At 38.5% G+C, this 72089-nt stretch overlaps 1 protein-coding gene across 1 annotated transcript; it reads left to right on the top strand.

Annotated features, from left to right (window-relative positions):
- Nucleotides 1–53794: 53794 nt before the first annotated feature.
- LOC129760917 (uncharacterized) lies at nt 53795–56306 on the top strand. Its single transcript, XM_055758601.1, has 3 exons — nt 53795–55225; nt 55604–56195; nt 56272–56306. The coding sequence occupies exons 1-3, from the start codon at nt 53795–53797 to the stop codon at nt 56304–56306; spliced, it is 2058 nt and encodes a 685-aa protein (XP_055614576.1).
- Nucleotides 56307–72089: the final 15783 nt, after the last annotated feature.

Genomic DNA, 72089 nt, shown 5'->3' with positions numbered 1-72089 from the left:
ATTTCTTAAAGAGAAGTTTACATGTTCTTTATCACCAAATATTTTTCCTCAAATATGAATTAATAAAAATCTTTTGGATGTTTGGAGATTTTGTACAAAATAAATTACCAAAATAAACTAAAATTCTTATTTATATTCATGATTTTCAGACGATCTTTTATAAAACCCATCTTTGATTTAAAGTTGAAATTCTTAATTGAATTAAAAAATTAAAGTTAACTCATTTACAAGCTTAATCAGAATCTGACTTTTAAATATGAAATCTGAATATGTCTGAACCTGAATTGAAAATTTCAATATTGAATCTGTTTTTTTTTAATTCAAAACGATTTCTGAATTTATTAAAAAAATGACTTGATTTCAGTTCAGCATTGTAAATATGAGCCAAGACGTGAATTTAGTTTCATGAATCTATAATTTTAACTCTGATGTTTTTGGTTTCAATCTGGATTCATTATTTAAATTATTGATTTTCATCACCACCTTATTCCTAAAACGATGTAAAAACTGGCAATGTTAATTGGAATCAACCTCAATTATACATCGAAAAACATACAATTATAATAGAAAAGCAGAGCATATCATATTCAAAGGTTTATAACTTACCTTTGAAGGTCGTATTTGACATTCATACAGGGAAGCCAATTTTTTTTTAATCAGTGACTGGTGAAATAAAAATCAGGCTACGTCAAAGTAACGGAAAGTTTGCTCTAAGTGATGACCTTTTTTTTTGGTTGTCGATCCACATTATCACTTCAGCAATGGTATCAAATGCAGTTCCTTTCAACCCATTTTTCATCACATTCGCAAAAACCAGGCCAAATCAAACTTATTTCAAAAATCAGGGAAATCCAATGGCTTATCATGTTATCAGGCTGAGCCTCGAAAATCCGGCCAATCCTAAAAATCAGGCACACTGACATCTCTGCATTCATTTGAATGATAAATCAAAAAGTCACACGCACCAGTTATAAATTTGAAATAAGGCATACAGACAGTTTATGGGATTAAATTGAAAGGAAATATTCGATCCATTGTGTGTCGATTTTTAGCAGTTTTAGAAAATTAAGAAGATTAAAACACCCAGCTGACCCAGCAAACATTTTTGTATATATATTTCGCAACAAGCTTTGTTATACGTTTCATATACATTACAGAATCATCGCAAACTCGAAAAAACAGTATTTAAAGTGTGATACGCTCAAAATATGGTAAATATCAACTTGACGTATTTACTTCAATTTTGCATTTAAAACCCTGAAAATCCCTCATTTTGAAAGTGTGTGTGTGTGTGTGTGTGTGTAGAATGTTGCTCCTATTTTGATTTTGGAATTCACTCTTCAGTTGTCAAAATGCCGTCCAAGAAAGAAGAGCAGCGTATCGAAATTTTGCTCGCGCATCGCGAAAATCCAAGCAACTCGCACGCAAAGCTGGCAAAATCGTTAAAAGTTGCCAAATCAACCGTTACAAATGTAAATAAAGTGTTTGGGGAACGTTTGTCGACAGCCAAGAAGTCTGGATCGGGGGGAAATCGAAAACCGGAAGCCGCTGAGACGACAAAGAGAGTTGCCGGTAGTTTCTAGCGAAACCCTAACCTCTCTCTCCAAGATGCCGCACATAAGCTGGGTGTATCGTCTACAACCGCGCATCGAGCCAAAAAACGAACCGCACTATCGACTTACAAGAAGGTAGTGACTCCAAATCGCGATGATAAACAAAATACGACGGCCAAAGCGTGATCCCGGAGGTTGTACACGACGATGCTGACGAAGTTTGACTGCGTGGTAATGGACGACGAAACCTTCGTCAAAGCCGACTACAAGCAGCTTCTGGGACAGGAGTTTTATACGGCAACAGGAAGGGGAAAGGTAGCAGACATTTTCAAGCACATGAAACTGTCAAAGTTCGCGAAGAAATATCTGGTTTGGCAAGCCATCTGTACCTGTGGCTTGAAAAGCAGCATTTTCATAGCTTCCGGGACTGTCAACCCAGAAATTTACGTGAAAGAGTGTTTGAATAAACGTCTGCTGCCTTTCCTGAAGAAACACGGTTGTTCCGTACTGTTTTGGCCGGATTTGGCATCATGCCATTACGGTAAAAAGGCCATGGAGTGGTACGCCGCCAACAACGTGCAGGTGGTTCTCAAGGACAAGAACCCTCTAAACATGCCAGAGCTCCGCCCAATTGAGAAATACTGGGCTATTGTCAAGCGGAACCTAAAGAAGACCAAAAAAAACTGCTAAGGACGAGTAGCAGTTCAAGGCAAACTGGCTTTCTGCGGCGAAGAAGGTGGACAAGGTGGCTGTACAAAATCTGATGACAGGGAATCTGAGAAAGGCGTGCGCGTTAGAAGGGTTTTGTTCAAACTCATAAGGAAATCTAAAAACTGGCAATTCTAGACGTGGCTCCAGAGAGTAACACAGGATCCGTTTGACCGTTGTTATGGTGGGGAGGCAGTTCGTACTGAAGTGCTAAAGTGTATGCAAAAGAACATTCTTCAGGGACTGTTCCACCATATATGTATTAGTAAGTTGACTAACAGGTTTGCGAAACAGCAAAAACATGTAATCAACAATACCATGCTAAATTGTACACTCTTTTAGAAGCTGGACAGTTCGTTAGAATCAGTTCCGGTTGTGACGAGGAGGTCCCTTGTTGCCACAGCACTGCTCAACGCGACATTGCGTCAGATGATAGAATCGACGCTCTTGGAGAGAACTGCCACGAGTGACAAAATTGTCATGACCAAATAGAACAGCATTGTCAGCAACATAGCATTATAAACGCCAATCAAATTGGGATCGCCTCCAAACCAAACACCTTAAATGTTTGTACCGATCTTATTAATACAATCTCAGATAGCCTAGATAAGAAAAAAAACTGTTGCATGTGTCTTTATAGACATTCGATTGTGTAAATAACAAGATTTTACTTAAAAATCAAAAAAATTCGGTTTCTCCTAAAACACTTGAGAACTCATGAATTAGTAGCTGTCCGACAGACAACAAGTTTGTTAGGATTAATTCCAATGACAGCAACACTCTGCCAATCAAATGTGGTATACCTCAAGGTTTCATCTTGGGACCATTGTTGTTCATCATGTACATAAATGATATCTTTGCCATTCCTCTTAAAGGTAGATTACAACTGTTTGCAGATGACGCAACTCTCTTACACATTGTGGAAAACCTCGACACACTATAAGAATGTATATCTTACGATGTAAATATTCTCATTTACTATTTTAACTAAAACCATATGGCAATTAACTTACAAAAACAAACTACATTCTTTTAAACTTTCAAAACAAAAACCTGATGAAATTTCTATTCTTGTGAATGGAATAGCAATAGAACAAGTTTCAAGGGTCAAATATCTGAGGTTACTAATAGATGAAAGTCTTCGATGGAATGAACATATACTTCGAGTAAGCTCCTAAATTATCTTATGCATTTTTGCACTGAAGAAAGTTCGAAATCATATTTATAAGAACATAGCTTGGAAGGTATATTATGATAACATACATCCACACTTTGCTTATATGAACAGTATATGGGGATGTGCAGCATCTGTGCATCTGAGACCTCTTTTCACATTACAAAATAAAGCTTTGAAAATTGTAAAAAACATCCAGTTCGCATTCCGATCAGTCAACTTTAATCTGCCAATGTGTTTTCTTTGCATACTCTGAATAAATTTGAAAATTTCCTCTACATGTATAGAACCTTAAATAATTTAAAAAAAAAAAACGAACACAATATCTTCTTTTACACCGGAAATACACTCGTATAACATAAGAGACGATGCCAACTCTAACTTTTACATATCCAGAAGAAGAACAACGGTTGTCTCAAACAATTTCTTGAATAAGGGCCTAAATCTGTTTAATACATTAGCTCCTTATATAAAAATATCAGTAGTTTTCCGCTGTTCATGTTTCCATCCACCTTGACGGAACCATACTGTACATAGCTGATATGACTGATCGGAAGGTTGAGAGCTACTAGGGTTCGCCAACTCCAAAAAAAATTTAAAACGCCTAGCCCTCCCAAGAAATTCGTTGTCCACCAAAGCAACGCGAATGCAAGCGCGGTTTATCGTGCAAAACTATGGACTTTTGGGAGTTCGGGAGACAGAAAATGATTCCCTTACTACGCATAACCAGGTGTGAGATATTTTGAAAAATCTTCTTTTCTTCCTGGATTCTTTTCATTCCCCTTCCCTTTCCCATCCTTTTATTCTTTCATTTATAATCCCTTACATGAGCAGTAGTCAATAAGCTTAGTTTGTTAAGATAGATAAAGCACGATAAAGTTCCTTAGCACACACACACAGTGAAAACTTTATACTCAACTGAAGCCCAACAACATTTTTTAACTTATACAGTTTATATTCACCAATAAAGCAAAAAAAAATCATTAAAGATCACCTGTATTGCACAGATCAACTCATGGGTAGTAACAGCCGATTCATTTCCAGTAAAGGTGTAGAACGCTCCAAAAATTCACGAAGCTGATCATCAAATTTGACTACTATCGTGAATTCGTGGTGATCCGCAGAATTTCCCCCATAAAACCTAGCAACGGTAGACGTTAGGAATCTTTCAAAACGTCCACACTATATTCGTAAGTCGTAAATTAGAATCCTTAAAAAAATCTGTAAACTGTGTAAACTGGTAAAACTGTGTGTTTTTGAGTTTTTAAGCAGTTTTTCTTTTTGAGCTAATTTTTCATATATTTCCTTTAAAAATAATTAGGTTTTCATTTATTAAATTCGTTGTTTTTATATAAAATAAAATTTATGTTTCGTGTAATGAGAAAATATAATCAAGTCCTAATAAGCAATGAAGTGTCTCAAGATGTGGATTGTGATATAGCTGAGTTGGCAAGTCAGCCACCTCAATAGGCGAAGTCCGTTAGTTCGAGCCCAAGAGTAAACATCAAGCACAGTTGTAACGGATGAGTTTTTCAATGACTGTCTGCTAATTGTTTGTTAGCGGATGTTAAAACGGCTTATCGAAAAAAAAGTGTCTTAACAATATGAACGAATTTCACCTTTTTGAGTATATTAACTGAAAAGGAGATAATACTTTTTTTTTAAAACGAACACAAAAACAAACAGGATCTCAATGAAACTCGATGTTTCCTCGACAAGATTCCTTTTATTTAACTTTAAGCTAAATTTTCCGAGCATATGATGGTATGCCTTGAATAATATTCTATCCCAAGACCGTTGGCTTAGAAGACTTGAAGACTATCCTCTTAGCCACAGACAGCGTTTGGCTAAATTTTTTTTTTTACGTTTTGGACAACTTTGATTCAGCCATTTGCAGAAAAGCTCTATTTTCAGAATAAAAATAACGAAAACTTTGAATTTAAACACGAGATTTTTTTTTTGTTTTTTTACTGCTACTATTTGTATCGCTGCCACTCATACCTAATGCAAAAGGCCTTGAAAACTAAAATGATCACCTTTGAGCAAAAGACACATCAAACAAACGAAGAACATGTATTTAGGGACTATTTTACCTGGCAACCAACTTACTTTCAAATGTTTCCTCACTCATTCAAATTTTTAACATCTATTTTTTTCTTTCATTTTTCAACCAAAGCTAAGACTAAACGTTCGTGATTAGTGGCACGATTATCTGGAGTAATCCTCTTTATGGTTAGCGTTCTTTCTGAGGTTTTATTCCGGCAGCATGACGATGATGAAAATCGTTGCACTGCTGGTTGTCCGGGATTTCTTGAGGGATAAGATGATGCCCGAACCCTGCCGCAGGACACACCTCAGCTCGATCGGTTGTTTCACCTTCTTATTTTACGGTCCTTCTTGAGATTCTTAAACATTTCAGTGGCCGCCATCACGAGTTGAGCAAAATGAGCTGGGAGAAAACAAAAAAATAAAAATTAAGTGAAAATAAAATACCTCACCAGTCAGCAGCGCGCGGTCGTGGAACAATAAGTGGCTCTTTATGGAACGATTAACTTTAATTAAAAATTCTGCTCGGTTCTCCTGGAGATTTAGAATGTGCTTAGCATAGCACTGCGTTTGAATTTGGAAATAAAATGTTGAAAGCATTGCCCTCTGCAGTAGGATTATGGTTGCCAATTTCAAACGACTGGCGAAATGAGCTGCGAAAACACTACCCAGAGTCAAAAATTTTGGAGGAAGAGTGAGTAAGTCTGAAAGTTATTTGCTGTCGTTGAGCTTTTCCTGATTAATTTTTTTTATTGCAGTCCTCGGGAGAATTGTTTACGGAAATGAATCGGTACACCTGATTGTGCCATTGAAATAACAAGAATGGGAAAAGGCCTTAAAAATAGTCGAATCCTTCAAATTTTACGCTTTGCTCTTGAGATACCAGCTCAATTAGAAAAATTTGAAGAAAACTGCATTTGTAAAAATATTAAATTTAATTGAACATCGCTCGAGCTGCACACCAGAAATGTAAATAATAAAAATGCAAACCTTTGGCCCCGAAAAAAACAGAACCTTTAAAAATGACGAAGCCCTAAGCTGGTGCTGCACATTTTTGAGCGAAAACAGAATATTTTACAACCCTTTTTCTGTCCACGCGCTAGAAATAGGTATTGGTCTGGTTCTCATTCCAAAACTGTCAAAGGGTTCTGAAACGAAATGCTGCTTGAGCTTGACGGTTGCGATCTTGCGAACGAACGACGGCATTTCATCGCACACTTCAGGAGCTTTTGCAACTTTTGCTACGAGCGCGCATCAATTCGAGGTACAGCTGGAATGGTTTTGCAACAATTTTATTTTTGAAAGAATTCGGTTTTTTTCGGGTGGCTTCCGGCAGGTGCGTGTTAAGGTTTTATTTTTCCGGAACTTAAATTTGCAACAATTGTTTTATTTTTTTCAATTTAAGGATATTCTGATGATTCAAACAAAAATTCAGTGTCTTCTAAAAAATGTGTATTACCAAAAGTACATTAAGGCTGAAAAAAGATATTTGCTTATGACTTATTTTCAAATGCATGAAATGTACTAAATGCCGATCTTGATTGTTGCAAAGGGGGTTTCGAAATGCATTTTGAAAAAAAAAAATAAACCTATCGAGTATCGAGTTATAAATATTTAAACCAAATTTCCATGCATTATTCGGCTTTAATTATTATCTATGTTGATCAGTTCTGCAAGTCACATTATCATTGAGTATAAGTTTAAATGATTTGTGTTGTCATATTGAAATGAACATCCTTTCCAGATCAGTGAAACGGTACAAAATCAGTCCAATATTCGTTCGATGATAAGGAGGATCGCTCCAAAGTCGCATACGAAATCCTAGATCACTTTCATTCTTAGTAGCAACCTAGATTACACATACACACTAATTTGGCTGAATCTCTAAAATTTGTAAAAATGACTCGTTTTGCGAACCTTCTTGCTCTGTCAAAAACCGTCCACTTGACTATCATGCAACACTTTTCAACGTCAATGGCTTCTAAAAACTAAGTATCCACAGGATAATCAGCCGCTTGTTCATCAAAAGTTTTAAGATTGATAGAACATCAAATTGACGAAGTCCAAAAAATTATTGGTTTCATCAGTTATTTTCAATGTTACAAAACATGCGATTTTCACCATACTAAGAAAAAGGGGTGAGTTGCAACAAACTTTGATTTTAATGAAAATTCAACTGAAATCATTTGAAATTTTATTGTTTTCGATTTATTTTTGATTTCATAGCGCATAAAGCCCCAATTCTAGTAATTTTGTTTATTATTTCGCGAATTTAATTTTACCTTTTGTCTGTCAAAAATGTTTTAAAAAATAAGGGTGCTGCACACATTTAGGGGTAAAAAAATGAAAACAAAATCTACTAGCTGGAATCATTAAAATTTATGTTTGAATGGATGAAATTTTGAAAAAAAAACAAATGCATGATGCAGAATAATCTTATTCCAGCAAATGAAAATGAGATTGGATAGGTGAATCATTGATTTGCATTTTAATGCTTTTAATCCCAGACTCTCGTATTTGAATTTATATTTCAGAACTTGCATAATAAATCATTGCAAAACCATTAAACAGTAGAGTAAGGTGGGGTAAAAGTACGAGTCGGGTAAAAGTACGTTTTGGGATTATCCCAAACCGATAACAGTAACATGTCAACCTCTGGCGTGGATTGATATTGATTTGGACTACCTACATCCAGCCATAATTTTTTTTGGTAGAAATTGAAAATACTCCGACAAATGAGGTAAAGTAGCTTTTTTGCTTAAATGATGTAATATTTAAAATAACGGCAAACTTGCTTGAGCAATCAAAAGTCTGGCTTTCAATAAAAGTTTAAATGTGTCTATTTAGTTGTTTTCAACCACTATCAAATGCCGAAGAAAGAATTTAATTATTATGTCTCTGTTCTGCACAATAAACTATGAATCACAAGAAATCTTGAAGGGCCAGAAGTACGAACTGCAAATGGGGCAAAAGTACGAAGGGTCTACTGCAGAAAATCTGAGCGAAAAATTTAAACTTATTTTTAAAATGCACTGGAAACATCAGCGCATACTTTTGTTTCTACAAGACTTGCTCGCACGAAAAATCGCTCAAATACGATGAAAACTGAATTTCGTGAACCTGCGGAATATGAACATTAGTGGAGAACTCCAAATTCTCGCAGGTTATTCGCTTATGTACAGTATTTGTATCAGAAGCGAACACAGAAGCTGCTGCTGTAAGCACAGATTGATATAAAATAATTTTCCTCTTGACTTCATGCAGAATTGTGGAATTTTGAATGATCGTACTTTTACCACACATCATTCGAACTTTTACCTCCGAGGTGGGGTAAGAGTACGTTTCGATAGCAGTTAGGCGTTTTCACTACTGCTATCAAATGCCTCGATCGATTATCTTCGTATTTTTCAAAAAGAGAGATAAACGTCTAAGCAGTCAAACGCTGTTCTTGGTTTTTTGGAAAAACAACCGGCAAAATTTTTTAAAATAGGATAGCATTAAGGTCGTACTTTTACCCCACCATACTCTAAATATCGACGATAGATTTTTCCGTCGTTTTGTACAAATTTTAATTTAAAATAAGAAATCGATGTTTTGTTTTAGAAAATATTCGTTTTTCAATTATCGATTCGATCTGAAGCATCATAACGTCAATATAGCAAGAAAAAAAGCTGAACAGTTCATTTGGACGACACCTTTTACTTTTTATGGTTAATATCGATTACTTATTTCTTGAAACTCCCATGTTCCAATTTACATTCAAATTAAAATGTATTTTAACGTCAATATACCAAAAATACGTAACAGTTAGCGTGGATGACCCCTTTTGCCGCCCAAGCAACCAGCAGTTTGGATATCAGTTCAAGAACAAACTCATACAAACTTCATCTTTTCTCCTGTGATCGGTATGATTTTGTCCTGTATTTTCAACATCTGAAAATTACAAGACGATCTCGAGGCAGAAGAACAGCTCGGGAAAACAACATTGAAAATCACCTTTATGATCGAAAAGGTTTTCTCTTGTGGTTTCCAGTTCCGAATTTTATTTTCCGTAGGCTCAAGACTGTTTCCTTTTTTTTACATGTAACACTGAATGTGCACTCGTAGAAACTTTATCCCAGATTTTAGGCAACATGAAGAGCACCGAGATACAGGTGGGTTTGAATTCGAACTTTCCATCAAAGTTTTTCCGCACCTATACGGGTCGGGTGAATCCGGGCGATTTTATCTTAAAACCTTGCAATGGCATTTGATTTCAAAATGTCAATACAAAATCCGGGCATTCCCAACAAACATTTTTAGCTGAAAATAAGGCTGAAAAAATATCGTGTTTTAATTTTAAATCGGCAATTCGGTTGATAGAAGAACACCATAATTCTCTGAGAATCGTGTTTTTTAACCCTTAATCATCTTGATTTGGAGAAGTTTTTCTGTCGAACTTTTTCTTTCCTTTAAATTTTCAAAATACGAAACACAGAATTTTTTAAGAATTTTCCAAGGTTGCTGTTTTTCAAACTTTTTGTGAGGTTTTCAATTCCTCTTTTAAATTCAAATCTATACTGGATTTTGGGTATGTCAACGCAAAATTCCGCAATAATTTCTCACCAGAAAGGCAATTTCATACCGGTTTTAGTGATGTATTCAAAATATCGCTACAATTTAGTATTAATTTTCCAGTTATTCTGAGCATCTTTTTCCCGAGTATTTCAGGTCCCGGGAAAAATTGAAAAGGGATAGGAAAGGATAATAAGTTAGTGTATTTAGAAAAAAAAACATAGCGTATGAGTAAATCAAAGTACAAAACTGACTGTTTCTTGCTGCAAAACATGAAAAAATCAAGAAAGATTTTTCATGAACGATAGAAGTTGGTTGGATACCCACTACTGAGTACTTTTGACATAAATCGCAACCTCAGTGCAGAAACTTACTAGTAGGTTAAACCACAACTTAAAAGTAGATAGTTTTGCTTTAAGGTTCCAGTGGTTGAAAATGACATACTTCGTTCGTTTATGGAAAAAATGAAATATTACTAATAAATTCGTGTTTAACTGTATTTTTATCATAGAAGTCAGATGAAATAAGGATAAACTTTGTTACTTGAATGGTATTTTATTGAATAACATATTTCTTTGCATCAGTTTTCTTCCTGGTTCCCGGTTAATTTGCCAACGAAAGGCTCAGGTTCAACTGCTGTAAAGAAGTAGATAAACAGCATTGGATAAGTGCTTTTTGTTGGTTTTTTTTTGCTGCTGTTAATGAACTTTATGGTAAATATATGTTAGATCATTTAAATCTACCTTTGGAAAACTTTACAGTTTCAACTAAGATTAGTCGGAACTCCTTCACAAAAAACTAATTCCCATTTTTCTGTCTCCTGAACGATGCCCCGCCATGCTGTTGCTACTCTTGCCCGACCCTACTAGAATCGGAAAGGTTTCTTAACAAGGAAATGCTGCTTTAAGAGAACTTCTGCTGGGGCACTCTTTAGTCTTGGACCTTGCTTCTGCATCTACAAATCAAACTATTTGAGGTATAGCTGTAATTGATTTTCATTAAAAGAAAAGAAAACAAAAAAAAAAATTAACGGAAACTTCTTTTGCAGGTTTCACTCCAAATCAGAGCAAAGCTGGTCCCGAATAATTGATTAATTAACTCCCGACTACCTGCGTTTTGAACATTGCTGTAAACCATGGCCGTAGGAACGGGGGGGTGGGGGGGTTGGGGGTTAAACTCCCCCTATGACAATCCAAAAAACCAAGCGAAGTATTCTATTCTTCACTTAAAATCTTAATTTCAGAAAAATTATGGTAATAGAGTGAAATTAATCAAGAGGGACAACCGATCTGGACTAAAAACCAACGCCAAAACCTCAAGAACCTATCCCAAGCCCAAAATTTTGCTACACTTTTTCAAAGTTTTCTCACTTGTTCATAGAAATCCAGGTCTGCATATTAAATTTTAAATTAAATTATACCAATTTCGAAGGTTCTAATTCAATAACTTCCATAACAAAAAATGTATTCCGATTTTCGTATTTTGGATTCTGTATCTATTTCAGAATTCTTGATTTTCAGTTCGAATAGCCATTAGAAATTAAAAATGAAAGGCTGCTTTGAAATCCTAGTTCAAATTTGGTTTTGAATTGGATATCAAATTAAAATCATGTTTTTCGAGATCACATGCATTTTCAATATTTTGATAATATTTTTCAAAACATGAAAAAGAGAAATTTTTTTATATTCAAATTCGAAGTTCTTAAATATGATTCTTGCACAAAGTTCAAACATTTAAAGCTTCGAAATGGCATTCCAAAATTGAAAACTGAGATTCAGATCATTGTTAGTTCATATTTTAATTCTGGTTCACAATACAGATTAAAAATTGAACAATTGAAATAGTGAATTAAGATTAAACATGAACTACAGAATTTAAATAAAAGGTTCATGAATGAGGGTTCTCAAACTTGGCTCATAAAGTTTTGATCTGGAATTAAATTCGGAAATCGTATTTTTTGTACATTCCAGAAAGATTCAAAACGCAATTTAAAGTTCAGGTTCAGAATTCAGACTCAAAATGCAGATTTAAAATTCAGGAAACGATTTAGCTTGTAAATAAATTTTACAATCAACATATAATTGTTGAGGAATTCAAAAGATCATGAACTTTTCACATTGCGGACCAAATACGAGATATCTCGTTTTTTCGCTTGCCAACAGTGTGCTACACTTTGAAGTATAGCTCGAATAGAGTGAATTTAATTGTTAAACTTTATTCGACAAAATTGAACAAAACATTTGTCGTAACTTATAAATGCTTAATTAGTAAAATTTAGTCCAGGGGTTTTTTCAATATAGAAAACCGAATTGAGCCAAAGATTTCTTCGTGATCCTTAATATGTTAAGCTTTCTTGTCAATTCAATTTCCAGATTTCAAATTTTTAAATCGAAATTAGTTTGTAAACACAATTCAACTGAAAATCACAAGTAAAGATAGAATTTGAGTTTGTTGTCCGAAAAACCCAAATTTTATTTAAAAATCATCTACAGGATTTTCAATATGGATTCTTTATGAAAAATATTTGCTATTAAAAAATCATTTTCACCTAAAAAATTCTATATTTTCCCGGTTTATTGTTTATCATTATTTACACATTAGAGACACCAAAATTTGGTGTTTTATGTTTCAGAAACCAATAGACAAATTTTTGCATATTTATTATATTTGAGTAACGAGAAGTGTTGTGTTAAATTTTGTAGAATGAGGTTCCATTATTTGAATCATAACATTTGAATTGGGAGGGTGAAAACGTATCGTTCATTTCTCGTTAGTTACACAAAAAAAACATTTCAATTGTGGTTTTAATGGAGCGTACTAGGTGCAAGTGAAAAAAACGAGATATCTCGTATTTGGTTCGCAATGTGTTAATATTTCAGTTTTATAGACGAATTTCATACAAAAATAATTAATTTGGTTCAAGTTTACATCAAGCAAATTTGACCCGAAAATCTGATGATTTTTATCACTTACTTTTTTATATGTAAATATGATTTATTTTCATCAAAGGTTAAAATCTTTGAATTTGCAAAATAGTTTAGAAGATTGAGCTTGTTTGATTTGAGTGAGCATAAGTTTTTTTTAAGAAATTCAAGGCTTTCCTAAAAACAGTTTTTCTTATGCTCAAATCAACTATGTTTGATTTACCAGACTATTAAATAATTTTAAAGATGTTAAACATCGATGAAAGCGAATGTAGCATACCTTTAAGGTATAGGACCAATTTTCATCATGTTACGATTTAATACAAATACTTTTCTTGTAAAAGTACTTAAAAATGAATAATAATATAGTAACAAACATAATTTGTTTTAATATTTTTTTGTATTCATGCATTGTTGGGCAAAAAATCGTTGGTAAAAATCAGTCATCAAAACCCCCCCCCCCATGAGTTGGTTCTTCCTACGGCCCTGCTGTAAACTATAATAAAATGTCAGACAATGAAGGAAAAATGGTACTTAGTAAGGTAGATCAAAACTACCCATTCAAAACGACGTACTTTGGGCTTAATATACATCAACCCAGTGGTGAGTAATCAACTGGGTAGTTTAGTTTTGTCTGTGTAGGTTGTCCACTAAATCTCGTAAATCTTCAGGGAACGGCCCATTTGTACCAAAAAGTGTAGTTTTTTGCTGATAGTTTTGACAAAATCGGAAACACTAAACGATGGGTATTGCAAAACTGAACATTCCAATTATTTTCATTGTGTTTTTTATTTGAAATCTTATGTTGTTTATAGTTTTTAATACTAAGTTTCGGACGAACAAAACCATTTGTTTTATATTAAAGGGTTATACGGTCAAAATTTGGTCAAGGGAAAACAAGTGTAAATCCGTGAAATCGTTTATTTAAAAAATCAAATTAAATTTCTTTTTCAAGTTTAATAAGTATAAAATTAAGAAAAAATATTCAGTTAGGCTTCCGCTTTTCCAAATCCGAATTGCCGGGCCTTACGCTTATCCCCTGCCATCAGATTTTGTACAGCCACCTTGTCCACCTTCTTCGCCACAGAAAGCCAGTTTGGCTTAAACTGCTGCTCGTCCTTAGCAGTTTTTTTGGTCTTCTTTAGGTTCCGCTTGACAATAGCCCAGTATTTCTCAATTGGGCGGAGCTCTGGCGTGTTGGGAGGGTTCTTGTCCTTGGGAACCACCTGCACGTTGTTGGCGGCGTACCACTCCATGGCCTTTTACCGTAATGGCAAGATGCCAAATCCGGCTAAAACAGTACGGAATAACCGTGTTTCTTCAGGAAAGGCAGCAGACGTTTATTCAAACACTCTTTCACGTAAATTTCTTGGTTGACAGTCCCGGAAGCTATGAAAATGCTGCTTTTCAAACCACAGGTACAGATGGCTTGCCAAACCGGATATTTCTTCGCGAACTTTGACAGTTTCATGTGCTTGAAAATATCTGCTACCTTTCCCCTTCCTTTTGCCGTATAAATCTCCTGTCCCGGAAGCTGCTTGTAGTCGGCTTTGACGTAGGTTTCGTCGTCCATTACCACGCAGTCAAACTTCGTCAGCATCGTCGTGTACAGCCTCCGGGATCGCGCTTTGGCCGTCGTAATTTGTTTACCATCGTGATGTGGAGTCACTACCTTCTTGTAGTAAGTCGATAGTCCGGCTCGTTTTTTGGCTCGATGCACGGTTCTAGACGATACACCCAGCTTATTTGCGGCATCTTGGAGAGAGAGGTTAGGGTTTCGCTTGAAACTACCGGCAACTCTCTTTGACTATCATCGCCCATTACATGTCTCAGCGGCTTCCAGTTTTCGATTTCCTCACGATCCAGACTTCCTGGCTATCGACAAACGTTCCCCAAACACTTTGATTACATTTGTAACGGTTGATTTGGCAACTTTTAGTGATTTTGTCAGCTTTGCGTGCGAGTAGCTCGGATTTTCGCGATGCGCGAGCAAAATTTTGATACGCTGCTCTTCTTCCTTGGACGGCATTTTGACAACTGAAGAGTGAATTCCAAAACCAAAATAGGAGCAACATCCTACACGCACACTCCTTCAAAATGAGGGGTGTTCAGGTTTTTAAAATGCCAAATTGAAAGAAATACGTCAAGTTGATATTGACCAAATTTTGACCCTATCACCCTTTAGGTTGATGACCCTACTATCAAAATCTTGCAAACTTTTCCCTTGACTTTTAAGTCTTCTCTACGATGTCTTTGAGACCTCCCGTTTGCGTTTATGAGTGTTAACTTTATTTGGATTTGATTTTAAGTACATTTTAATCTATGACATAACTACTTTACCTAAGTACACCCGCGGCCGGTTCACATGTTGACGGAGTGTATTTGTTGCCATGTTTGCGATCGGGCGGCCATGTGGTTTCAGCAGGATTTGAACTTTACACACAATTTCGAGTGTCGCAGTGTCTGGCCAGACAACATCGTACCGGGAGCGATGTATTTATTCGTTGTCGTCCTGTTGCTAGGACTTGAAACGTGGGGATGCTTACCTCTTTCACCAGGCAGAAGGACATCCGAGCGAAATTGTCTTACCATTTCGAAGTGCCATCATCCGAGCGCATCATCGTCATCCATTTTGCCAGCCACTTTATTTTTTCGTCAACAGGTTTTTTTTTGCCTGGATGCCGTTCGCTTGCCCCATCATGATGGTAAGAATATTTAGTTGACATTCTCATACTCCACTTTTTTGTGGGGGAGAGTGTCCCACCCTCGACGACCTCTTTCCGTGATGGTTTTCCTCACGGTACAGCAGTTTGTCAAGTATGAATGCATGTTTTTTTTTCAGGACCACCCTTTTCGAGGGAGGATTCTTTGAAAAGAAGGTCCTTTTAGCAGCAGATCGCATTTGAATATCTCTAAATGATGTATGTTTAGGTACCGTTTGAAAGTTGTCGGTATTTTTCTCATGTTTTCGATATTTGCGTTCTCACAAGAAGTTTAAGCGATGCTGCGGTACTTTTCCCGGATGGGTCGTTTCTGGATGAAATGTGCCCCATTCGGTGTCCAACCAGCAGTAGTGACATCAATCCGGCGAAGCTGTGTACGGGATTTGTAAACCACTCCATAAGGTACGAAGGAGTATTCAATTTGAGTTTGTATCATATAGCAAGAAAAGACATTTATTTGCATACCGAGCATCGGACTTTGCTTCGTTACTTCGCTGGAGGGAAAAATAGAACATCGGAAAACAAGATTAAAAGGATTGGATTCATAATTCAAAGATCATCGAGTTGAAGAAGAAAAATAATTGCAGCTTTATCGCATTTGATAGCGAATGGAGTTGAAAAGCTGTGAAAGAAACATTATTTTTCCGTTGATTCCTTTTGTATTCACTAGTCTTATGAAGGATAAACTTATCTTAGTTCATAGTTTTTGTCCTTTGGGTAGTCTTCAAAAATTATTTTTAACTTTGCACCATTGAAGACTTTCTCTGTCGGGCGCTGATTATCTTCAGATTTAATTAATTCGCTACGCTATGACAACGATCTTGTTCCAGGCAACCGGGACAGCGATTGGCTTTGTTGGCATACAATTTTGCTTAACAGCAGCAGCAAGGAGCCTCTCCAAACATCAAAGATTGATAGCTCGCCTTCATGCCGGGCAGAAACTTGCAGCTTTAGCACGAACATGGCTCAGCTGGGTTTGGCAACTGCTGCAGCATGCAAATATTATTTCACCTCTTGCGGGCTCGCGTACATCTTTTGAGAATTACACTGATGTAGCCTGTAGACTTTCATCTCCGAGTTATGAAGTCTTCTCCATCAGAGTTATGTGAAATTTTCATGAACTTTGATGCACTAAGTGAGTACTAACTTGTTGATTTACTGAGCTCTTTTTCCTCGTCAAGCTTAGCTTTGAAAATATTTCCCTACTCTACATAACACATTAATTCCAGATTCCAGAAAATCCATAAACCGTTACAAACTCTTGAAGCTCATTCTCCCCCCACAGTGTCAACTCTCGATAGTAAACTGTCGACTACATATTTTCGACTGTCGTTTCTCGAATGTCGACTCTCGACCCTCGACTGTCGACTCTCGACTGCCGACACTCGCCTGTCGTCTCTCAACTGACGACTCTTGAATGCCGACACTCGACTGTCAACTCTCGACTGTCGTCTCTCGACTGTCGTCTCTCGACTGTCGTCTCTCGACTGTCGTCTCTCGACTGTCGTCTCTCGACTGTCGTCTCTCGACTGTCGTCTCTCGACTGTCGTCTCTCGACTGTCGTCTCTCGACTGTCGTCTCTCGACTGTCGTCTCTCGACTGTCGTCTCTCGACTGTCGTCTCTCGACTGTCGTCTCTCGACTGTCGTCTCTCGACTGTCGTCTCTCGACTGTCGTCTCTCGACTGTCGTCTCTCGACTGTCGTCTCTCGAATGTAGACTTTCGATTGTTGACTTTCGACTGCCGACTCTCGACTGCCGACTCTCGACTGTCTCGATTGTTGATTATCTATTGTCGGTTCTCGACTGTCAATTCTCGACTTTTGGCTCTCGACTAATGACTCTCGACTGTCGACTTTCGACTGTTGCCTCTCAACTGTTGACTCTCGACTCTCGACTTTCGACTGTTGACTCTCGAATGTCGACTCTCAAATGTCGACTGTCGACTCTCGACTGTCAACTATCGACTTTAAAATCTCGACTGTCAACCCTCCACCGTCGATTCTCATCTGACTGTCGACTCTCAACTTTAGGCGCTCGACTGTCGACTCTGGACTGTAGACTCTTGTTTCTCGACTGTCGACTGTCAACTCTCAACTGTTGACTCTCGACTGTTGACTCTCGACTGTTGACTCTCGACTGTCGACTGTCGACTCTCGACTGTCGACTCTCGACTTCAGACTCTCAACTTTCGACTCTGGACTGTTGACTCTCGACTGTTGACTCTCCACTGTTGACTCTTGACTGTCGATTCTAAGCTCTGAACTGTTGCCTTTTGACTGTCAATTTTCGATTGATGATTCTCGATTGTCAACTCTTAATTGTCAACTTTTGATCGTCCACTTTTAATTGTCGACACTCAATTGTTGTCTTTGGACTGTAGCCTCTTGACTGTCAAATCTCGATTGTTGACTCGGGACCGTCAAATTTCGATTGTCAACTCTCAAATAGGGACTCCCAAATCTAAACTATCGACTCTCGACTTTTGACTCTTGACTACTCTGAATGGTAGACTCTTGATTTTAAACTATCGATTTTGAACTATCGACTGCCGACTCTCAACTTCTGACTCTCAGCTGTCGGCTCTCTACTATCTACTCTCGACTCTTGACTGTCGATTTTCGAATATTGAATCTCTACTGTTGACACTCGACTGTCGACACTTAACTGTCGACTCTAGACTGTAAAATTTTGATTGTCGACTTTCAACGCTTGACTCCTGAATCCCAAATATTGACCCTCGGCTTTCAACTCTCGATTGTCGTCTCTTAATCGTCGACTCGATACTCGATACTCGATACTCGATACTCGATAGTTGATTTTCGACTGTAAAATCTCGATTGTCGACTCTTGGTTGACCACTTTTAATTGTCGCATTTCGTTCGTCGACTTTTAATTGTCGGCTTTCCATTTCGACTCCGAACCAACGATACTAGTTTGTTGCCTCTCGATTTCCGAATACCAACTTTAGATTTTGATTCTTGATTCGAGATCTTTTCAACTCTTTACTCTTGATTTTAAACTCTGGACGCTAAAAAATCTACTCCCAACTCTCAAATCTTAAGTTTTGACTTTCAATCCTACCTTTAAACGTTCTTTCTTAACACAGAGATCTCGAATGTTGAATCGATTCTAGACAGCGTTTCTTGGTTATTGACTGGTGATTTTAGATTTGTGTTTTCAGCTGTTGACTCCCTTTGTCGTTTCGTGATTGCCAACTCGTGACTGTCGACTTTCAACTCTCGACTGTCGACTATCGACTGCTGCCACTGGCTCACCGACTCTGGACTGTGGACTCCATACTTTACAATATTGCCTCTAGAATGTTTAAACTTGATTCCTGAGTCCCGACTGTCAACTCTCGATTGTCTACTCTCGATTACGGACTCTTATTTGTAAACTCTTGACTGTCGTCTCTCGATTGTCGTCTCTTGACTGTCGTCTTTCAACTGTCGTCTCTTGACTATCGACTGTCGTAACTCGATTGTCGACTCTAGACTGTCGATTCTCAACGTTTGACTCCCGAATCCCGACTATCGACTCTCGATTGTCAACTCTCGATTTTAAACTCTCGACTGTCGACTCTCGATTTTTGTCTCTCAATTGTCGGCTGCCATGTTTCAACTTCAAAATTTCAACATTCGATAATTCACTTTTATGTTTTAGTTTGTAACTTCAACTTTGTGAGATTTTCGACTCTCGTTTCTTTACCCTGCACTCAGAAATTTTTTAGATTTTTTTTTGGAAATTTTCAAATTACAATTTGTTTTTTTTTCTTAAACTTTTCTGGCAATTTTATCATTTCTGATGTACTCTATTCCAATAAAAAAAAACAGGGACTTTTGGTTAAGTCGTTGAAAAATAGAATATAAATATTGAAAAATTGAGCCCCTTAACAACTTTGAAGCGCGTTTTCTCGAAACTATCATTTGGGTCTCATCTCCTTCTGATTCTTAGGGGCTCTATTAAAGAATTATCAATCTTAGTTTTTGATTAAAAAATTACAATTTTCATTTAACAGTTTTCGACTAACGACTCTTGACTTGTGATTTGCTTCCAGGTTCAGAAAAAGTCTGAATTTTATTTTCTCAAATTGACTTTCAACTGTTATGAAATTCCCTCAAAAAGCTTCTTAAGCTACCTGCAGCGAAAGATAAAACAGGTCTAGCTCCGATATCACTCGGAAATAAATGAAGCTCAAAGACTCAACCTGAACTGATTAATGGTCAAAACAAAAAAAAAAACAAATGCCAAAGGCAACCAGACTTTAAAGGTTGGGCAACAGCAGATGATGAGCGCGATGATGGGAAGGCTCGGCAAACGCGAGCGTTCTAATTAATTGAAAATACGCCGATGAAATATTATTTTCACTTAACGTTCCTACTGACTGCGTTTAGCGAAACCTTTCGTGGCAAACCCTTGCCATGCCATGATGGCACGAGTAGCTATCAATTTTTCTCCCGAGGTTTAGGTCAACAGCGGTTGATGAACGACCTGGTAAAGGATTTTCTGGCAGACGAAATTAATTATATTTATTTGAATGGTTGAGAAACGTGGAACACATTTGTGAAGAAAGCATTGGCGGGAAGAGTTAAATAAGTTGTTTAAAACACAAAGAGACGGATTCTGTTTAGTTTTTATGTAATTTCATCAATCAACAGACTTTGATGCCTTAATCGATAGCAAACAGTAACCAAACTGAACTATCAATGCAAAAATGATAGCATAATTTTGTGTATTTGGAGTGTGTCAAAATGCTGAAATATGATGAGAAACCAATACCAAAGTAAAACAATAATAGCAAAATAATAGCAAGATTAGACTTCCCAATAACAATAAATCAGACTTCATAAAGCTTTTAATCACTTTTAACGTCAGAAAAATTAAGTCAAAATAATAGCATGAATAAGTATCGTGTAACTCTGCGACGAAAAATCAGAGTTACGAGAGTTTTGAATTTCAATCTAGCTGAAAACAAATAATGCCAAGTTTTTCTTTCAAATCTTTTGATCAAAACTTTGTGTCATTTTGCAAAAATAAAAGGGGTAAAATGCCATTTTTGCTCTCATTTTGTATATGCGGGTAGCAAAGATTTACAGACTTTTTCAGAAAACTTTCAAAGCATTACAATGCCTTGTAATGAGTTAGCTCATTCCACAACAAAAAGTGGCATCACTGAGCTTTCAATTTTTTTTTTGGAATTTTCACCTCAACTGGCGCTTCTCGACTTCTCTTGACTCTCGATTGTGTAATCGTAATTGTCAACTCGTTACTCGATTGCCGACTATGGACTGAGGACTCCCGACTTCGTTATACCGACTAAAGACTGTCGACTCTCTCGAGTCCTGCCTGGCGTATATCGACTGTCTACTCTCGATTACCGACTCTCATTTGGAAGGACTCGACTGTCGTCTCTCAACTGTCGACTCTCGACTGCTGTCACTCGCTGTCGTCTCTTGACTGTTGTTTCTCAACTGTCATCTCTCGACAGTCGACTCTCAATTGTCGACTCTCGATGCTTGACTATCGACTCTCGACTATAGACTCTCAACTGTCAACTCTTCATTGTTGACTCCCAACTGTCGACCCTTGCCTGTCGACTTTCGACTCTCGACTCTCGATTGTCGCCAATCGACTCTCGACTGTCGTCTCTCGACTGTCGTCTCTAGACTGTCGTCTCTCGACTGTCGTCTCTCGACTGTCGTCTCTCGACTGTCGTCTCTCGATTGTCGTCTCTCGACTGTCATCTCTCGACTGTCGTCTCTCTACTGTCGTCTCTAGATTACCAACTCTCGACTGTCGTCTCTAGATTACCAACTCTCGACTGTCGTCTCTAGATTGTCAACTCTCGACTGTCGACTCTCGACTGTCGACTCTTGACTGTCGACTCACGACTGTCGACTCTCGACTGTCGACTCTCGACTGTCGACTCTCGACTGTCGACTCTCGACTGTCGACTCTCGACTGTCGACTCTCGACTGTCGACTCTCGACTGTTGACTCTCGACTGTCGACTCTCGAATGTCGACTCTCGATTGTCAATTGTCTCTCGACTGTCTTCTCTTAACTGTCGACTGTCGACTCTCGTCTGTCGTCTCTGGACTCTCTGCTCTTAACTGTGCTCTCGACTGTCTGCTCTTGACTAATCTCGACTGTCTGCTCTGGAATGCCTGCTCTCGACTGTCGTTTCTTGACTGTCTGCTCTCGAATGTCGTCTCTCGACTGTCGACACTCGAATGTATACTTTTGACTCTCAACTTTAGACTATCCACTCTCGATTGATGACTACGACTGTCGACTCTCGATTGTCGACTGTGGACTCCCAACTATCGGCTGTTGATTCTCGACTGTCGACTCTCGACTCTCAACTATCGACTTTTAACTCTCGACTGTCTCGACTTTCTCGATTTTAAACTGTCGACTCTCGATTGTCGATTGTCGACTGTCGACTATCGACTGTCGACTATCGACTGTTGACTATCGACTGTCGACTTTTGACTGTCGACTATTGACTGTCGACTATTGACTGTCGACTATCGACTGTTGATCCTGGACTTGCGACTCTCGACCTTTCAACGCTTGACTCCCGATTACCGACTATCAACTCTCGACTGTCCATTCTTGATTGTCGACTCTCAACTTTCGACTCTCAACTTTCGGCTGTCAACTGTCGGCTCTCAGCTGTTACCTCTTGATTTTCGGCTCTCGACTGTTGACTCTCGATTGTCGACTCTCGACCGTCGAATCTCGACTGTCAACTCTCGACTGTCGAAATCTGATTGTCCTCTTTTAGTTGTCGACTTTTTATAGTCGTCTTTCGATTGTCGACTTTTAGTTGTCGACTTTCTATAGTCGATTTTCGATTTGAAACATTCGGTTGTCGACTTTCGATTGACGACTCAGATTTGACGATACTAGTTTGTTGCCTCTCGACTTTCGAATATCGACTATTAATTTTGATTCTCGATATGAGATCTTCTTAACTCTCTTTTCTTAGGTTTAAACTATTGACTCTGAAAAATTAACTTTCGACCTTTGGAGTCCGAAGACTCTCGATCCGACCTTTGACCGTTACTTCTCTGTACAAGACTCTCGAATCTTAAATCGCTATTCTGGAAACTTTATTCTGGACTCTTGAATCTTTCAAATTTAAATTTTTAAAACTATAAATTATTGTAATTTTGACTTTCAATGTTCAGTTTTCTACTTCAACTCGCTAAAACTTACTCGTTTTTAAATTTTAGAATATTGTTTTAAATTTTTAAATTTCCGAATTTATTTGATGTTTGCTTAGATTTTGTACCGAGATGGGTTGAACCAATAAAGATCAATTGCAATTACAACCTTCACTCAATATGAGTAAGGAATCCGTATATGGAATTTTAGACCCAAATTTTGGCATTTTATCACCATCATTCGGGAAAACGATACCAAATTCTTCTATCAAAGCATGTTAGCAAAATAAGGTATAATATTGCAATAATAATCTACTTGATGCCTTCTCAATGTTTGAAATTCAAAAACACTTCTAGAGCATTTTATTCAATGCCTTCACTCTTGTTAAGAACCCTTAAAGCCTTTTCTCGAATGAAACCCCTCAAGAGATCACTCATATCTGCCACTATCGCAGCTGTAAGAAGATTCGACGCGGGCCCATCTGCTCGGAACAAATGTGAGAACCTGTCTTGATGCTTTCCACAACAAACACCAGTTGGTGTCTGAAATATGTATGTTTAATAATCACTCCCACACACTTCTTGAGGTAATGACAAGGGACCGACCCTTTTCCGCAATACCTTCGTAGCTAGAATACATATTTCGTTGTCATCATCATAGCCATGTGGTGCCAAACCAGCAAGTGTTTTGTGCTGTGTAATCCTGCCATTAGAGCAGATATTAGTTTGCTTTCTTTCAACTGTTTGCATCCCATCGTCTTCCTGCATATATGTAGTTAGACGAACGTTTGCTTCTTCCCTTGTCTTGTGAAACTATAGATCTCGGTTTTCCACCTGGTCCACTTAAGTAATACGAGAGGTTGTTTGAATTGCCACTGCCGGTGACAAGATTTATTGACGAAGTGTTAAATCTCATTATGTATCTGCAGCATCAAGGCCATATTTCTCGGAACCATCCTCTGCTCCACACTTCCGCTTTTCATTGCTGAAGGAATTGATATCTTCCCCCTTCCCACTTTCATTGAATCTATTATGAACAATTATCTCTCATTACGGTGAACTTTCAAATAAAAAAAAAATCTGTTTATTTCAAAACTCATCAATTGTTAATTTTTAATGGAAAAAAAATTAAATTTTCAAGCTCAAAATTCACTGGAATTAATTGCTGAAACAAAACACGCCCGGAAAATCAACAGCTTGCTTTCATCAGAACAGCATGATGTTTTTGTGTCCAATTCATTTCGCGAGTTCTCCGAAAATCATCAACTAGCATCCGTCGTCGTTGGTCGCCACCAACCGATTCAATAAACTCCAACCATATGGAATTTTCAGGTAATCAAAGTACTGACACCCTCAGCTAATCCCGGCAATATTTGGTCCTTCCGCAAATATGTTTTGGCCATCGGAGACCTTTTATCTACAAACATACATATGTTTATGCAGAAGGTTTTTTTGGTTGAAAAGGTGTGGATGTGGTGCCCTAGGTGTGCTCAATGACCCATTGGAAGTCGATTCAGCTTTGATTAGGGTGGTCGGTGCACCGAGTTCCAGTTTTCAATATTTAACTTTTAAAAGTTTTTAAAATAAGCAATTTTAAATCGGCTTACGTATCACGGTACATGGAAAAGGACAAACGCCACTTGATGCTTAATAAAACAATATGAATCTGTTAAAAACAGAGGCATGGTAAGTGAGCACGACTCCCCTGTTTCCTATCCTGGGTCTATGGATACTAGGGAATACCCTTGTATAACTCATACGCCTTAGAATTCAACCGGTGACCTCTTACTTAATTTCAACTAAGGACCGCGAAGAAACTTTAAATCTAAGTGGTAATACGGCAATACACAAGGTTATTCGGTTATTCGGCCAAATATTATTTGGAATAGTCATTAGGCCAAACAGCCATTAGGTCGCATGGAATTCAGACCGAATGGATATAAGGCTGAATGGACGTTCGGCCCGATGGTTGTATTAGTAATTTTTATAATGGAGGCTAGGCCTGCTTGATGACCATTCGGCCTAGCATATATTCAGCCTAACGACCATTCGGAACAATGACAATTCGGCCTAACGACCTTTAGAACTAGCATCCATTCGGCCTGACTACCATTCGGCCTCATGACCATAGACCTAGTGACATAGCCAGATAAAGGGAAGGGAGGGGGGGGGAATAGGGGCAATTGTCACAGGCCTCCGATTCAGGTGCCCCCCCTAGGGAAAAAAGTTTTAACATAAGTTTAATCATGCAACTTCAATTTCAATAAATCTATGGAAAGAAATTAAAACTAGAAATTCAGAATGAAAAATTGAAAAATATCAACTTAAGAGGCCCCTTATTAGGTATCTAAGAATGGTTTTCTCTTACATAAGTTAAGGGGCAGTATGCAGTGAAGGAGTTCTCCCACATTTTTCGGGCTGAGAATATCAAAATCTTGGTATAATTTCAAAATTTTCAACCCAAAATCTGGAAAAAAAATAAAGTAAACCGTATTCGAAAAAAAATAAGAAGAATTAGAAGGAATATACCCTAAATTTTCACTCTTCATTATCGAATAATGTCAGTCAGGATATTCTGTACAAAACAATGAAACTTTATGATAAATATTTCAGAATTTTACCCAGGAAGTATCCGGATGAATACCATTCTGTCTTTGACTTGAAATTCTTATTGAGTCATTGTCAACTAATTTAACCAAAATTTTATCACTTAAGTAAATATTCTGAATTCGGCTTATCGTTTTCCAAATGGTCATTCCCAAATTATTTTTGAAACGATCTCATAGTTAAGTTGCTAATATCAATAAATGATTTTCTTAACATGAATATTACTATGTTTTTAATCTTATCTTTCTAGATTCAATTCATTGAGATTTTCAAGTCTTGTGTTGTTTCTTCAGTTACTGAAGTTCAATTTCATGGTTTTTATGAATTTCGAGAACTCAGGATCTTTTTTAAGGTGTAAAACTCATTTTGATTCCTAATTTGACTTTTTTCAATGATAACGGATTTTTTGTGTTGTGCATTAAATTTCTATTCTGATTTTTGTTCAATCGATCATGTTTTCACTTATACCACTTTGGCTTTGGGGCATCGAATGAAACTTTTGTTACAATTAGGGTAATAATTTAATAATTATTTTTTTTTTATCTTTTAAGAACCATATTCATAAACATCTCAAGAAAACGATTTTTTGGATTTTACATGTTTCAACTGTGAAATTTTTGATTTGACTCTTTCTTTTTTCTTAAAACTTTCAATCTCTTTTTTTATTCACAAAATTTAGTAAGGCATTTCCTCACTTGTCAGACGGACAGCTGATTTCTCATGTTAACATTTTCTCGGCATATCGTGGTAGGGTAAACATAACAACAACATTACGCATGTTCAATGACCAGATAGTAACGAAATAAAATTGGCAGTGCAATTGTAGTGGTTTTGCAAGCGCACCTTTGTGAGGAGAATATAAATTCTTCATTTAATTGATTGTAAATTCATAAAAATTTAAACATGAAGGTATCCCAAGTAACGCAGATCAAGCCAATTGGCTTCTTTGAGTTTTAATATTGTTTTATGAAGCCTTTTCGATGGCATCCAATTTTTAAAACGGTATTATTGTAACATAAGTTGATGATAAGTTTTAATCGCCGATAAATTTATTCATTTAATCATGTTCATTGACACGTGCGGTGAGATGAAAATGCTAGGTAGAATTTTTGTAAAGGAATGAAGAATAGGCGGATAGGCAAGCATCAGATGAGCTTCGTAGGATAAAGTTTGGATAGGTGTTGAAACTGTAAGTCTAGGGCATTTTTTATTGGAAAGCATGAAAGTGTGGTGGTACGCCGTACAGTTTCAACACCTATCCAAACTTTATCCTACGAAGCTCATCTGATGCTTGCCTATCCGCCTATTCTTCATTCCTTTACAAAAATTCTACCTAGCATTTTCATCTCGCCGCACGTGTCAATGAACATGATTAAATGAATTATTGTAACATAGGAAATCCTTCATTTATCGTGTTTTTTTAAACAGCGCTGAAAGTCTTGCTAAAACTTGAATAAAACACTATCTTAAGAGTGTTGTAATGAAGTTACAAAAGTACTGCTAAAGATTCAATAAAACACATACTTTTCTGTTTTTATGAGAGCTTTGGTACCAGTTTTAATAATGCGCTCAATGCGCTTTTAAAACTAGCGTTCAAGCCAAGTTGAAAAACTGTTTTATTGGAACATTGGATGTAGGCATGATAAAACTAAGTGACAGATGATTTGACAATCGAGAAGAATGTATACACGCTTAAACTTTTTAACCCCTTTTTGAGATAGCATAACCTGTTTCGAAAGGATTATCACTCAAAATTGAGAAAAACGTGCTATCAAAATGATATAAATTAACACAGCTAAATTCATCTGAAAAATAAAAACAACTTTATTGTATCCGCACTCAAATTTCAAAACAATCGCAAATCGTTATTCACTCAGTTCTTGGGGTTCGAATAAAGGCACAATGCGAATAAACGTTTTTTTTAGAATCGATAAGAATAAATGTATAAGACAATTAATTTACAAGTACGCCAAATAAAGTACTTGTTTTATTTATCCATCTCTGTCTCTCACTGCGAAGTTAATCAATATTTACGTAATCCAATCAAGAGTTAATAAAATTCTTTCCGGATCAACCGCTCTTGAAAAGTTCTAGAAAACTGCAGCCACCGGCTTCTCCTCAGCAAAGACGGAGAAATTGAGCTTCATTACAAGTGAAAATGCTCATTCTATACTTTCATCAGCCTCAACAAGTTTCTAATGATATAAATAGACAGAATGAAGACTACAAGCAATGGCCGATCATTGAAAATTACGATTTATTTGAAGCGTAACGTAGTTCTGATTATCGTAAGCAAAATATCCGAAGCACGTTTTATAAAATCGATTTATTGCTTCCAATTGCAACAATAACCATTATAGTTTGATATGTATACATACTATTAATAATACCGTTACCTAAATCATTAGCATACTGTTTGCAGAAAACTTCTCCAATACAACTGTTTTAACAGTTTTAAACAGTTACATAACCTAACTACATATTCAAAATACAATTATTTCGGAATTCACGATTTAGGCAATGTATTTTACAATTTCTATAATCGTTTGCTAAACGTGTTATTGCGCTCAAATCGTCGTTTAAGAAATCGTTTGGTTATAATCCTCAATTATACGTGTTTTTATTAAGCTTTAAGGCCAGGCTTTTGATTACATAAAATGATCTATTCATAAACAGTCTGAGATTATTTGATATCAATACCTACTTGTTATTTAAAGTTAATTGACCATCCTCCAATCATAGTCAAAAGAAAACAAAACGAAAAGTTTCATGAATGCCTTTTGCCAAGCAACAAATCGAAATGTTCTCTTTTATTGCAACAAACTTATTTTACTCAAAAATGGATAAACCCATCATGAGCGTGAAATCCATTTTGAGAAACGTCAAACGAAGCTGTGGTTCAAGGTCTCTTAAAACCATTTTACAACTGTTTGTTGGAATTGTTTTATTCCCACATTTTTCAAACCGGCAAAAAACAAATTTTAAAACTGTTTTACAACTGCCTTAAGATTTTCAGCATTAACTTACTGCACGTCATGTTGATTGTGAAATTGAATCGAATTTACGGACGCCATCTTGCTGGAAATAATATAATAATACTAAAAATTAGACATTTTCAACAAATTTGACAATGTTTGCGGTACTATTTGTTGTATAGATAATGAATTTCAATTCAAAGCAAAAATTGCATCATTTGAGTAAATTTGAATGTTACTTAAATTATTAATTTTTAATTAAAAAAGTTCTTAAAATTGTGTCAACCTTGATTTTCTTTGAGGCGCGCATATGTTTTGATGCTATTTCGTATAAATTTCACCAGAGATCTGAGTTTGCAGGAATTTTCATGCTAAGACATATTAAAAATGAAACTGAAAATATTTTTAAAATAATTTAAATGCAATCTTCACCAATCACTAAATGCTTGGGAGAGTAAGTGACAACACTAGAAAAAAAAACGGAACAGAAAGCTCCCACAGTAGAGTATCTATCAAATTTCACAGCTCCCACAGTAAAATTCCTATCAGATTCCTTGACGTAGTTTTAAAAGAGCTGTGGATAGTCTTAAGAGAGCTCTGAAAGGTTTCTTTATGCTATGTTTATAAGGTCGAATAAAACTATTCTGTTGGATGTTTTATTATAGCGTATAGAATAAGCTTTAAAAACGTTAACAAAACAGGGCCTTTTTGGCCATATGTTAGCTTTAAAGTAGTTGTGCTAATAGCGTAGGATGCGCTTTGGCTTATACTAGGCTTGCCAGATACTTTCAGAAAAAAGCGGGACATTTTACGAAAAAAAGCGGGACATTGCGGAAAAAAGCGGGACATTTAAGAAACTCTTATAAAAGCTTAATTGTATAGGCAAACGTATACGTATACCATCAGGCCAAGTTGTTCCTAGAAAGTACACTAAGGATTTTTTCAACGTGAATTGATTTTGCTCCTTTTTTCTTAAATGGCTTTTATTAATTTATAGGTTTTTTTGCCATATGCACCATAATTTTTCACAGTTCTCCCGAATCAACACGATCTTTGAGAGAAAATATTTAAAGTCGTACATGTAAACGGCAGATTCGATACATCGTAAAAAATCTTTGTGTAATTTGTATAAAAATTTGTTTGTTCGGTAATTTGTTTGAAAATTTGAAAACTCAAGAAAATTTCCATCTTTACATACTTTAGACAACTGAGTTGAAAAAAATGTGACTTCCCGCATGGAGCAGTATCATACAAGAACGATCCCCATTATCTTCTTCCCAAGACACCCAAACGATTCCCTTTATAGTTTTGGATTATTCAAAAACGATTATACTAATCGTTTTTTCATGAAATGGAATCGTTTAGACACAGATAACGATACAGGGAACGGGTTGTTAAGTAAAATAACGATTCATTTTTTTGCTTTTTTTTTTAATCGATTCCAAACCGAACGATACCATTCTGGTTATCTTCCGCTTATCTTTTTTTAAAGAAAAATCCAACGATACGATGTATCCTCGCATAAAGATAATACGATATACAATTCAAAATAGAAATACTAGACGATTCGAGATATTATTTTCTATAGATCATATTATTTATTTTTTTTTTTGTTTCGATTATAGTCGTTTTACCATCTTTATGGCATTCGCGACTTTATCAACGTTGCAGTTGGCGGATCGTTATTGAAAAACTTATCCGGTACAACTGTGTTCGATGTTTACTCTTGGGCTCGAACTCGTGGACATCAGCTCAGGAGACAACAGACTTGCCAACTAAGCTATATCACAAGCCCGTATTATTTATTGGAACTAGATGTTCACAAGCCAACATTATTTAAAATGATACATTTTAATAATTTATATAACTATCAAAAGAACAACTTGAATTCCACGCATCCCATAACGATGTTTTAAGGGTGAAATTTCTGTATCCATCTGATATGTTTGAAAAATAATCAGAATGTAAAATTTGAAATAATATTCAGCCAAAACATCTACCAATCAATAATAAAATCAATAGATTAACTATAGAGTAAGTGATGTACAAGTTATTTTTTTATGCTATAATTCTGATCATGATATGAATATTACACAAATATAACAATTAAACTACAACTATTCACATAATACTTATTTTTTAGAGCTCTCTGGTAATATAATCTTCTTAAATGCTTCTGATTTAGTAAATGTACAATAATGTAATGTAATTGCTATTAAACAACAATCTCTGTGTTTTGACAAACAGACCAATGGACTTTCTATTAATGCTAACCCATCGCATTCTCGAATAGGTACTTATGAAAAAACAAGCATATCATACTTGAATCTGCATTATGATCTGGACTTATCAAATCGTTTGAAGATGAGAGCATGTTATTCATTTCCGAAAGGTAAAGTACGGCTCGATTATTTCAATGTGTCATAATAAACGTTGCAGTATATTAGTAATGAAATGAGTTTTTGGCCTTTTAAATTCTATTTCAAATATTTTCTATATTATGTAATTTTGAAAAACTCAGGCCAAAAAAAACCATCTATAGATGATCTTGCTCGATATTCTTGCTGAGTACTACAAAAATCAAACTTCACTTCTTTTATACATTAACAAGAGCCTCATTGTCAATCTTAATATAATTCAGTATTGTTAACTGATTCTTTTCAGTATATAGTTTGTCAGGTTTTTGATTGGTCATATTTTGACAAGTGTGGTAACCAGAATTGATAGTCTGTATTCTTATGAGCGATAGTACCAGAGACTATTAATAAAACTAAAATTTTGAAGCTCAATTGTAGTATCACCTTGCGTTGCATTTCTATACATCCTGAATAGATCAAACCAGTGCACAGTGGTGCAGAACATCAATCTAGCTGTACGAAATTAATAGCGCCCAGGGATGAAGAGATAGACATTTGATGTCTTCAGCAACATTGTTCAGTTTTACATGGAGCATATTTTAGTATCAAAATTTTTGCCGAGGGGTCCACCGATAGCGAGATAAAAATGCTAACTTTTTTGTTTTTCAAATTAGGGCATTGATGTCTTCGACAAAGTTGTTTATCTAATCAAAATACATAAGTTTGTTGAATATGTCAAAGTCCTATCACATCACCCTCAGGAGTTACAGTCAAAGTAAAAAAAATCTCTTGAAAAAACAGTTTTTTGAACCTGACACGTTGTAGATTGGATAAAATGGTTCGCTGTCTTTGAAACAAAGTTGTGACAAGCCACGATCTACAATTGTCTCATACATTATTATAGGTTTAGAAGTTGCTGAAGCTCTATAGAAAGCATTTAGTGTATTTTATTGGCAATTTTGGAACGTTCGTCCATCAAAAAGTGCACATTTTCGCAATACCCCCTTTTTTGTGATTATTTTTGATGATAAGCGGAACAATTTCCATTTGAAATGAGCGCGGAAATCGGTGGAACTAGTAGAGATATGAATGATTGAAAATACACATTTTATGTAAAAATTACCTATTTTACTTATAGAAAAAACGTTAAAACATTTAATTGATTAATAAAGTGTTGAAGTTTTCTTTTATATATTTTGTTTGATTATAAGACATTTAAATCCGATTTTTCAAATCATTTAAACGCAAAAAAAAAATAAATGGAACTTATCTGTTAAATTTGGTAGAGCACTAAATTAGTATTTGATATCATATAAATGAATAATAGAATTTTGCCATTACAAAACTGCTTCAACTGGTTCCAATTAACTGTATTCAAGTAACCAATCTTACAAGCAATTCGCTTTTGTCTTTTCATTGAGTCATAAGTTTCAATCGAATTTAAATGCCTTTTAATAAAGCGAAATATATAAAAGAAAACTGCAACACTTTATTAATCACTTAAATGTTTTAACGTTTTTTCTATAAGTAAAATAGGTAAGTTTTACAAAAAATGTGTATTTTCAATCATTCATATCTCTACTAGTTCCACCGATTTCCGCGCTCATTTCAAATGGAAATTGTTCCACTTATCTTCTAAAATAATCACAAAAAAGGGGGTATTGCGAAAATGTGCACTTTTCGATGGACGAACGTTCCAAAATTGCCAATAAAATACACTAAATGCTTTCTATAGAGCTTCAGCAACTTCTAAACCTATAATAATGTATGAGACAATTGTAGATCGTGGCTTGTCACAACTTTGTTTCAAAGACAGCGAACCATTTTATCCAATCCACAATGTGTCAGGTTCAAAAAACTGTTTTTTCAAGAGATTTTTTTTACTTTGACTGTAACTCCTGAGGGTGATGTGATAGGACTTTGACATTTTCAACAAACTTATGTATTTTGATCAGATAAACAACTTTGTTGAAGACATCAATGCCCTAATTTGAAAAACAAAAAAGTTAGCATTTTTATCTCGCTATCGGTGGACCCCTCGGCAAAAATTTTGATACTAAAATATGCTCCATGTAAAACTGAACAATGTTGCTGAAGACATCAAATGTCTATCTCTTTATCCCTGGGCGCTATTAATTTCGTACAGCTGATGTTCTGCACCACTGTGCAGTGCTTTGGCGTACCCTTTTTACTACCTGTTATCAGTTCGTCAGATAGAATTGATATCGATAATGAAACAGTCGGAACAATAAGTAGATATGTTTAGATTTCCTAAAATATTAATTTCAAAAATATAGCACAGAGCCAGATGAAGTTTAACAGAGTAGCACATTGCTCTTTTTCATTGTTTCGGATTTCATCTTTGAAAGTCGGTTAAACTGTGATCAGTGGTTAAACGTTCGTTTTCCGTTTTTAAGTTGGAGTCATTTTTTTTGACTGGTGTCCTGCAGTTTTGGCGATGGGGTTAGATTCAACTATTTATATCTGAAAGAAGAAAGTAAAACTCGTAAAACAACAAATTAACTGAAAGTTTTGATTTGAAATGGGATGCAACAAAGCCCCTATGATCAGAGTGATGCATTCCTTGAGCATGCTAAACTCATATTTCAATCTGGAGATTTAAAAAAAATGTATTTGTATAAAAGTATAAAATAAATTTATTTGTTAATTACTTAAAACAAGTATGAAAAATCGAACAGTAACGTTGGGGTGTGTTTTTTTTTCAAAAGAAGTTCACGCACTCCTAGCCTAAGCGTCTGAACACATTTACATAAGAAATAAAAGATACTTACATGCTTTTAACTTCAGCTACATATATCTCGCATGCTGAATCGCAAATAATCGTAGGCCGACTTGATGTTTGCGAATTTGTCAACTTTTATCCAATTTTAGTTGCGCCTGCAAGCTGTACCAAATATTAAAAAAAAACATGAACAACGCAAAACTTATACAATTTTTACCGCTGTAAAATTTGGCACATACCACTGGAGCTTGCACCTGTCGAGTAATATTGGACTGCTGTTATCTTTGCCGCTTCACAATTCCTCTGGCTCCTTCCGCCTTGGTTAGCATACGTAATCAGTGTGGTTTCAGTAGTTTCTAGACATCCGGCAAAATACGATGGCTAAAATCTTCCCTCGTTGCTCCCATTGGTGGCGAAACTTCCGGCCTTTCGGTATTCGAGCCGAGCATGCAAGACGGATGTGAAGACATACCTTCTCCTTTATAACTTCAGATTGGCTTGGCGCCATCTGCATGTCTGCATGCAACTGCTTCCGGCAACAGATCCAGCGACATTGGAAGCTAACCTAAAAAAAAAGTACAATTAACACAATTCACATATAAATTTTAAAAACTTACTGATTTCGTAACCAAGAAACTCCGGGAGCGCTATTTTATTTTTCTCCGGTAGCGTTTAAGGAGGGATGCGAGCCTTCTGTTGGGTAAGAGTTTTTTCCTTCGGTCCATTAATCGCAACATTTTGTCTAACCTTAAACAAAATCAAACTATTAATTAGCACCGTAATAATATGAATATCCACAACTTACCTACTTATTCAACTGCCAAGAGCTTCCGGCAGAGCATTCGGTGTCATGTAGCCACGTCCAACGCAAGTCGAGGAATTCGGGTCTCCCGTGTAGGAACCGGAGGAACGGCTTTTTGTTTACAAGCTGACGCAAATTCTTATTCAGTAAAGACACATCTTCTGTAGCTGAGACGCACTGCACTGGACACCATCTGTTTTTTTTTCAACCATTAATGGAATCTTTTAAAAATAATTTTGTATAATCTCTTCAAATACATTGAAGTAAAGACACACGATAAAGCGAAGCTACGATCAGGAACGATTAACATTATGATAGCAGTATAATATTGACCAATTGATGTACGGTTTTCGATTATGCGGGTTAGACCATATGTTCTTTATACAATGGTATAACGTGCTCCAAGAAGGCTTAACTAAAACAGAATCTTACTGTAATGCTAAGATCTTATATAAACTAAGAAAAATGCTGTTTATTTTGAGAAAAATACATATTGGAAAGATTTTCTGTGTTGAACCAATGAATTCGAATATAGGCTTTAGTTTGATTTTTACACTGTAAGTCAGTGAACTTTGTAAAAGTTTTCCAAGAAAAAAAAGCGGGACATTTTGAGGAAAAAGCGGGACAGCGGGACATTCAACAAAAAAGCGGGACATGTCCCGCTTTTGCGGGACGGATGGCAACCCTAGCTTATACAGTAGCTTTAGGGAATAGTCTTAAGCGAACTGTTAAGTTTGGAATAAAACTCAAATTGTTACTTGGGTATGTTAATGCTTTCAATTAAAGAAGTTTTTAAAAGAAAGCATTGAACAGTGCTTATCATCAAAGATCAAATTGATGACCAGTTGGTGTTTACATTTTTCAAAACAAAAACAAAAATTACCCTACCACAATCTGTTTCAGGAAATACTCTATTTCCCCCGGCTTTTCGAACTCGTTATTTATTGAGTATGCTTTTCAGAATTTTTCTGTTCATATTCAGACCAGGCAAATCCGGGTATTGGGTTTCTAAATTTAAAACTCAAAACCGATTAATATCCGGGTAAATCCAGCCAAAATCTACGTATTTTTTCATAAAAATGCAAGAGATAAGCTGAAAAATAAACACACAAAATAAGATTTTTACGAAGGCACATCATCGGCGCTAGGATTTTATTTTTCAATTTCAAAAAATGCATGCTAATTCATTTTATGAGTTTCGCAAAAATCATGAATAATCCTGGAAAAACCGGACCTTTCTTCTCGATATCCGGGCAACCGGACCGGACCTGCCATTTTACATTTTTTTTCTTTGTAAATCTGGGCAAGCCCAGGGTAAAACTTAAATGCTTATGAGGCATGTCTGTAGGAATTGGGGCATTTCGGAGGTTTAAACTCTTCTTCATGAGGGTCCATCAAAAGCAAGCGAGTTTTTTTACTCTACACTCAATTTTTAATTTTCAATCAAATTTTGATGATTAAGTAAGATTATTCAAGAGTAACAAACTCGGCTTAGAACTGATGCCAAAACCTTAAAAATTAATCTCAGGTTCAGAATTCTGAAACAGTTTTTAAAAATATTCTCACTTGTTGGTTGAAACTGAGTTCTTTATAATAAACTAGCTGATCCCATACGAACTCCGTTTCGCTTTCAAGTTGGAATATGTCATGAACAGTTTGTATAAAAGTCAATTGAAAAACATTTTTCAGATGCACCTCCGAACTCATTTTCAAGTAATAGTTGCAAAAACATTGGACGATCAATTTTTCTTTCGTCTGCTGCTAAACTTGAAATCATGAATTAATTGACCGTCAAAAAAACCCACGTATATAAATTTCAACTCGATCGATGCATAACAACGCAATTATTGCCAAAAAGTTAAGCCCATTTCGGTGGCCTCTTATATAATCCTTGATATTTGAAATGGAAATCAATCCCTCAAAACTCCGGTGTGCAAATGTTCAAAGCAATCCATTGCATAATAATGTCAATATTGTTAAAAACAGTAAACAAATAATTAATATGGACGAACACTTTCGTCGACGCCTGGCAAAACTTTTGAAATCTGATATCATTTGCCTTCCCTGAACACTACCGTGTGCAAATTTTCATCCCAATTCGATATATAATAACAGCAATATCCCAAAAATATTGAAACGTTAATATGAACGACCTTCTTTTCCGGCTCTTACACTGAATTCAATACGTGAAATCGAATGCCCGTCCCTCAAAACTCTCGTGTACCAATTTTCATCTCAATCCGATGTTTAATAACGACAATATCGCATTAACAGTGAAAAGTTAATATGGACGACCCCTTTGGCCGACCCCTTACTTTAATTTGGATAAGTGAAATCAATTGTTTGTCCCTAATCTCCTAAGAGCACATTTTCATCCCAATCCGATGTATAAAAACGTCATTATCTCTAAGATATTCAAAAGCTAATATGGACGACCCCTTTTGCCAGCCCCTTACACTAAATTTGATACCTCAAATCGATTGCTCGTTCCTCAAAACTATCGTGTACCAATTTTCACCTGAATACGATGTATAATAACGTCAAAATCGCAAAAATATCCGAAAATCTGAAAACATTTTTCATCTTTCCTGGTGCTAGGGAGCATCCATGCCAAATTTCAGACCTCTAGCTCTTAAGACGGCTGAGTCTATGAGGACAAACAAACAAACAAACAAACAAACATACAGAAATTGCTTTTTATATACATAGATTTTAAATGAGATTGAAGTCGTTCCGGAAATTCTGATTCCATACCGTAAAAGTCATAATTGTATTTCTGTTTCCATATTTTGGATTCTGTGTTCGAATAATCATTGAAAATTTTAAATAGATAGATAATATTTGTTTTGCATTTCATACAAAATTTGGTTCATGAATTTGAAAATCCATATGCATTTTCAAACTTTAAATGATAATTTTCAGAATTTAGAAAAAAATAATATTTGAAACCGTTCTGAGTACCTTTTTGTTTCGTTTTACGACTCGAAATTCTCGAACTTAATTCTTATGCGAAATTCAGGTATAGCCAAGCTTCAAAATTGCGATCCAGAACCGAAAACTCGGAACGAAATCTTCATTCGAAACTCATATTTAAATTCAGGTTCACAAGTCAGATGAAAAAAAATATGAAATAACGATTGAAACCCAAAACACAAAAATTTTAATTTTAGAGTTTGCGATGTCAGAAGACGAAGGTCATTCGAAAAACGTTGGTGAGGAACAAATGGATTCTGTAGATGAAAGCCGAAAACGAGGACGCTATAAAGAAAGGGACCGTAAAGAAGTGAAATGCTCGGGCGGGCTCGTGTGACGCTCATGTTGCAAATCTTGGGGAGTTCTCCCTATTATTTTTTTTTCTCTCCGAGAATTTCTTAGGGCCCGGCAAGTGGAACAACTAAAATGAGAGTGGCGGCGAAAGTCTTAAGACCCATCTTCGGTGGTGTGCAGGAAAACGGAGTGTGGAGGCGAATGATGAACCATGAGCTTGCGCGACTCTACGGCGAAAGATGGATGGATACGCTGGACAGGACATGTTGCGAGAATGCCGGAAAACTGTCCTGCAAAACAGTTGATCGCTGCCAATCCGGTAGGAACAAGACGAGGAGGCGCGCAACGAGCGAGATGATAAGACCAAGTGAAGCGTGATCTGGCGTATGTGGGATGCCCGAGAAGTTGGAGAACGGTTGCCATGGACCGAGTGAATTGGAGGAATATTGTTTTTCAGGTTATGTCGTGAGACGGAACACCATGTAATTCAATAAATGGGTGTTAAATGTTATTCTCAAGTTGTCCACGATTATTGATGAAATTTTACATTTGTTGGAATGATTTTTTTTTCATAATTTTCATTCATTGTCAACATTAATGAATCAAATTATTGTATCATTTATAACAATATTTTACATTTTTACTTTTACTCTTCTGAAAGTCATGAAAGTCTATAGACTGACTATAGTCAGGGCTAGGACTATACATTTCGTTCGGATTAGGATGCAGGACAGGGCCTCAGGAGTGCCAATTATCCGATCAACTTTACAAGAACTAAATATAAAACTGGATTCTGGTAACACTACCCTCTGCTTATATTAAAAATACTGTTGCCTGGAAGCTCCGAATTTTGGGGGGTGTATTTACGTTTGTGGATGCGTGTGCGCTCATGTGACAAATCAGTAAGAGTGTCCAATTTTGTGTATGAAATGGCCATTCAATCGCACATCTGCCAATCCGAGATAATCCCCAACGAAATAGTTGATCCCCTTCCCAGCCCGCTTCCGTTTTTTGAACAACCAAGTTTCGAGTCAACCACTTTCGAAATATGAATACACGACAGAGAGGGCGGCAGTAACAACAATGGCTGCTGCCCCCGGAAATAGTCTACCACCAGCCACTTCTGTGGAGCGGCGCGCCATTTTAGGTTGAAGCCTGCTGGATACTTCCGGTGCGAGATGCGATGACGATGACTCGGGTTGTGTGTGTCATTGCCATATTATTCCTCAGCACCGGGAAACGATACGAGTATGGGTAAAACATGCACAATATTTGGGTTTTTGGGTTTGCGGATGAAAAATGTTTTGGGGATTAAAATGTAAAACCGTTGGCCACATTCGGAAGCACTTCGGCCGGGGCCTGGGATGTTGGAGGCGTTGAGCACGGAAAAGTTGGAAGCTAAAGGGCAACCGGGGTCGAAAAACCTACACTCATAAATAAGAGGTTGTAATCATCATGTTTGCTGGTTACGCTGCGGCTTTCTGCCGCCAGGAAACTCCGTATATTTGCTTTTACAGCACATGTGGAATCAGGAATCCCTGCTGCAATCGAAAGAGCGAGAAGGGGCTGGAGAAGGATAATGCTTCGAAAGGTTGAGCAGAGGAAGAATGGGGGCTTAAGCTTCTACGCTCTCAGACGGGGAGGATTTTGGTTCTAATACTTTGGTGCTTATTAAAACTTTTCAACGAGCAAAACTATGTCTGTAAATGGCGGTGGGAATTCGGTGATAACAATTTATGATATTCAAAAGCGATTTAGATTACCCTTTGATAAAGCCGATTAACGTCCCAGTTAAAAAGTAAACATGATAGTAGAAGCTTGGGTATGGATTCATTTCGAAGCATTTTGCCGGGAAAAAAATCTGACAGACCCGAAACCATTTAACATGATATGGAAACCTATTAGCATTTATGATTGGATCTGGTATGGACTTTCTACTTTGATAGGTTGTCTTGAATCGAGACTTAACAAGAAGAGAACACATGTTAGTTTTCGGTATTTGTTTATTGTTATGACAAAATGTTAATCTACGAGTTCTAGCTTCAAACCAAAATTCAGCTTTGTTTCCAAACCAAATTCCGGTGATTTGGAAACCATTGATCCAATGAAGCTTGTTAATTACGCTCTCTAAATTATCACCGCACAGCAAGGTTCCAGTGAATTAATCAACGCTCAAAACCGTTTCGATGAATATCAATTTTTCAGCCAATATATCACAGGCCAAGTTGGTACATCAAACATCACGCATGCACCTGTTTTTGACAGACGAGCTCCCCAGCTGTGCCTGAATGATGATGACCCGAATGATTATTAACGAGCGGAGAAAACAAAAATTTGCACGTTGTCATTAGTATTAATTGCCGGTAGACCATGTCAATTGAAGCATATTCAGATTGATTAAAAGAAAATAAAGCGGTAAAATATTGAAATCATAGAACCAGAATAACAAATGTGAAACCGTAAAGCAGGGTGTAGTTTCTGAAAGCCAAGATTACAGAAATCACAGAAAAAATCTTCAATTTCACAGAATTTTGAGCTGATTTTCACCAAAAAATCTTAGATTATTTTAATTTTTGAAATACATGCCTCGTTCGATTTTGGCAGAATACGAATTTGACAACATTCCATTTTCACTTATTTCGATTTTGGCACATTTTTTTTTAGTTACATAACCTAATAATTTTCGTTTTTCCAGGACCTGCTTAATTCATATACCTCTAAGATCATATTTATCTTTAAACTGATTTAACCGGTCTTGTTCGTGTTCCCAAAAAGATTTGAATCCATATCAAAAGTTTCTCAATTTTATAATTTTTTGTACTTTTTTAAAACAGCTTTTCAAACGCATGATTTTTTGCCATATAGGTATACTATACCAATGAAAAAAAGAAAACAGGAACATCAACGAGTAATGAACAAGAAATTTCAGATGGAAATCAGCAAAGTCCCACGCGACGAAAAGGGACTAGCGATTGGAAACATCAAAGGGCGCTAGAAATTGAGATTCGGGAGCGTAAGTGCAGATGAGAACGAGATTTGCAGGGAGGTGCTTGAACGGAATCCACAAGGATATCGAAGGAGAGGCAGACCCAGAAGCTCGTGGCGGTGAAGCCTAGCCGCGACAAAAACATTGACTGTGACCAAATGAAGACGCTGGCTCCGGATCATCAACAGTGGAGGTCTTTTACCACGGCTCTATACGCAGGAGAATCGACGCGGGATCATTAAGTTAGTGAGTAAGATTGGAAACTTGGAGCATGGGACTGACGATCTCTTAATTGCATGGACAGTACCCACGTGCTCTTCAACGAATTAACGAGTCCAAATTCGATATCGTAACGCTGCAGGAGGTATGCTGGAAGAACTCTGGGATGCAACGAACTAGGCACTACGGAGAACTCAGAGCCCCTCGACTCAGTCGCGCAGTTTCCTGCCAGCGTCATCCATCGTGCCGGCCCTGAGATCGATCGTGGAGATGAGGTTCTCCAGCCTGAATACTCAGGCAAATATTCTACATCATCTGGAACATTATTTTTGTGTGATAAATTTCCACCCAATGATGAACTCGTTGGTTATCACCAAGCTGTGCTTGCTAGTACTCCAACATGTTCTTCATCGCACCCAACGATCATCACGACTGGTACTGAGATCTCATCATCGGGACGCAACGTATCGGGCCTTACGGAGACCCCGGTGCACTTCGACTCAGTCGAGCTGATTCCTGCCAGCGTCACCAGTCGTCCCGGCTCGAGTTCGTCTGTGACGTAGGGGTTCTCCATCCTGTTTTACCAGGCAAGTACGCTGCTCCCGACTGCCTTGCTCCGCGTGATGGTATTCTCTATTTTAGTGACAAAGGCTCCAGATCGGCATCAGAACCACTTGATTTCATCAACATCTACTATCAGAATGTCGGTGGTATTAATTCCTGCTTGACTGATTATCTGCTCGCTACTTCATGTTCCTGCTACGATATTATTACCTCCACCGAAACATGGTTGATCGATCGCACTCTCTCCAACCTGATCTCTGGACCCGATTATCAGTGTTTCGCTGCGATCGAAGCCCCCGTAATAGCAAAAAGACCACAGGTGGCGGGGTGTTACTCGCCGTGAGGTCCTAATTCAGAACTTTGCTAATCGATGATGAATCTTGGCGCAATCTTGAGCTGGTGTGTTCCCGTTTCGAACTCGGCCACCGGAAGCTTTGCGTTGGCTTACTATATTTGCCTCCTGATCGTTCAAGAGATGTTACTCTAGCTGAATCATTCTCACGCTGCATCTCTAAAATAAGCCCTTTCTGCGCTCCAGAAGATGACATAATCATCTTAGGCGATTTTAACATGTCAAGTTTAAAGTGGTGCTCCAGCCAAGATAGCTTTCTGTGTTTCTAGAACGCTGTACTTTTTCAGCTCCTTCGAACATTATTCTAGACTCTTTGAGTACAGCAACTTTATGTCAGATCGACGTCGAGAACGGCCGGATGCTTGATCTTTGCTTCGCCAATGACGGGTTCCGTTTACCAACTATCGAATCAACACTTGCACCGCTAGTTAAAGTAGTCCCACATCATCCAGCTTTACTTGTTACATTCGATATCTCTAGGTTGTGTATCCCCGCTGATAAACTCACACTCTTCTACTTGGACTACAAGAACGCCGATTTCGATATAATTTCTCGCGTACTGGCCACCATAGACTGGGAATCCGAGCGCGCACTAGCAAACCCTAATGCTGCAGCCGAAACTTTCTCGCACATCCTCAACTATGTAATCGACCGTCATGTGCCGAAACGCACCGCCAATGCTAATCTGAGCCCAAAGGACTCATTGGGCTACAGCAGCCCTACGACAACTTAAAGCGACAAAAAGGCACGTCCTTCGAAATTACAACAAGCACAAATCTCCGCGTATCGTAAACTGTATTACGCCTATAAAAAAGCCAGTCAACATTGCTATAAAAACCATCTTAGCCGAATTCAGGGAAACCTCAAGACTAGCCCAAAATCTTTCTGGAGTCACGACAAGAATCAGCGGAATGAACCTGGAACACCGTCCTGCATATTCCTGGCATCTCCGGAATCTGCGATATCTTTGCCAATGAATTTTCGAGCATCTTTGAAACAGCTTCAATAACCGACGATCAACTGAATTGAGCTGTCAGGAGTGTTTCACCACTGGGCTTTTCTTTAAACGGTATTACAGTCGAGGATACAATCATCTCTAAAGCAGCTACTAAGCTCAAAAACTCCTTCTCTACGCGCCCGGGAGGGATACCAGCTACCTTCCTGAAGCGTTTATGCCTTTTTTGCTGACTCCTGTCAGGCTTATCTTTCAAGCTTCGCTTGACCAGGCCACCTTCCTCCTTTTTTTTAGTTGGTAACCACAGGTGGTAAATCCCGAATTACGGATTGTATTTCAAGGCACGGCGAGCCATCGCTTCCCCCCAGTTTGCTACTCTGGGTCCATGGGTACAATGGACTAATTTACTCCGTGTATACCCCCTACTCCTTAAACTCCACCTGGGTCCTTGGACCTGGCTCCCACCTCGAACTGTTTAGCACACTATGTTTCAATAGCGGTAGGTCTATTCGCGCTAGTGCGCTCCAAGGCAATACTCATTAACGAGACCACTTTCAGCAAATCCTCTCAAACTTACAACTCGACACCTGAACTCTCCTCTAACGACTTGAGAACCGACATCTCCTCGCAATGACTCGAGATTCACACACAAACGTCTCCTTTTCGCGACTTGAGGCCTGATCTCTCCTCTGACGACTCGAGATCCAACCCCTCCTCGCATCGACTCGAGGTTTACCTCTCCTCTGCACGGTTCAAGGCCCGATCTCTCCTCTATCGACTTGAGATCTGACCTCTCCTCGTAACGACTCGAGGTGACCACTTGTTGATACCTCTTGTTGATACAGAACCTGGTCCCTCCTCTTACGACTCGAGACCTGACCCCCTATCGTAAAGACTTGGAATTGACCACACAAACCTCTCCGCCTGGAGGTTCGAGGACTGACCTCTCCTCTAACGACTCGAAGCCCGACCTCTAATCTCCAGGATTCGAGGCCACCTTCCCCACACTGTTGAAAGAAGCTTACATGTTCCCGGTTCATAAAAAGAAAGATAGGAAAGATGTCAATAATTACCGTGGAATTTCAGCTTTGTGTGCTATAGCCAAACTTTTCGAATTGGTGGTTTTAGATCCTATTTTCATGTTCTGCAAGCATAACTTCTCAATCGACCAGCATGGATTTATGCCTGAACGCTCAACTACAACTAACTTATTGACCTTTACCTCGTGTGTGCATGAAAGATTTGTAAAGAAATCTCAAACTGATGCCAAGGTGAAACATGATATTGCCATCAGAATGCTCGCTCGTTTGGGATTTTGTGGATCTCCTCTTGACTAGTTCAGCAGTTACTAAACTGAACGTGAATTGACTGTTCGTACGGGTCACTATTTTTCCAGACAATTTACAGTTTCATCAGGCGTGCCTCAGGGAAGTCATTTAGGGCCATTAGTATTCCTGATCTACTTCAATGACGTGCTGCAACTTTTCGATGGACCAAAATTAGCGTATGCCGACGCCTTGGAACTGTTCTACCCTATCAATAGCCCCGAAGATGTTAACTTCCCGCAGAACCAGTTTAACCTCTTTGCCTCCTGGTGTGATGCCGATCGCCTACCTTTGAACCGTAGTGAATGCGCAGTAATATCATTTTCCCGCGAACGACGCCCGTTCTCAGCCGTTTATTTCCTTGAAAACGAAGCAATCTCTCGAGCTCAATACGTGAAATATCTTGGTGTGATTCTTGACTTGCGGCTGGATTTAAAGACTCATACCAACTATATCGTTGACAAGTCCTCCAGAAGCCTGGGTCTTCTTTTCCGCATGACCAAAGACTTTAAGGATATCTAATGCCTGAAGAGTCTTTACTGTAGTTTGGTTCGATAGAATCTTGAATATGGTTCTGCGGTTTGGTGCAAATATTATCAAAACGGTTCTGATCGCATCGAGGCCATCCAACGACGTTTTTGAAGGTATGCCTCGACACTTAAACTGGCAAGGACCTTTTCGACTTCCTAGCTACGAAAACCGCTGCCGCCTGATCGACATCGACACGCTGCAAGCCCGGCAGGATCGCCACTCGTGCGTCTTTCGTCGCTGATCTGCTTTCATCAAGAATTGACTCTCCCGCACATTTGGAAGTTCTTCCACTAAGCGTCTGACCACGAGGTTTGAGGAATTGGGATCTTCAGTTTTTCGTTCCTCTTAGACTGAACAATTACGGGGCCAACTCTTCAATTATTGGCGTCATTAAGGCTTTCAACCGCTTTTCAGAGCATTTTGATTTTTACGTTTCGAAGGATGTATTCCGAAGAAGAATTCTTAGTCTTCTAAGTTCAGTGTAGATTTATATTTGAAGTTTGCCTCTTAATTTTTAAATATCATTTGAATCAATATATGATCTGTTGATTTAATAATACATAAATAAAAAGTACGTGCATTCTCAGATGGTCATATAATCTACCAGAGCTGTGTCAACACAAACGAGCTTGGGACAGCTTTTATAGTGATGGGAAAGATGCAAGGTTGAAGCACATAAAACCCAATCGCTCGAAGTAGCCCTGCCGGCCTTGATGAAGCCTCTCTCGAGAACTGTTGCGGATCAGGCATGAGACACGAACAAGGCGGACCGACTGGTTCGACAAGGAGTGTAGGAGGGTAATGGATGAAGAGGATGCCGCGCGGGCGGCAGTAGTGTAGAGCAGCCCTCGTCGAAAGCAGCCCAAATTTCCAAGGGAAAAAGCTCCACCACCAGGAGGAAGAGCTCGAGGAGATACACAAAACACACGAGGAGAAACACAAAAGTCAGAAGCTCAACGCACCTCACAATCGTGAGGTGCTCAAAAGGCGGAAGCAGCACATCGATGAACACCTGAACGGCTCACATGCAGGAGACCAAGGAGATGGCTCTGGGCTGGTAGTACCACCTCCTCATGGTCCAGGGCGGAAACGTGTATGCAAGTCCGGCGTATGGAAGATGTACGGCCAAGAGAACTACCACTGAACCCACTAGAGGCCGTCGACGGGTCTGCAAACCCGCGCGGAAGAAGTGGTGCACCCGGGTGTGAGGGTGAGGGTCCAACACGCGTTCGGGGGGTCATGGCCCTGAAATGCGGACGTGACAAGAGGGAGCGCGATCGCCAACTCGTTTTGCGTTTCGGTGGGTAAAGATCCGACTCGAAAAACGAGTAGATGCGAAAAGTGGTGGCCAATAGTGGGCCGATCACTTGGAGACGTGTTTAACACGTCAGTGTCAGTGAGGCACAGTTTTATGCCGGAGGTATCAGGATTCGACACGCGTTTCGGGAATTTATGCGCTCGAACCGCGTGTGCGACCTCATGAGGGCGTTCTACAGCTCGATTTGCGATTCGGGGAGTAAAGTACCCGACTTGAAAATTGAGTAGTCGCGCTAAGTGGTGACTTAAGTCAACACTAGAGAGTTCGGAGGAGTCTACACGTGGCTTAGAAGGATGGCCTGCTGACCCGCGTGTTCGATCAGAGAAAGTGTCGTCGACAACTCGCTTTGTGTTTCTGGACTTCCTGGACTAGATCCACAAAGTTAGTAGTTGCGCTACATGGGGACCTCTTTCACACGATGAGATGTCGGGCAATAACTCGTCGGAGGAGGGGTTGCGCATCGAGTTGTGTTAGAATCAGGTATTGCTGACAGAGGATTGCCTACAGTGTTTCTTAGCATTGTATCATGAGTCGTCCAATTGCATCCATGGCTCCAGAGTAGCAAACTGGGAGAACGCGGTGGCTCGCCGTGCCTTGGAATGAAATCCGTATAATGGATTCACCATCTGGGTTAACAACTAATAACAAAAGACCAAGGAGATGGGGGAAGGTACATCGCCGGCGTAGCAACCGACGCGTAAGAACTACCGATCGATCAGTGTCCTCAATGCTGCCTACAAAGTGTTGTCCCTAATCCAATTTCGCACCTTATGCCACAAGCAAACATATTCGTCGAAAGTCATCAGTGCTGTTTGCGGATTTCGGGTTGATTTGTCGAGTTCATTCGAATTGCGCAGGGGGCGCCGGGGGGAGATGGTCTATCCTGCATGATGTTTAACATGACGCTAAAAGGTGTTATTCGACAAGTGATGGGCGAAATGCGGGGCGTTTTTTTCAACAGATCCAGTCAACTCATGTGCTCTGCTGACGAGATTGATATAGACCTCAGATCTTCTGCGGCGGGGTAGGAAATCTACCAAACACTGAAACGCGAAGCAAAAGGGATTGGGTTGATGATTAATACGTTCAAGCCGATGAATTTACTGTATTCGCTTGTCCAGTAATAACAAGGTCACGATCGACGGAGACGAGCTGGAGATAGTCGAAGACTTTGTCTATCTCGGCTCACTGGTGACCGCACCATCCGTGAGATTCGGTGACGGGCTATGTCAACTATGGACTCAACAAGCAACTGCTGTCGAGAAGACTTAGTTATTGCACATAATGTAGCCTGTACACGACGCTCATTAGACCGCTTGTCATCTACGGGCACGAGATATGGATATTGCTTGAGGAGGACCTGCAAACACTCGGAGTATTCGAGCGACCGGTATAAAGAACCATCTTTGGCGGCGTGCAGTAGAACGAAGTGTGGATACGAAGGATGAACCACGAGCTTGTGCAACTCTACGGCGAACCCAGTATCCAGAAAGTTGCGAAGGCTGGCCGGATACGCTGTGCAGGAAATGTTGCGAGAATGCCGGTCAACTGTCCTGCAAAACAAGTGTTCGCTGCTAATCCGGAGAGAGCGAGACGCGCAAGGGCGCAACGAGCGAGGTGGTTAGACCAAGTGGAGCGTGATCTGGCGAATGTGGGATGCCCTAAAAGCAGGGTTGGCATAATTCAACGGTCAACGGTAAAATGGTCCTTCAAACTCATTTGACTGTTCCTTAACGACCAGTCAATTCGTTTGCCAGTCATTCATTCCCCAGTCATTGGGATTCGATAGCTTACGTGGATTGGTGTACGCCGGTCAATCGGCGCGGATGCCTTAAATAAATTAAGAAAAAAAATTGAACTTAGAAAATAGTGATTTCAGAATTCAGCTTTTGTGATGTTATGTTTCAATGTGAATGATCTTTAAGTTGCAATTTTAAATAGGAATCTATTTATGATTTTTCTTGGAGTTGCGCATTATTGAGAAAACGGTAGATATTTTGTTACTAAAATTCCAATCCTTGTTAAAAGTATGCATTGAACCAGATATAGTGGCTCGTCCTTGAAATAAATGAAACCGGTGTGGTAATGCTCGTTCCAGATGATACATGGTAATTGGTATGAGCTTTAATTTTCTACCTAGGGCTATTACTTGCTCCAGAATTTATTATCTTCGGCAGCGAGCACTTTGCCAGTCAATACCGTCCGGGGCCGCAACCGGAAGCTGCAACAACCGATAGGTGGAATCATGGCTGGAGAAAATGGTATCGGCATCGTCCCTACTAGTATGGTTTTACTCGCTAAACCCAGCTAGCTCGGGGTAAAGTGCAAAAATTCATTTTATGAAACCGTTTTCGTAATTGAACTCGAATGGTGTTCGTTTTTTTCCTCTCTTTTTCTGTATGCTGTTTAAGATATTAATCGCTACAAACGACGTTGGCGATACGGGATGACTTTGTACGTATAGTCAGTACCGTGAATGGTTTGGTCGGTAGTCAACCATGTGGCACCATTTATAAAGATTTATACGGTAATTATTACCCCCGGCCCATAACGGGATTTTCGCGCGCAACAATCCTCCTTTGCAAACGGGATGATTTCCCTCCGGTAAACGAACCAATCTGGTCGAGAGGCTGGCACCAGTAGAAGTTGGCCAGGGCCCGGTTCCTGCCTACAGTACTTAGCCGATGTTTCTGGATTGCGGGGAAAAGGACAATTTTCACACGTTTGTGTGTGTGTTTTGAGTTTGTGTCTGAGGGGGCGAAAGTAAGAGAATATCGGTGGGCCCCATTACCGGTCGCCTTAATGGTTTCGAAAGCACACCTCCGAGCCATTTTTATGTTCAACTTTAAAATAGCACTATGTGTACCTACAACAACGTACCTCCTACTCTATGTTTGATGCCCGCACTGTCTTGTTTCTGCCCGCCTATCGATGGGAAATGGCAAAAATATGCGCACCATCATTAGGGGGTGAAAAGCCACGACAGGATGTTACCGTTGTGTTGTTTTTTTTTTGCGTTTGTTCCTTCCTTCAACCGCCATGTCGTAAATGACAATATTTAATTATGGCATTTCTTTTCCTTTGAAGCAAGCATACATAAACCAAACGGACTGGTATTATAATATGGGCATTGTACTTTGTCGTATGTGTGATCAAAAGGTGAAATCTTTTGAAATGAATTCTGGAAATATTGCATTAGGGTTGATTTAATGTATTCAATTTGTCTTATAACAAACTTATTGTTACTTTTTTTGTTTCGATTATTGTCGTTTTACCATCTTTATGGCATTCACGACTTTATCAACGTTGCAGTTGGCGGATCGTTATTGAAAAACTTATCCGATACAACTGTGTGCGATGTTTGCCTTTGGGCTCGAACTCGCGGACATTGGCTCAGGAGACAACAGACTTGCCAACTGAGCTATATCACAATTCCAACTTGTTGTTACGTGATTTGAAATCATTATACGATTAAAAGATATAAAGGCTGAACACGAAATTTTTGTGACACCGACAATGTCAGGCCAATTTTCTTATAATGTTTAGAATCAAACCGAAATTTCAGGATAGTTTTAAACATACATTTACTTCAAATATCAAAAGAAAAATTATTCGTTGGAGTGCAAAATTGAACGCATTTTCGCTTGATCTTCTCCATCAAAGTCTTTACAGTGCTATCCGGTACCAGTTTCTCAGTTGTTTTTTCCATTTTCTTAACATGTTTTTCTCGTATTTGAATGTCTTCTTACTCTTCCGAAGTTCCCGATTTGTTATTGCCCAGTACTGCTCTACCGGGCACATTTCCGGACGGTTTGGTAGGTTTATGTCATTTGAAAGAAAATGGACAGAATTGGCCTCATACTATTCCAGGACACTTTTAGAATAGTGGCATGCCAAATCTGGCCAAAATAGCGGAGCTTCGTCGTGCTGCTGCAAGAATGGAAAAATGCGCTTCTCGAGGCACTCAGATTTGTAGATCTCGCCGTTTATTGTGCCCTTTGTCACGAAAGGCTCACTCCTCAGTCCTCAAGAGCAGATGGCCTGCCAAACGAGATATTTGGAGGCGAACTTTGACATTTTCTTCTTCTTAAATTTGTTGTCCACATCGAACTTGCTCTTGCCGGTGAAAAACTCCAACCCCGGAATTTGCTTAGAATCGGCTTTTATATACGTTTCGTCGTCCATCACACAACAGCCATATTTTGTCAGCATCTTTTCGTAGAGCTTCCGTGCTCGAGTTTTAGCCGTCGATTGTTGCCGCTCATCGCGTTTTGGGATGTTCTCTACCTTGTTTGTATGTAGTCCAGCTTTCTTCTTTGCATTCTGGACGTAGCTTTGCGACATGCCGATCTTTTTAGCCAAATCACGGCTTTAGACGTTGGGATTTGATTTGATTCCCTCCGTCTTTTTGTTCTCCGGTCCCGGTTTTCTTCCATCTCATTTGCCGTGGTCCAACGTCAACCGCTCCTGGAACCGCTTCAACACTCTGGGGACGGTTGAATGATGACTGTTCTACATTTTTCCCAACTGCCGGTGCGACAGGTCAGAAAGTTCCAGATGTTTGGAATGAATTTGTTTTCTTAACTTGCGTTGGTTCACCTCCATTTTCGTTGAATCGAAAAACACGACTTCGAGTTTGACAGCATGTAAACAATACACATCAATGAGAAAGTGTACAGAATTTGTATGGTTTTTAACCAACGGTGAAAAAGGCATGCCCTGTTGAATGTGTCGCAATATTTTCGTGTTCGCCCTTTACATTGAAGCACCTTAGGTTTAATTGTTGCAGTACATCGTTTTTTATTCATTAAAACTTCTTAATATGGCCGGAACAAATCGGTAAAGATATTTCTAAAGGGCGTGTGCGCCAAATGTAAAAGGAATTCGATTTATCAGCTGGACACAATAAAGGGTGTCCAAGATGTATTTGCCACACTATGAAACTGCTCTATTTTTTAAACAGTTGGGTAGAATTTTATGGAAATTCGGCTGGATTTATTTCATGTTGCATTGTCCTGCAAGTTTTTAAGTCCTGTGATCAAAACTCGCGGAAATGGAGTCGAAAGACCAGATCGTGCGTGATAAAATCTTGCGCATTCATCACGAGAACAAGGATCTCTTGTATCGTTCCATCGCTTAAACGCTGGGAATCGCGAATTCCACGGTGTCGCAAATGATTGAGCGGTTCGAGGAACGTTTGACCACCGATCGGAAGCATAGAAGTGAAGGAAAACGTATTCCATAAAACACCAAAAATCATAACCACGTAGTTGGGGCCTTCAACTGGAACCCAAACGCCTCCTTTCGGGATATGGCTAAGGAATTGCGATGTTTTGTCCAGAAGGCCAAAACCAAGGCTGGGCCTCGAACGTTCAAGGTACAAAAGGCCCCTTATCGCGACGAGAAGCAGAACAAGTCCGCAAAAACCCGTGCCAGGAAGTTGTACCTCAACATGCTCACGAAAGTTGAATGCTGCATCATGGACAACGAAACATATGTGAAGGCCGACTTCGAACAGATCCCCGGCAACCTGTTTTTCACGGCCAAGGATAAGTTAAACGTTCCGGAGCATGTCCGCACTTAGATGATGTCCAAATTTGCGAATAAATTCCTGGTTTGGAAAGCCATCTGCACGTGTGGCAAGCGGAGTGCACCTTTCTTGACCCAGGACACGATGAACGGACAGGTGTACATGAAAGAGTGCCTCCAGAAGCGGCTGCTTCCTTTCCTGATTTCATCGTGAACACCCTTTATGAAAAGCAACAAACCCTCATTGCATTAGTTGTGCATCTTCAGAATTCATTCGCGTCATAAGAAAATCTTATAAAATTCAATGATTTTCTTATGGCACCACTTCATAGGAGAATTTTATGGCATACATAACAGTATTTCAGTTTTTGCAAACATGTACAATTAATATCAGTTTGTATGAGTCAAAAACATTTGTGATATGAAATCGCTGTCAAAAAAAAAATAATAATAAAAAAACAATAATGAAATAACATTTTGTTTTCTGATAGGAAACAACATTATAGCTTAGCTTAGCTTGTTTGACTATTCATATCCAGCTTAAATCATTAATCCCGAAATGCATCATTGACAATTTTCAGAATACAAGCATTTTCAATTTGTTCTATAAAAGTATAACAATAATATATCCAATTCATTCAATGCATTTCGAATTCCATGATTGCTGGCGTGGCTAAGCAGAACAAGTTCCAAATCGCCAATGGTTGCTACTCCGTGATTGATCGAGGCCATCAATTTTGTGCAAAGTCCAACGGAATGGTGTTTGGGATTAACAGTACATTCTCAGTGCACAAAACTGATGCTCTCCCTTTGAAAAAGATCAATAACGGCGCCGGCCACGTCCTAGTGGTCAAAGAGGAAGAAGGGAAGGAATATTAGTAAGATACTCTATAGGTTCATCTTGCAACCTTATATTTCCGGACTTAAAGCTCAAAGCGATGGAGCCTCAGTCTTGGCCGAAAGGATTATTCTTCCGCGAGTTTATAGACTATAGCTCTCGGCAATTTCGTGGACCGCTATAGATGCTACCAGATTCGACAACCGCTGGGGCCTACAAGTAAACATAACTGGACATCAGGGCGCACCACTCATGCCAATTTGGAAGCTCTCTTACCTGACCACCAACGACCGCTTGTTCCTGCTTCAAGTCGTCCCGTCTATCGGTCTGGTGGTCAAGGGGGAGGCTTCCGATTGCCATGCCATGGCAAGTATTTGTTTCATCTGAGCAATTCATCTAGTCACAAACAATGCTTTCTAGTTTCATCACATACACGTCGGATCAGATGCCTTCTTCATTTTCACACGATAAAACTGATTGCTCGCAGATTGGTTTTCCGGGGTGAATCGAATTAAGCATGGTGGAGGCCCCCGAGCTCTTCGTCACAGTCGCGCAGTTTCCAGCCAGCGTCAACAGTCGCCCCGGCCCTGTGTTCGAAGAAGGCAACGGGGCTCTCCAGCCTGTGCAGTCAGGCAAGAACCATTCCTTTCCTCCTGCTGTGTTCAGTGATTGCCTTTCAACTTCCAGAACTCGTCCTAACGATCATCGGAACACATCACGGCATATAATTGACACATCTAATTCATCTAATGGTCTGCGGCTGTAATACCAGAACGTGCGTGGATTGAAATCCAAAATCGCTGAATGCTTCGTTGCTTCATCAGAGCTCGGTTTTGAAATCTACTCATCCACCGAAACTTGGCTCGATTCATCCGTACCGTCTAGTCAGTTATTCGGTTCTGACTATAATGTATTTCGTTGTGACAGAAGTAGTGCCAATAGCCGTCGTAGTAGAAGGTGGTGGGGTCCTCATTGCGGTTTCAAGCAAGCTTAGCTTGTCAATCGTAATACTAATTGCATAATACTTTTTTTATACTAATAGCATAGAAAGTTTGTGGGTGAGAGTGTCAAATGATCAGGGCTCATGTTTGATCGGAACAGCATATGTACCACCGGAAAAAAGTCACGATTGTTGTTGCGCGCTACGAAGTCCCTCGGACGAACCATATACAGATTTCGAATGACTGCTGGTTGACAGATTGGAAGAGGCGTCGCGACGCTGATTAATAAGACATAAGTGTCAAGAAACATTTTGTTATTGTAATCAACACGTTTATATCACGTTTATATCACTGTTGAGTAAGATTTATAATTCTCTTTTCTAAATATTTGCTTATAATATCTATATAGATCTAGCTTACTTTGCATTTATTTCTCTGGTGCGATCTGTTCGTCATAGTAAAAAGTAGAAGGAGACTAAATTGTAAGTCCGATCATATAAATTATTAACACAAATCATGAACAATAAACGTTTTGCAGCTTGAGCTGGATTTACCATAAATTGGATTTATTCTTGCTGGAGAACTCTGGACCACCTTCGCGAACAAAAACTCAAGAATTTAATCAAGTACCATGCCTTCCAACCAGAATCAGCGGCAGACCCGATCGCAGACTAAGGCGATTCGAGAGGCAATGAAAGCTAACCTCCAAATTGCATCGTCCCATACCTCTGAGAATTGCGGTACACTCTTCGAGGCTACTTTCGTAGAGGCAAATCGAGGTCATGAAAAAGATTGTCTTTCTTGTGATCAACGGAATGACGCTGATAAATTTATGGTTCAGTGCATGGGTTGCCAAGGATGGGAACATTTCAAGTGTGCCGGTGTGACTACTGCCAACGCCCACGAGATAGCGTATCGGTGCGTGATGTGCAGGCCCCGGGTCCCTCCACCAGCACCTAGTTCAATCACGGTTGAATCTACGGCTAGCAGCTCTCGTCGAGCTCGCATAGCTCGTGATTTGGAACGGTTGGAAGAAGAGCGGAAGCTGCACGAAACAGCAGCCAAGGCGCAGTTGGATCGTGATAAAACTTATCTCAACAAAAAATATAAACTGCTTGGACAGCAGGATGAGGAAGATGAAACGGATAGTGCTCGGAATAAACGCAGCAGTCAAGCTGGATCCTGCAGAGTAACGGATTGGATGAAAGAACAGTCAGAAACCGTTGCAAGATCCGAGCGGAACATCGTGCCAAAGACGTCAGAAGCTGCCAAACCCGTGGATTTCGGAAAAACAGTAGAGTTTACGCTAGTGAGCGAGCTGGGAGCCGCGAAAACGTCAACCCCAGTAAATAAACCTGTCGTGAATGAGGAGAAAACCCCCGCAGCAGTTGCTCTTGATCTCGCTGGATGGATTGTGGATTTAGATCATACGTCACTACAACGAACTACTGGTAGCATTTCCATAGGAGAGCGTCAGGACATTGAGTCTGTTGATACAGATGAGGCTTCTATGCAAAATCCGAGTGCCTCTAAATTCCCAATGGTAGACATACAACCCTTTCTACGCCTGCTAAAGGATGTGGAATCTAGCGAACAAAAAACTGGAGCCTATCCGAAGCCTTCACAGCCAGAATTCGAGAAGTGGCGGCTGGAAACCGAAAACCTTCGTCGTGTACAGAGTTTACAACAACAACATGCCCAGGAAAACGATATTCGTCGAAAGCGAGAAATCGAATTGATGAATCAGCTGAAGTTGGTTGAACAACAACATCGTGCGGATGTGGAGAAAATGCAGGAAAAGGAGGCGGAATATCGTAGACAAATACGACGTCAGGAAGAGGAACGTATCGAGTATCGTAAACAAGCTGAGAAAGCATTGGAAGAGCGTGATCGTGAATTGAGTCGATTGCGTTTTGTTGAACAGGAACTTATGAGTCGGCTGGATCAACTTTCTCAGCAGTATAAAAATTTATCGTCGGAAATAAACAACGGACCCACACAGTTACAGAACTGTAAGGCCGCGGCAGGTAACAGTACCCTCCCCCAAAATGTTGGACCATCGGTAAGTGAAAATTTTATACAACGCACTCCCTCTGAAAACCACTATGCACCGACCGATGCACATCTAAGTACACCCATCGGGGGAAGAAGCCCTTGTTTCGTTATCCCACAATTTGCACCACCCACGTTGCCTCATCAACTGCCCTGTCCCCCCGCTCCGGTTGCTTCAATTGCCTATCCATCGTTCGAATCAAATCAACATAGTGATAATCTTTCTGGACCAACACCGCAGCAGTTAGCTGCCCGTCATGTCGGGAAAAAAGACCTTCCTGTGTTCAGCGGAGACCCCGTGGATTGACCACTCTTTTATAGCAGCTATCAGCACTCCACACAGTTATGCGGTTTTTCGAATTCTGAAAATCTTCTTCGCCTACAACAGAGTCTGAGAGGCAATGCTAAAGAAGCCGTGAGCAGTTTCCTGTTGCACCCTTCGACGGTTCCTGAAGTGATAGAGACGCTTAGAACTTTATTTGGCCGACCAGAACAGATCGTACATCACATGGTCAATAAGGTACGCAGTACCCCAGCCCCGAAAGAACATCGATTAGATATGTTGCTGAACTTTGGATTAGTTGTACAAAACATGTGTAGCCATCTCAAAGCCGTAGGTTTGGAAAACCATTTGTCTGATCCTACATTGCTTAAAGAACTTGTCGACAAATTACCACCTACAGCCCAATTCAACTGGGCTATGTATCAGACACAGTTCTCTCACGTGAATCTTAATGATTTTTCCAAATACATGCAGCACGTAACCACCGCTACTAGTCGCTTAGTAATGAACGGCGGAATAAGCAATACAACATCGAAAAGCAAAGGAAAGGAATTTGTTCACACGCACACTGAAATAGTCGATGACTCTGAACAACCCGAATCGAGTCAGACAGAACAGCTGAACTATGTTGGAGTGAAAACATGCGTCGCGTGTCAGAAGTCCGCTCACCCATTGGAGAAATGTTTCAAGTTCCAAAGTATGAATATAGATGACCGTTGGAAGCTAGTTAAACAAAATAATAAGCTTTGTAGACGTTGTCTTGTTGCCCGTAGTAGATGGCCGTGCAAAGGAGAAGTTTGTGGGATAAATGAATGCTCAAGGAATCACCATCGCTTATTAAATACATTTCGAACCACTAGTAATGCAGCATGCCACCGTGTCTATACATCGTGAGGTTACATCATCCATTCTTTTCCGCCTACTACCTGTAACGCTTTTTGGTAGCAAAGGCCATGTACAAACCTTTGCATTTTTGGACGACGGATCTTCTGTCACGATGTTAGAGGAATCTTTAGCAAACGAACTAGGTGGCGACGGAATTACAACATCGCTCTGCCTCCATTGGACTGGGGGAGTGAACAAAAACATCTCTAATACTCGAATTATGGAATTTGAGATCGCAGGAACTAGTGAGACTAGGCGTCATAAATTGTCCGAAGTATATACTGTTGAAAGTCTCGATCTGCCTGAACAAAGTCTGTATTTCAACAGCATGTCACAGGAGTATCCACATCTACAAGGTTTGCCCGTAAAAAGTTATGAATGCGCAGTGCCGAGACTACTTATCGGATTGAGCAATGCTCATTTGCTTATGACATTGAAGGCTAGAGAAGGCAGACAGGGTCAGCCAGTTGCTACCAAAACACGGATTGGGTGGTCAATTTTCGGTCGAGTGCCAGGGAAAGCGATTACATTGCCACATCGCCAGTTACACATTTGTGCTACGAAAGCCAATGATAGTTTGCATGAATTTGTGAAAAACTTCTTTTCGATTGGAAGTCTGGGTATACGAGCTGCACCAGAATTGCAGACGCTAGAAGACCAACGAGCCTGTAAAATACTATCAGAAACAACAAGACGTACACCAAGTGGCCGTTTTGAAGTTAGTTTGTTGTGGAAATATAATTACATTGAATTTCCAGATAGTCGCCCCATGGCTGAGAAACGCTGGAATTGTTTGGAGAGACGACTAACGAAAAATCCCACTCTGTATGACAAGATCCGTCAACAAATTGTAGATTATCAACTTAAAGGCTATGCGCATAAAGCCACCCAAGCTGAATTCGAACGCTTTGATCTTCGCCGTACGTGGTTTTTACCCATGGGAGTAGTGCTAAACCCAAAAAAGCCTGAGAAGGTTCGTCTGATATGGGACGCAGCTGCTAAGGTCGACGGTGTATCATTAAATAGTATGCTCATGAAAGGTCCCGATCTTCTTACTTCATTTTTGTCCATACTTTTTCGTTATCGAGAGCGCGAAGTAGCAATTGCAGCGGATATAAAGGAGATGTTTCACCAAATATTGGTGCGGCCTGAAGATCGTAGTGCGCAGTTGTTTCTATGGCGAGATTCGCCGGACAAACCATTGGAAACCATGGTGATGGTCGCCTGCGCATGCACAGTTTGTAAAAAATTTTAATGCGTCAGAACATCAACACGATTATCCCAGAGCAGCGGATGCTATCACCCGATGGCATTATGTAGACGACTACATACAGTGTGTTGACACTATCGAGGAAGCGGTGGAATTAGCCATGCAGGTGACTGAAGTCCACTCCAGGGGGAAATTCGAAATTGTTAATTGGATATCAAATCGAAACGAAGTTCTGGAACAAATCGGCGCCAACAATCCAAGAGCTGTAAAGAATATGCATTTTGGTGAAGATTCAGAAGGTCAACGATTATTAGGAATGATTTGGCAACCGTCCTCCGATGTATTCTCCTTTCCCGTGCAATTTTGCAAGGAGATTGCAGATTTAGTTAATGGTAAAACCATTCCAACGAAAAGGCAATTATTAAAATTGGTTATGAGTTTGTATGACCCTTTGGGACTGATTTCCGTATTAACGATTCATGGAAAAATAATCATTCAGGAGGTGTGGCGAGAGAGAATTGACTGGGACGAACAAATACCTACAGAGATTTTCACTAAATGGAAACAGTGGCTGAGCGCATTGCCAGATATAGAAAGCTTGAAAATTAAACGATGCTACTTTCCTGGGTATTCGAAAAACACGTCTGACCACGTTCAACTGCACATATTCGTCGATGCGAGTGAGCAAGCGTATGCAGCAGTAGCTTATTTGCGAGTCGTAGAAGGTATTCAAATTCGATGCGCTCTGGTATCTTCGAAAACAAAGGTTGCACCTCTGAAGATTTTGTCTATTCCACGTTTGGAGCTGCTTGCGGCCTTGATAGGAGCCCGGCTAAGGAAGGTTATAGAGGAAGAACACACCATGGATGGTGACGTTTTTTTTTTTGGAGTGACTCGACGACAGTACTGTCATGGATACGGTCGGACATGCGTCGCTATAATCGGTTTGTAGCTCATCGAATAAATGAGATACTAGAGTTGTCCAAAATTGAAGAATGGAGATGGGTTCCCACACGCCTCAATGTCGCTGATGAAGCTACGAAGTGGGGACGAGGTCCTTCATTTGACGCAGAGAGTCGTTGGTATAAGGCACCAGAATTTCAATACGAACTGGATGAAAACGAATGGCCAAGAGATCGGACTATTCACGCTTAATGTAGTAAGGAAGAATTACGCATCGAAAGTGTTCATACTCATGTGGCACGTGTTCCAATCATCGACGTCAACCGCTTTTCCAAATGGGAACGCATTCTACGAACGACAGGCTACGTTCATTATTTTGAAGATTGTTATATGAAGACATTTCTGGGGAAGCAGATCGACGCCATGGGTATGGGAAGCGATCACTTGAAAAGAGCAGAACGTACATTGTGGAGAATTGCGCAAAATGATTCCTTTTCGAAAGAAGCAGATGTACTCCGATATAATAAAACGGCGAGCGTTTTGAATAAGAGAAAGATTTCAAAATCTAGCTCCATAGCTTCCATGGGCCCAACTATCGACGAGTTTGGGGTTATTCGAGTAGATGGTAGAATGCAGGCCGCGGATTGGATGCAACACGATGCCAAGTACCCGATTATCCTACCAAGAGATCATCGAATTACACACCTTATACTGGACTGGTATCATCGACATTATGGGCACGCGAATGATGAAACTGTCGTCAACGAACTGAGACAACGGTTCAGAATACCTAGACTACGAGTTGAATTAAAAAAAAGCTAGAAAGGCCTGCCAGTGGTGCAAGGTCTACAAAGTATTACCTGTGGCTCCAAAAATGGGTCCGCTTCCACGCGTACGACTTACACCTCTGGTACGTCCGTTTACCTTTACTGGGATTGACTACTTTGGTCCATACCAAATTAAAATAGGAAGAAAGATCAAAAGGTCAAAAGATGGGTAGTGTTATTCACCTGTTTGACTTTAAGAGCCATTCACCTAGAAGTTGTTGCATCCATGTCATCCGACTCATGCAAAAAAGCTATCCGTAGATTTGTAGCACGTAGAGGGGCCCCTGAAGAGGTTTACACAGACAATGGGACCGATTTCCTTGGAGTGAGCCGTGAGCTACAAATGGAATTGAAGGCGATCAGCAATGATTTGAGAAGTACGTTCACCGACACTAGAACTCAATGGTTTTTCATACCACCTGCGGCACCTCACATGGGTGGATGCTGGGAACGGATGGTGAGATCCGTTAAAACAGCGTTGAAATCGTTGCCATCTGTTGATAAATTTGATGAAGAATCCTTTCATACGGTTCTAATTGAAGCTGAACACATGATTAATTCAAGACCGTTAACATTTATACCGCTTAAGTCGGAGAATGAAGAATCGTTAACTCCCAATCATTTTTTGATGTTGGGGTCTCAAGGAGTATGCCAGTGTGTTAAAATGGCTGACATAAAGGGCAAAGTTCTAAGGTGTAGCTGGGACCTGATTCAGAGTGTATTACAAAATTTCTGGCAGCGGTGGGTGGTTGGTTATTTACCAACTATTACAAGACGAACAAAGTGGTTTGAGGATGTTCGTCCGATCGATATTGGAGATTTAGTCGTAATAGCTGATAAGGGTGCGAGAAACCGATGGATCCGGGGTCGAGTGATAAAGGTGTATCCTGGAAAAGACGGAGTATCTCGAATGGATGATGTGCAGAGCAACAGGCGAGTTCTAAGTCGTCCGTGTACGAAACTTGCGCTTTTGGATGTAAGCAGTGAACATGACGCCGAACGAGATGTTCTATCGACATGAGGGGGAGGATGTTGCGCGCTACGAAGTCCCTCGGACGAACCATATACAGCTTTCGAATGACTGCTGGTTGACAGATTGGAAGAGGCGTCGCGACGCTGATTAGTAAGACATAAGTGTCAAGAAACATTTTGTAATTGTAATCAACACGTTTATATCACGTTTATATCACTGTTGAGTAAGATTTATAATTCTCTTTTCTAAATATTTGCTTATAAAGTCTGCTTCATTTAATATTGGAACAAATTCTTTTGCTCATTGTGGCGCTCCTAGTGGACGGATTTGGAAACTTTTTTCACCCACGTGTCGGGAAATTCATTACCTTTCACCATGTATTTATGTCATAACACCAAACGATAGCATTTTGTAAACAACCGCCATGGAAGCCGAACGGAGAGATCAAATTGTGCACAGTTTTCTTGAAAATCCATTGTTGTCGGCATCGAAGCTAGCTAAACAGCTTAAAATGCCCAGAAATACCGTATGGCTTGTTATCAAGCAGTACAAGGAAACATTGACGACGGCTCGGAAGCCGCATTCGAAGCGTCGGAGTGGAACTGTCGACCGGAAACTGCGTGGGAAAGTCATCAAGGCCGTCAAGAGGAATCCCAATCTTTCAGACCGCGATTTGGCCAATAAGTTCCAGGCCGCTCACAGTACGGTGCAACGAATTCGTCTCCGGGAAGGAATAAGGTCATTCCGAGCCAGCAAACAGCCAAATCGGACGCTGAAGCAGAACAATGTGGCCAGAATCCGTGCTCGAAAGCTGTACGACCAAGTGCTGATCAAGTTCGACGGATGTAAAGTCTGCTTCATTTAATATTGGAACACAAACAATTGCGTGTAGTTCAGTCATTTATTAACGAATTCATAATTTGTTTTTCATACAAATGTAGCATTTTCTTTACTCTTTCATAAAAAAAATTAAAAAAATTATTCATTGCTGTTTCGAAGAAATTCTCGTACTCGTACTCGTAAGAAAACTGTGCACAATTTAATCTCTCCGTTCGGCTTCCATGGCGGTTGTTTACAAAATGCTATCGTTTGGTGTTATGACATAAATACATGGTGAAAGGTAATGAATTTCCCGACACGTGGGTGAAAAAAGTTTTCAAATCCGTCCACTAGGAGCGCCACAATGAGCAAAAGAATTTGTTCCAATATTAAATGAAGCAGACTTTAATATCTATATAGATCTAGCTTACTTTGCATTTATTTCTCTGGTACGATCTGTTCGTGATAGTAAAAAGTAGAAGGAGACTAAATTGTAAGTCCGATCATATAAATTATTAACACAAATCATGAACAATAAACGTTTAGCAGCTTGAGCTGGATTTATTCTTGCTGGAGAACTCTGGACCACCTTCGCGAACAATTGTACAATTATCGATTTGCATGTTGATGCATTATCAGATGTTAGACTTCGACACCCTGCATGTAATGTAATTCTTCTTGGTGACTTTAACCAATCGCAATTGTTCTGGATTCCGGGTCAGAGCAACAACATGGTGTTGGAATCTTCTTCAACGATAAATACTGCTAGTGCTACTCTATTGGCTGAAACGACATTGAATGGAGTTAGTCAACGAAACGGGATACGATACTCTCAAAACCGAACGCTGGATTTGGTTTTCTCAGATGATTCTATTTCGATCAGCCCCATTATCGAAGCCAGTGATTTCATTGTACCTATAGACGTGTATCACCCTCCTTTGGAATTTTTAAATTTTCTTCCCGAATCCTATCACTTTTGTTGAAGATTTCGATGTATCAGCCCGTGATTTCAATCGGGCGGATTTTGATACTATGAACCGTGTGGTTTGAAACCCAAAGTTGTACCGATGTTGATGTGGCTGTTTGTATATTTAAAGCAATCCTGGATGACGCTTTTGATAAATCCGTACCCCTAGTGCGACCTCCTCTTCGACCTTCTTGGACTAATGCTCACTTGAAGCGGTTGAAACAGACACGATCGAAATTGCTAAGGAAGTTTAGCCACTCCAGGTGCCCATTCGTGAAAATCAAATTGAACGCGGCTACTAAATGTTACCGGATATACAATCGACTTTGCTATCGTCGTTATGAAAATCGTACTCAGAGTGAACTTCGTTGCTATATAAAAAAGTTTTGGAAATTTGTGAACTCCAAACGGGAAGAGTCTGGGCTTCCACCTGTACTCCAATTAAATGATCGTATTGCCATGTCAACTGACGAAAAATGCGACCTTTTTGCGACGCACTTCGCCAGTTTTTTTTTTTTAGTCGAATCGCCAACCGCTTTTCAATTGAACGCCGCAGTAACACGATTACCCATCGATGTGCCGGATCTGGATGTTTTTGCTGTAAGCGAAGAAATGGTGTTAGAGGCAATAATTAATCTGAAAAACTCCACGACAGCCGGACAGGATGGCATACCGGCGTGCGTACTGAAAAAGTGTTGCTCTTTACTGGTGAAACCTCTGACAAGCATTTTTACTCAGTCTCTAGAACAACAAAATTTCCTACCATCTGGAAAAAATCGTTAATGAGCCCAGTGTACAAAAAAGGTGACATAAAAGATGTTCTTAACTATCGTGGTGTCACATCTCTAGCTGCCTGCTCGAAAGTATTTGAGAGGATTGTCAACGATGTCATGTTTTCGGCTTGCCGGAACTGGATCTCTGAGAACCAGCATGGATTTTTTCCTGAACGCTCCGTAACTTCAAACCTGATGGTTTTTACATCCTTTTGCATATCAAACATGGATGCCGGCATACAAATCGACGCGATATATACCGACATTTCCGCGGCATTTGATTCTGTAAACCACGATATTCATCTGAAAAAATTTCATCGATTGGGATTTTCCGAACGGTTGTGTGCGTGGATCAGAAGCTACCTAAAATATCGTCGATTGGCTGTGAAAATTGGTTCAGCTGAATCCTCTGACTTCATTCCAAAGTCTGGGGTACCCCAAGGCAGCAATTTGGGTCCTTTGTTGTTTACGCTGTTTTGTTATGATATCAACTTGTTGCTCATTGGATGTGGAGTTCTCCTGTACGCGGACGACTTATTTAAAATTATTTTAAGTCATAAACAGTAAAGCTGACTGTTATGAATTAAAACGCTTCTTGGACACAGTGGTAAACTGGTGCGCCAATAATTTACTAGTTTTGAGCGTCACGAAGTGCTGTACTATCACGTTTAGGCGTAGGAAAAATCCATTCATTCATAATTACGATATTCTGGGCGAGCAGTTGCATCATGTTGAGGAGATAAAGTTTCTTGGCGTTTTGTTGGACAGTCAAATGACTTTTAAGCGGCATTACTCTGTGGTACTCGAGAAGGCTAACCGAATGCTTGGATTTATTATACTTTGAGTAAAGAATTCACTGATTCACTCTGCTTGCGATCTCTGTATTGTTGCCTGGTGCGATCAACATTGGAGTCTGCGAACCTGGTATGGTGGCCTTTTGAAGCTTCATGGACAGCGCGTTTTGAAGCAATTCAACGCCCGGTTCGTTCGTTATGCTCTTCGTGAGCTACCTTGGGAGAATCCTTCGAACCTACCGCCATACGCTCATCGTTGTGCTCTGCTTGGACTTCATACGCTGTCGGATCGTCGTTCCATCATCGGTCAATCGCTGTTTGTGGAAAAAATTCTTCGGAACGAAATTGACTGTTCCTGGCTACTATACCGCTGTAATATTTATGAAATAACCCTACGTAATACAAACTTGCTCTCCCTGGAACCTAGAAGCACGCGATATGGCAGTAACGACCCCCTCCGTTCCGCAAAAATATGCTTTCTACGTTATTATGCTGTCTTCGACTTCAATGTTTCCACCTCAACTTTCAAACGCCATATTGAAAATGACTTAAGAGACCAACTAAGAAATTAGGAAAAGTATCATGTAATGTACAAATAATATTAAGTAGATCATTAAGACACCTTAATATGTCAGATGATTTTATATCAAATAAACAAATAAACAAACAAATTTCTGTTTATTCCAAAAGTTCCTTTTAAAAGATTCAGAAACAAAGGTAGGCAAGAATCACCAACTATAGAAACTAATCGTTTCCTATTAAAACTCCTGTTTCAATCTATAAGGCCGGTTCAAAAAACCAATTATGACATTAATTTTCTAATAGGATTTCAAGTAGACATACAGTACATAATTACAACAAAAATATGAAATGAGAGATAATAAAACCTGAATAAAGCTTGTTTATTTTCCTCAAACTAGATCCTATTAGATTAACAAATTGACAAAATGACTGAATTAATCTTATTCGAGGAATATTTTCCAACCAATCGGAATCATCTAAATTGGTGTCAATAAATCAATAACAAACGTTATTAATAGAACGGTATAAAATTATTTTCATTTCACCATCTTGCTCTTGATAATTTTAAACAGCCGTTTTATAGATTCCCTAATGCATTTCTATTCTCAGGCCTCATTATATTGGTACATGCACTTTTTTCAGTAAACAGTGAGAGCACTCTTAGAAGGTTTTTTTTAATAAAAAACTAACATTTTTATAAACTTCCGAGTTATCGAGTTAAACAAATACCGTGGTTTGTAGCGAGTTACATTACAAGGTGATTTTTTGTTGTGATAACTGAATCTTCTTTATACATACTTGAACTTGAAAAATCCAAATTTTCCTTTTGACGGTTAAAATAATACATTTTCGAACAATTATCAAAAATATTTAAAAATTATTGATTAATTCTCAATTAATTTTCTATTGTTATTTTTATAGTAAATCATTTTCTGGGCCCTGTTTCCTCATATTACTTTAAAGCATTTTTGATTTGTGTATATTAAAGGAAACAACATTATATTTTGGAAACTCTCAACGTACCCAAAATACTCTGATTAATCAATTTCCGATTTATTCGAGTTGAAACTATCAACTCACACTTGAGGGAACTTGACGAAAATATGTAAGCTGACAGGATCCCACCGGGCGGAGGAGAAAACTATTTCGTCAAACAAATTGCGCAAGGCAATCAATCAACATCCGCCTTGGCCCGGATGCAACATAATCACCCTGCCATACATCCGCTCCAGGAAATAACCTCAATGTCAACATTGCTTTCTTGCTCGCGAACCGTCAGCAACTTAAGAAGTCACTTTCTGTCACAAGTCATCCGAAAACTTGCATGCAGCAGCGATGCAATTCCGCGCTTGCCTTCCACCATCGAGTGTGGCAGCAATTGCGCGCTAATCAGCAATCACGACTATATTATCAAATTATAGCACCGCACCGTTCTTGCAGGAGAAGAGACTGATAGAATGTTTGTGAGTGAATGAGTGTGAATATGTTTGGGGGAATGAGTATGAGGTACACGACAAGAGTTTTGGGCACATCATTCCAAAAATCCCTTTCGGGATTCTGTGACGCTACATGGCGAGTGGCAGGCGGAGATTGTTCGCATTTCCCGAGATCACGAAGCTGCTCGAATTAGCGGTGCAATTTCTTTGAAGCTCGTCAACTTCGTTCAAACAGTGGTGTGCGTAAGAATAGATAATTTTAGATCCGAGCGATGAAAAGCAATGATTTTATTTTGTACAACATTGAAAACTCTAATGAAGAGTCAAGAATGTCTCACATCAAATTGCATCAAGAAACAAAATATGAAGAAAATTTACTCTTGGTTGTTTCCTCTGAAAAATTCGGGTTGAAGTAGTTAAGAGCATATTTTTAAAACCATTTTTCCATAGTTTTCAGATTAAAAAAAATAGCGTCAATTTGAAGAGCATCGCCGTGAGTTGTTTATGCGTAAGAACATTAAAAATTCCTCAATCTCTTATTCAAAATTACTCAACTAGGCTGGAGCGAAATTCAAATCCTTCTTTTGTCACTCGGAGTTGAATCATTGCGAGTTTAATAAAAAAAAAATAATGCGAAAAACAAATAAATTGGAGTAAATTGGAATAAATTACTCGATAGCCTATATGCAGCAAAATTAACTATATGGGAGAGTGGGGAATCATGGGTAACTTTTTTCTTTGTTCCATATCTTCTTTATTAAAAAAGATAAAATGAAAATAAAATACTGTTTGGTTTTCTACATTTTCAAGGTGTCATTAGGCTTTTTTTAAATTTTTAAAATGTTACTTTCCTCAACTTCTGAATGTTTAATAATAATAATATTTTTTGAATTTTGAAAAATGGTGGGGTATTGTTGGTCACCCAATCTAAATTGACTAAATATCAGGAAAAGTTTATAAGTTTAACCAAAACTCTTATATCATACTCATTTCGTTATTTTAAAGCATTTCCAGATGATGAAATAAATAGAGAGTTGTGTATGATCGAATAGATTTAAAAACCTGGCTCGAAAACGTTTTGGCAAATTTTTTTTATAAACGAGAATACCAATGGTGAAATAATTCTTATCTTACACAAATTGTTTGTTGGTCTTGTAATCTTTCGGATATTTGATTTTCTTTAATTTACATAAAATACTTTAAACCTTACTTATTACCTCCTTAGGTTTTGTTTCGAAATTTCGAAGAGGAAGGGGGGTTACAAAAGAAGGAATTGATGTTTGTTCTAGCCTTAAAAAGGTTTTTATTATGAACTTGAAGTGCGATTTGCTCAAACTTCCCCCATTTTTCATATTTTCAATACATTCGTTTTTTCAGCGTAAAATTTTACATAAGAATCACTTATTCATGACAAAGTTATAAAATAAAAAATTATTTTGACACAAGAAACCGATACTTGAGGGATGAAGTAAAATCATTAAAAGTTGAATATCACCGGAACGGCGCAAATTGTTTTCGGTGAATGAATGATTCTTATGTAAAATTTACGCTAATCAAATTGGTTCTATAACAATAAAAATTTTTTGGTTATTTTGAGATAATCGCGTTTTGAGTGTTAAAATACAAAAATATGGGGTCTGGAAACACTGTGCACAAAATTCAACAATGGCATTCGGGGAAGTCTTACTTTATCTGTGGCTTCTACGGTTTTTAGATATTCACAACAGAAAATTTCTGTTTGTAGTGAAAAGCAAGGCCGGATTAAAGGGGGGGCAAAAGGGGCAATTGCCCCGGGCCCCCCGGCTCAGGGGGGCCCCCCGAAGGGAAAAAAAGTTTTAACATAACTTTAATCATACTACCACAAATCCATGAAAAGAAATCAAAACTAGAAAATCAGAATGAAAACTTGAAATATAAAAACTAAAGGGCCCACATGAAAAAATATCTAGATTACCTTTTGTCTTAAAAAGTTAAGGGGCCCTAGAGTAAGCAGTGAAGGAGCTCTCCCACATTTTGCGAGCTGAGAATATCAAAATCTTCTGGACAAAACTGAATCCGAAAAAAAATTTAGAAGAATATGAGGCAAAACACCTCAAATTTTCATTTTTTTATTTATCGAAACATATCAGTTACGATATTCTGTACAGAACAGGTAAAATTTCACACATTTTCATTACATTCAAACGTCTTGTTTGTTGTTTGTTGTTACGTTAAGTTTCCAAGTTATGGTTTTCTGCACCTAAATAACACCTCATTTCTCTTTATGACAAACATTTCAGAATTTTACCCAGGCAGTATCCAGGTTAATATCGCGTATTATCATAACTTTCCACCTTTCAATCATAATTATTGAAATTTTCATTGGTTTATAAATTCTTAACCCTTTTCCCTCCCTATTTTTGAAAGTAAAATCTTTTTAAATCTTTGTAGTTGCTTAAATTGGCCCAATCGACAGTACAGGGTTTCTTTATTGAATTTTCATATCAATTTCTGTCTTAGACTTGAAATTTGTACTGGAACATTTTCAACTGATTTAACCTAATTTTATCATCTACTGAAGTGAATATCCTGAATTCAGCAGATCATTTTTCAAATTATCATTCTCAAATTATCATAAAAACGTGATTTTCTTCATATGAATATTTCTATGATCTTTTTCGAGATCCAATTCCTTAGGATTTTCAAGTCTTGTGTTGTTTATTCAGTTACTGAAGTTCAGTTTCATCATTTTTCTGAATTTTGAAAATTCAGGATTTTCGTTTAGAGTAAGGCTGCCAGATTTTTTTCAGCACGTATCCGGGCCGAACAAATCCAGGCTATTTTAACTAAAAGCCTGGAAAAAAATCCAGACTTTTGATATCAAAATGTCGACCCAGGAAAAACACAAATCGAGAAAAAAAACTTTATTTTTTTCATCAGCAATTTCTAAATCGTATTTAAGCTTTCAAAAAAAAAAAACTTTTCATTATTAATTTTATAAAACTTGCTCAAAAAAATCCGTTTGGGTTAATTGATTGACAACACAACATAATATGATTTTCTTTGTTTGCTTTGGCAAATAATGTGAATGAAATCCGGACAATCGGGTGGGACCGGACTTTTGTCAAATTTTTTTGTTAAATATCCGGGCAAACCCGGAAAATACCGGGCATTTTGGCAACCTTAGTTCAGCGTACTAAACTCATTTGGATTCCGTATCTGATTTTTTTTTTCAATAATAACTGATTGTGTGTTATAACATTTAATCTTTATTCTCCATTTTTTTTTCAACCGATCATTTTTGCACTAATACCTTTTAACTTTGAGGGCGTCGAATGAAACTTTCGTCACATTTAGAATAACAATTTGATAAAAAAAATTTATCTGATGAGAATCATATTCAAAAACATATCATGAAAAGATTTTTTTTTGTGTTTCAAAGACATAAAACTGAAATTCAAATTTGGTGCAATATCTGATTTTGCTCTGATAGTAACTTAGTATCTCTATTTTTTAAATTTAATTCATATTTTGTTTCTTAAAACTTGATTTGACATTATGATTTAGATTTGGGACACTGTATTTTGGTTCTGAATATAACGTGATTTAAAGTTTTGAATACCTAAACTCTTATATCTGTATCTCTATAGAATATGGATTTAGTTATTTTGTTTATTTTTTTTTTTTAATTTTGTTTTCTATGTTTCAAATCTTCAAAATTATTCCTTATTGTCACTAGGTAAATATTTCTCGAATTAGCACAAACCAAACGATCAATAATTATATGAAAATCATTTAAAATATCTATCCGGTCATTTTTTAAAATTAGAGAATTGTAGTTAATGATAAGGGTTTGAAAAAAAAAAGAATTCAATTTAGCATGTTGCAGCTTAAATTAGAGTTTTCATTTATAAGAAATTTCTAAACTCTTCCGCAATGTTTGCACGTGATTGATTAACAATTTTTATTTGAAGATACTAGAAGCTATTTTCTACGCAGACAACATGGCTATTTGAAGATAGTATACTGAACTCATCTCCAGTTTTTTTTAACACGTTTAAAAGCTTTTGTATTTTCTGGGTAGCATTTGAAAAAAAAATCGAATTATAGGGGCCCCCCGAGTTAAATTGCCCCGGGCCCCCCGATGGCTTAATCCGGCCCTGGTGAAAAGGCAAAAAAAATTTCTTACCCACATTACAATAAGTCATCCCACTGATTTAGAGCTATATCGGAGAAGAACGATGCATTTTCGTGGTCACTTGGTATGGATTGACCCTCATTTCAGATCTTTTCGAAACGGACAACAATAAAGTCATCAAATCTGGAGTCAGTCTTGAAATAAGCCTGGAATCCTTCAAATATTGACCTTAAAAAACATGTTCAAATAAACTAAAAAATATATGATTATATTTCTGTGATTTAAGCTGTTATTTAAGTTCTGTAAGCTCAACTTAAGAAATTGTAGATTCTTAAGACTTTGCCTGTTCGGGCGCTGGGTAACTAGAAATTTTTGACAAACTTTTAATCATTTAAATAATTACTCGAAATCTCATAAAAAGTAAAAATAAATGATATTATTTTTAAAATTTGATTGGATACCAATATATAGAAAAAAAAACAAAACAAATATGTGTTAATAAGTTTTGGACAACTGACGCATTATATTTGACCATATTTCATTCAAATATTCGTAAAATCTTTACTAAATGTATATTGGCGTTAACAAACGATTTTGAGGAACACAGTGATATATAGTTTATATGCAATGTTGGAAATTTGGAGCATAATTTCTTAATTATGCACAAAAAAGTGAAAAACGTTCCAGCAGACTTCGGCTATCTTGGAACAAAAATTTATTTGATTTTCGCTTGGTCAACTGGAACTTAGTCAGTTTTTGTTTGTTCGTCTTAAAATTCGTTTAAATATTGTTTAAATGCAAGTATCTATATAGAAGTAGCTAGTCAATCAAAACGAAAATTGATGACGTGTTTGTAGAAGATTTAAGTATAATTGCTGAATCTTTGCTTCAAAGTTTGATCAGAATTTTAAATTCGCCAAGAATTTCCTAGAGACTCACTCAGAAATAGAAGAATTATTTATAGCAAATGATCATAAACTGTCACTTATATTCTAAGGTTTGAAGAACCTCTTAGCTGAATGTAATACATGGAAATCATAAACTGAGATTTTTCCATGCAAGAATTTATATTTGCCTTAAATTGTGTGAAAGACAAATCAGTCGAACCTGATAACATTTCTCATGAAATGCTCCTCTTGTTTCAAAATGCTTAGTAAATACTTGCATTATGCAAATACCTAAGGGACCATTCAAATATTACGTTACACTCTTAAGGGGGGGAGGGGATATAGCAGCTTGTTACGCTTTGTAAATTTTGCTAAGAAATTTCGTGACAAATGTGTTACGTAGGGGGAAGGGAGGCTTAAAATGTTCGAAAATTGCGTTACGTAATATTTGAACGACCCCTAAACCTGGACAGACTTTTGGAACATTGCTTAGACAGTTACCGATCGATTTCGGACTGTCGAATCCGGAATTATATTGAAGAAAACCACTTACTTCATGAAAATCAACACGCTTTTCGTGTTGACGTAAAGGATTTGGTACAACAACTTAGTTTAGGACTTTGACCCAAATAATAGCTGATTACAGGCAAAAAGGGTTATGTACTGAGTTGATCCAGCTAGATTTAAAGCAGGTTTATGATCGTACTTGGCATCCAGTAATCATAAATGCAGCCTAACATGCGAAATTGGGACAAAAATCTAATGGAGTTATACCTAACTTTCTAAAAAAAAACATAACAAATCATCTCATTGTAGGAGCATCTTTTTCATCAGTGAAATGTCATGCAACCGAAGTTCCTCAAGGCTCACTGCTGTCGGTAACCTTAATTTTGTTTATAGTAAATCCAGTTTTCGAAGTTATTCCGAATAATGTTAAGCTGCTTGTTTATGCAGTTGATTTACTATTGATTACTGAACATGAATACACAGCTATTATAGCTTATTTTTTTTAAGGGGGGGGGGGTAGGGGGGTACGGGTATAAAAAAAACCAGTTTCACGATTTTTTCCTAGAGCTATCGTTCAAACAAATGTATTCAAATTTTTTGCATTATACAAAGCATTGTTAAAAGAACATTTAGTAATTTTTTCGTGGAAAAATATTGAAAAATGAGCTGGTGACGGTGCATATTCGAGGATGCCTTTTAGAAAACAGGATTTGCGGTGGACACTGTATCTCAGCACAGAATCATCTGAAGTCAAAAAATCAGAGCAAAATATTTTTAATAGATGTTTTTCTGGACCCCAACGTTTTTATTTAACTTAAAAATATTTTTACGAAATTTTTGTGGCTGTTTGAAGTAAAAACTACGATTTTTCACTTAAAAATCCGCAATTTTTCACCTCTAAAATCTCCCCAAAGTAAAAAAATCAAAAAATAAAAACGTTGGGGTCTGGTATTTTATATGTAGAAAATATG

This window comes from Uranotaenia lowii, chromosome 1 (genome assembly GCF_029784155.1).
Source record: "Uranotaenia lowii strain MFRU-FL chromosome 1, ASM2978415v1, whole genome shotgun sequence".
Lineage (NCBI taxonomy): Eukaryota > Metazoa > Arthropoda > Insecta > Diptera > Culicidae > Uranotaenia > Uranotaenia lowii.
The sequence above is the reverse complement of the archived record's forward strand: the minus strand, read 5'-3'. Positions and strand labels throughout refer to the sequence as shown.

Excerpts from the sequence above, each read along its gene's own strand:
- LOC129760917 (XM_055758601.1), top strand. The coding sequence starts at position 53,795 with ATGCCTTCCAACCAGAATCAGCGGCAGACCCGATCGCAGACTAAGGCG. Across the intron at positions 55,226-55,603 it reads CCCAAAATGTTGGACCATCG|AGTCTGAGAGGCAATGCTAA; the intron begins GTAAGTGAAAAT and ends CGCCTACAACAG. Across the intron at positions 56,196-56,271 it reads GAAATGTTTCAAGTTCCAAA|TAGATGGCCGTGCAAAGGAG; the intron begins GTATGAATATAG and ends TGTTGCCCGTAG.